At 32.1% G+C, this 72089-nt stretch overlaps 1 protein-coding gene across 4 annotated transcripts; it reads left to right on the forward strand.

Moving 5' to 3' along the window:
• Positions 1-9210: 9210 nt before the first annotated feature.
• On the forward strand, positions 9211-36381 carry LOC120077574 (photosystem I reaction center subunit N). Of its 4 annotated transcripts, none has more exons than XM_090313983.1 (4): positions 9211-9553; positions 10962-11008; positions 11417-11513; positions 12507-12750. In XM_090313983.1, the coding sequence occupies exons 1-4, from the start codon at positions 9328-9330 to the stop codon at positions 12659-12661; spliced, it is 525 nt and encodes a 174-aa protein (XP_090170109.1). In that variant the 5' UTR covers positions 9211-9327; the 3' UTR covers positions 12662-12750. The 4 variants fall into 4 exon arrangements, with proteins under 4 accessions (XP_090170109.1, XP_090170110.1, XP_090170111.1 ...); XM_090313984.1 differs by lacking the exon at positions 12507-12750 and adding an exon at positions 36280-36381 and having other exon boundaries at positions 9218-9553; XM_090313985.1 differs by lacking the exon at positions 12507-12750 and adding an exon at positions 12382-12422 and having other exon boundaries at positions 9220-9553.
• The last annotated feature ends 35708 nt before the right edge of the window (positions 36382-72089 follow it).

Consider the following 72089-nt stretch of genomic DNA (forward strand, 5'->3'; position numbering starts at 1 on the left):
TAAAGATATAGATGTAATAATGAGGTATATATTTTATTCAATTATTTCGTTTTTTTTTAAAAAAAAAAAAAAGACAATATATAATACATATTTGCAAATGGCATGACAGTGTTGAGAAACAAATTATACCGAGTATATATTTACAAATAACTAAATAGAGTAAGTGTAGATGATGAAATTCACTCTAGGTGAATACATATTTCAAGAGACATTATTAAATAATAATATATAAACATAGTATATATCTTGGATTATATTAATTTAAGAAAAATATCTTTTTTTGTTCCCTAAGTTTTAGGAAATAGGTGCGTCTAGTCCCTCATATCTTAAATTGATCAATTTAGTTCATGAATTTTCAAAAATATGTTTAAAAGGTCTTTTATTAAAATTATCATTAAATTTAAACAAAATACTGACTAGGTATTAAAGTGGCAAGATGAGTTGAAAAAAAAAACTGTATTTTAATATTTCTCTGATCTCTCTTTTTTCTCCCTCTGCCCTCATCGTCCTCCTTCTTTCTCTCTCATTTTATTCTCTCTTATTCTCTTATGTTAAATTTCTTAGATTGCAGTGTATCCAAACGTATACGTTTAATATCTTAAACATTTATATTTCATAACTTATTTAGGCCTATTTTAGGCTACATCTATCTCTGTGCATCCACTCAATTGTTCGATCATACTTTGTCATGTTCAAACTCTTCTTAATTATTTTTAAAGATATTTTTGAATTTTTTTAGGGTGTGATTATGGTGCATAGGGATTTTAACGAGACAAGCAGGACTAGGGATGACTTCTCTATCCTCATCCCTATTTCATTCCTTATCTCCACAGAGTTGGAGGTGGGAATTCCCACAGAGAATATGTGTGGTTGAGAATTTTTTTTATTGTTTTTTTTCTTAAAGAAAAAATACACTTAAATCACTATTTTGAAAAAGTTTTAATGAAATAGTTAAATTTTTTACTAATTTTTGTATACAATTAATTTCACATAGAAAATTCAAATTTAACAAGAAATTACTCAAAATTTTAGTTGAAGGAAACAATTACCTATCAAAATTTTCATATATATAAATCAAAAGACAAAATACTCCATGGACACCAAAAACTCATTAATCAGTACATATCAAAAGACGGAAAGACCCCACGAACACCAAAAATCCATTAATTTGAAAATGTCAAATTTATAATTCAAATCATAACCATGAAGATTCCATTAACTATTAAAAAATCAAATATTTTTAAATAATAAGGAAATAGTGCTTTAAAAATTTAAAACATGACAATCAAGAATCTATTAACTATTAAAAATCCTATTAAAAATCCAAATATCTTTCAATCTTGAACTTGAAATAAGTTCAACAAGAAAAACCTACTTAGCACAAAATAACGTTAGTATAAAAAAATACAAACAAATAAAAAAAAGTTGTATTTGAAGAAATCAAACAACAAATTTCATTCAAATATCTTGTATTTAGAATAACTATTAGTCCCATAATATTAGTCGAGCAAATATAACTATATAAAAAAAAACAAATATAATGTATTAGAAGAAATCAAATAGCCAAGAGAACTTGTCGAGGGTTCTAACCCACCAAATAAATTTATAAAATCGATCAAGAAATTCTATTACTAAGTAATATTAGTAGAAAGACCGAGTTGTTCCACATGGAGCTATGCGTATTCTTCTAATCAAAATAAATTTCCTTAAGGTAACCATTAGGGGGCTTTTATTTGTTTGTTTTGCAAGATAAAAGTAAATAACACAAAAAGTAAAGGTAAGAAAAGTAAAGGAATTATCAAGTGATAAGAGATCTAGGTTAGGTATTTGGATCCACCAATGTAATTAGTTGTTCATTGGACACTAAAAAGAATCATCAAAATCAAGCAAGTGCTTAGCCAACACATTTAATAATGCTAAATGGAAGTCTAGAACACCTAATCAGTAATCAACACATTTAGATGTAATGTATCTAAACATGTCAATAAATCGTAAAATTCTAGAGAAGAAGTTAAGATGTTTAGTTATTATGTAATGCTAAACATCAAGATCTTTAATGGATACAAGTATACGGGGCTTAAGAGACTTCATAAAGGTATGAAAATACAGAGAAAAGAGAGGAGAAATAGTGAGAAATTTAGATGGAGACCGAGATGTCGATATCTGTTATTCATAAGCTATCAAGAGCGTTGTAGCATGGTGCACATCATTGCAGTGTGATGCATTTTCAAATCTGAAATCTTCCCCCATATGTCATGGCACCATGGTGTCATCACGTGTGAAGCTTCTCGTAATAAAAATTACTGTATTCAGCACCATGGCGCTATGGAGTAAGGGCATCCACTATCATTTCACCTCCATTTGAACTAGTTTTTTCTCTAGAGCTTTAATTGATCCTTTTAAGCTTGGTTTTCACTCAAACGCTCCATGCTACCTCTCTGGTGCTCATAACTACAAATCATAGATTAAACATATTGAACTATACAAAGAAATTGAGTTAAGTTGTGTAAGATAGTACATTTTAAATTTTATCAATGATCAATTAGACAGATACCTTTATTTGCACCTAAGTAGAGTGTATGTGTGTATTGATCGCATAAGCACAAGTATATACACCATCCCGTGGATGATATATCACCACTTGATAATCAAAGCTATTGGCTCAATATAGGTTGTTCATCCTAAGCAAGATCTGAATGGATGATTTTCTATATGTCTTTATTGATCAATTGTACAAGTATAAATAGCTTGGTACAACACAAAAATTAGCTAACAAGAATCCCCTAACAAAGCTCAACTATCTAACAAAAGGAGACTTCACTTTGCAACCTGAAAATCCTAACAAAAGTAGTTTACAATTTAACATCTCCCCCCAAACTCAAGGTGGGAGGGTAGAAACCAAGTTAAGTTTGCACAATAACTAAAGAAAGCGTCCAGAGGGAAGGGCTTTGGTGAAGATGTCAACCGGTTGCTCAATTGTAGGTATGGATTGAAGGCACAGAGTAGAGTTTGGAAGATGATGGCGGACAAAATGGCAGTTAGTCTCTATGTGCTTTGTCCATTCATGAAAAACATCATTATGTTCTATCTGAATGGCACTATGATTGTCACAGTAAAGAATAGTAGCATAATTTTGAGAAGCCCCCATGTCAACCAAGAGCCAGTGCAACCACAAGACCTCTGAGGTTGCATCAGCAAGTGTACGATACTCCAATTCAGTGCTGGATCGAGAAACAACAGTTTGTTTCTTACTCCACCAAGAGATGAGAGAATCACCAAATAAAAACAATAACATGTTGTAGACCGTCTATCCATAGGATCACCCACCCAATCTACGTCAGAATATTCAGACAGAACCAAAAAGGATTTAGAGGAGAATTGAAGTCCATGTCCTAGCGTACCTTTAACAAAACGCAGAATACGAAGAGCATTTGGGAAGTGGATAGTGCGGTGATTGGACACGAACTGACTAACAATATGAACTGCATAAGCTATGTCTGGACGACTTACTGTTAAATATATAAGGCTACCCACCAGTTGTCTATACAGTGTTGGATCTAGGAGGGGAACACCATCAAAAGAGGTCAGACAGACATTGGAATCCAACGGTGTCAGTGTTGTGGCAGAATCAGTGATACCTAAACGAGCTAACAGATCTGATGCATACTTCACTTGAGATAGGTAGTATCCATTAGAGCATGATAAAACCTGAATACCAATGAAGTAACTGAGTGGTCCCAGATCTTTCATCTCAAAATGTTCTCCTAGATAGCGTTGGAGATCCAAAATAACCTGAGGATCATCACCAGTAATGATCATATCATCCACATATAATAGAAGAAGAACAAGTCCACGAGAAGGTTTTTGAGTAAATAGAGTAGAGTCATGCGCACTAGAGGAAAATCCAAGCTGAGTAACTGTAGAGCTAACGGTTGAAAACCAGGCACGAGGAGCTTGCTTGAGCCCATATAATGCATGGTGAAGAAGACAGACCTTGTTTGGTGGAGAAGGTACGCTAGGTGGTAGTTGTATATACATCCTCAGACAGTGTGCCATTGAGGAAGGCATTCTTAACATCCATTTGAAGAAGGGACCACTGTCTGGCAACTGCTATGGCTAATAGACTTTGGACAAATGTCATTCGTGCAAAATGAGCGAATGTTTCCTCATAGTCAATACCATATTCCTGTGAATACCCTTTGGCCACCAGACGAGTCTTATAGCGTTCGATAGATCCATCAGAGCGGGTCTTGATTTTATAGATCCACTTACATCAAAAGGTTTCTTGCCAGGTGATAGATCAACATACTCATTATAGAACTATGGTTCAACTAAGGACATAGTAGTGGAAAAACAAGTGTGAGTATTGTATAATGCCTAAAATTCCACATCCATAGTTTGTTGCCAAAGAGAGTTAGTACAAGACTCATTATAGAACTATGGTTCAACTAAGGACATAGTAGTGGAAAAACAAGGATAGTCCTGTAGATACTATGGAGTTTTTCTTACTCGAGTAAACCGATAAACAAGTGTAGAATCATGATCAGCATCAGGGGCAGATGATAGGTCTGGGAGTACAGTAGATGGAGAAGATTGATTGAGCTCTAAGACAGGTGGGATGGAAGCCTCATGCTCTGGAATGGGTGGATTGGGAGACTTAGATGAAGATTCACAGGCGAGAAATAGATTTGTGGTAGAAGTAGTGAAGAATGATTGGGTACCAAGAAAAGAGGCATGGAATGAAGAAATACTAGAAAACATACGATATTCCCAGAAGGTGACATGGCTAGAAATACGTAATCAATTGGATATGGGGTTCCAACACCGGAATCCCTTGTGTTCAATTCCATAACAAAGAAAGCAACACAAACGAGTCTGAGGTTCAAGTTTGGAATGTTCATGGGGATGAATTAAAACAAAGCAGACACAACCAAAAACTTTGAAAAGAGAATAAAAGGGTGGAGTGCCATATAGTCGCTCAAAATGAGACATATTATGGAGAATAGTAGAGGGAAGGTGGTTGATAATATAGACAGATGTGAGTGCACCTTCTCTCTAAAAATTTTCAGGACAAGATGCGGAGAGAAGTTGTGCACGGACAAAGTTGAGAATATGGCAATGCTTTCTTTCAGCCGGACTATTTTGTTGAGAGTATAAGGACATGAGTGTTGGATAAGAGTGCCCTTTTGAGTTAGGAAGGAAAGCATGTGAGAGTCCTTATACTCCATGGCATTGTTACTTCAAAGAATTTTGATGGTTTGAGAAAATGGAGTTTGAATCATTTTAGCAAATTCACTGTAAATTTGGGGTAAAGATGGATGATTCTTAAGAAAATATATCTAAGTAAAACGAGAGTAGTCATCAATGAATAAAACAAAATACCAATAACCATTTATTGTAAGGGTGGGAGCAGGGTCCCAAACATTGGAATGAACAAGGCCAAATGGTTTATCACATAGAGATGTTGTACTAGGAAATGAAAAAGCAGGTTGTTTTGCTAGTTTGCAATGTAAACAATCAAATGAACGAAATTTAGAGGCATTACTTAAGGTACCGATAGAAATTAGGCTACGAAGTTTGTCTAATGACGCATGGCCAAGACAATGGTGCCACTGGTACGTATTGGTATTTGTGACAGCTACAGACACAGATGGCCGAACTGGAGGTTGAAGGGATGTGAGCTCAAATAATCCATCCACGGATCTTGAACCTGATACCATGAGAGGAAAAGAGAATAGTTAGTCCTAAATTACACAGTTGTCCAATAGAGACGAGATTGAAAGTCAAGTGTGGGACATGATAAGTAGTGGACAGACTAATACTTGGTGTACTGACAATCCCAACATGTGAAATAGGCATGTGGTTACCATGAATATACTAGAGGCAGAGATTATATAGGGGTGGAAGAAGACAGTAAGGCCATATTCGAGGTCATGTGATTGCAACAGGCTGAATCGAGGAGCCAAGTTGTACCTGACGCAAGGGCAAGAGAGTTGGAGGATTGGGGGGTATCACATCCGAGGATGGCAGCCGCTGCAACAAACGAAGAACCATGCTTGGGAGGATTTTTGGATTTATTGATATCGTAGAGGCCAAAGTTGTTTGATAGGACAGTTGTCTAGGATATAACCCCTTTTATGGCAGTATCTGCATTCAATGGTGAGGCAATTGGAAAACCTGTGACCATACTATTTGCAATTCTTGCAAAAAATCGACTTAGTTGAAAATTGTGAATGGCAGGTTGCGAAAGCAACGTCCGGGGAAGGAGAGAAGACTAACCCAAGTTGCCTTTCCTAAAAAAGACTTTCCTAAATCGCTGAATCAAGAGATGGTAATGGACTGCGGTATAACAAGGAAGCACGAATAGACTCATACTCAGAACGAAGTCCCATAAGAACATTGATAAGTCATAGATGATCTGGACTGATCTAAGCCTGGTCTAATTAAGTCAAAATAGGTTGAAGAATAGCGAGATACTCATTCATGGATTACTCGATCTCCTGACTTGTGCCAACTAAAGTAGTATGAAGTTGATAGTAGTGGGCAAGATCCACGGTTTGGAATCGTTCGGACAGAAAATCCTAAAGTTCTTTAGTTGTGTCAAACACATCAAACTGAGTGTGAATAGCTGGGATGGAGGTATTACCCAACCAAATGATTATCTGATGGTTCTTGTTGTCTCAGTTTTCTATTTTGTCCACAAATTTACTGTCTTTTTCAATGGCTCTTTTGACAGACTTAACGACATCACCTGTTACCACTCACCACAATTTACGACCAATCAAGAAGCTCTTAATTGATAGGCCTATGTAATATAGTTGATGCCATTAAGGATTATGCTGATAGGACGAAAGATATCATTTTTCTCCATTTAAAACAAGGAGAGAAAAATATTGCAGTATCAGTCAAAGAGAAAAAACCAAAATCAACTAGCAACAAGATCGACTCAAAATAAAACAAAAGGACGGCTCAGATTTGGCTCAAAACAATAGGATCGACTTGAATTTGGCTCAGCTCCCTCCTTGGCTCGATGGCTTGACCTGATCACGGCTCGACGTGCAGTTCTTCGTGGGCTTGGGTGCAGGTCGCGAGTTGGGTGTAGGTCAAGACTCGAGTCGAATTCTTCACGTGATTAGGATGTGAGACATGAACCCAGATCAGTAATCGAGGGTCCAGTTTTGGATCAGAAATCGGGGATCTAAGGTCGAGTTCTTCACAGTAGCTTCAGATGTACGGCAGGAGAACTAGATTGGGGGGGGGGGGGGGGGGGGGGGGGGGGGAGTGTTTTCACTGATCTGGGTGATGAAAGAGGATAAGAGGAAGAAGAAACCAGCTAGAAAGGCTCTGATATCATGTAGAAAACAAGATCTAAATGGATGATTTTCTGTGTGTCTTTATTGATCAATTGTACAGGTATAAATAACTTAGTACAACACTAAAATTAGCTAACAAGAATCCCTTAACAAAGTTCAACTATCTAACAGAAGGAGACTTGACTTTTCAATCTAAAAATCCTAACAAAAGTAGTTTACAATTTAACACTAAGTAGTTTCCTAAGCGATTCAAATGGAGATAACATCGACAAAGAATAGAAACCTTTCAAATGAATTGGATCTTCTTTGAGAGGCATATCAGAATATAGTGGTGTGTCGTACTATTGCACAGCAAATGACAGATCTAGCACAAAGCATCAAAGGAGAGCAAGAGAGGTGAAAAGCGACAACAATGTGAAGATAAGAACATTTTCAAATGAGCATGTGAAGGTGAATTCATTGAGCGTCAGAATAGAGCAATAGTGAGATATGGAAACAACGATATTAGACACTGAAAAAAAGATAAAATGACCTCTAAAATAAAAAGATATATTAAATTTTAAAATTCAAATCTGATCAAGGAGAAAAATCTAGTAAGATATGAGATTTTAGACTCCGTTTGGGATTGCGATACATTTTAAAATAATTGCTAGCAGCTGCACTTTTATAAAAACCAGTTGTGAAAAGAAGCAAAATAGTGTTTGATAAATTTTAGCTTAACTTGAAAAGTAGGTTAGGGTATTTGGTAAATAAATACAAAAACATCTTATTTGAGATATAATAATTAAAGTAGACTTCTAATCAACTTTTTTTTTAAAAAAATTTTGTTGGCTATAGATTAGTTTTAAACTATCAAGAAAAATATCTTTATTTTAAAAAAATGAATATATATTTTATACTTTTTTTTCTTGGAAGAAATATGATATACTTTTTCTTAAAAAATGATACATTTAACTCATGAAAAATATATATAAAAAAAAATAGATTTGATTAGATGAGAAATAGATAAACATATAAAATAAATCTTCTTTTTAAAGTATAAAATTTAAAACCAAATATTAATTAAAAGTTCTACATGATTTGAGGAGAATCTAAAAGTTAGAAGTATATTGCTTTTAAATTCAATATAAAATTACTCTGTGTTTTAAAAGTAATTTTAATCGATTTAATTTAAATCTATTTTATCAAACTAAAAAAACAATTTTTTTTTTTTCTAAATGACTTTTTGACACAGCTAATGCAAGGATAAAAGTAACTTTAAATTAGTCAAGAAGATACACATTTACACTGGATTTTTGGAAATACTACTTATGATAATTTTGAAAATTGTTGAGGGCATTATCCGGCTCCTTGCTATAATATGATGAATTACTTTTTGTACCATCCTTCAAAACGCAACTTTAAAAGCTGCTATGGTCAAATTTTTCTAATGTTTTTGTACGAGAAATCAACAAAATGGAAGGCTTGTTCTCCAAATTCATTATAAGGTCGGGCTAAGTCAGAATCGCAAATGTAATTGGATTACTTTTGATCGCATTTATAGAGAATTATGAATTTTGTCACATTTACTGTTACTATTATCTTTGATGGTCAAACGATAACTGTAACAATAAAAGTATCAGAATGCATACTTTTTCTTTTGAAAAATTAACCGATACGACATAATTTTCATATGTAATTAGATTGAATACATTCCGCTCGTCAATCAATTTGTGTTCTTTTATTACAGATTTAGAAGTGAGCTCTATATGATACAGGACAAAAGTAAATAATATTCAAAGTAATTGAATGAGATCTACTTTTTACATTATCTTTTTGCTAGGAAACACCGATTTAAAAGGAAAAGAAAAACAAAAAAAACAAAAAAACAAAAAGAAAAACGTATTTGTTGATGAAAAAGACAATGGGTTTTTGAAGTTTAAATCAAATATTACTTTATGAGAGGCGGCATATGGACCAACAAAACCTCATCTCTTCTTCAATCTCATCCTCAAACTGAAAAACTCTCACTCCGATGAGTTCCATAGGCCAAAGCATTCTGATGGCCCTCGCCGTCACTCTCAACAAATTTGCTTCCTCAAACGTTCAATCCGTTCAGAGAAACCAAGCCAACAAGCCTCGCACCGCCACCGCCACCACCGGTTCTACAATCGGAAGAAGAGGCCTCCTATTGTCCGCTGTTGCCGCCGCTGCCGCCACACCTGAAGAAGCCGTGGACTCCAGAACCGAGCTGCTAAAAAGTGCTGCATTCTTCTCTTTCTTCTTCTTTGGGGCTTCCTTTTCTTTCTTCAATTTTGTGTTTTAATTTTTCTGTTTTTCGAAATTGTTTTTTTTTTTTTTTTTTTTTTTTTTTGTACTAAAGAAAATCTTGATTTTCTTCCCTAAATTTTGATATTTTTTTAAGTTTAATTTTGAGAGACGTATCACAATGAGTTCTATCTGATTTCATTATCCAATTCCAATTGGTCGCTCTTTTTAAGAATGTCGGAGTTGTGGATAAACCAAATATTTTTAATTTTCAAAAAAAGAAATTTAATTAGTGGATGCTATATGATTTTTTTCAGAAAATAAAATGTACTTTGTATGAATTTCGTCCATTTAAATAAGGTATGTATTACTATGAAAAATCATTCGATAGTAAAAATTATAATTGTGATTTTGTTTTTAAAAATTAAAAAAATTATTTTAAATGATAAAATTATTGAAAATATTTAATAATAGTAAGTAATTTTTCTATATTTATAAATATTTTAGTTTATTTTTTTATATTAAATAGAATTTTGTATGTATTTGTAATTTTTTTTTTAAAAAAAAGGTTTTCTATTTGTTTAAATGAATAATTGTATTACCGTTATTCATATAAAATATTTGTAAGTATTGCATATTATTAAATAAGAATTAAATTACTGATAATGGATTGACTTTTTGGAGTACATATTTTTAGGGTTTTAAATTATAAGTTTAGTCTATAATATAATATAATATAATATAATATAATATATATATATATATATATATATATATATATATTTACTTTTGTACGTCTATAGTGCCTAAATTTTAAGAAATGTTTATATGCCTTTGAACTTTAAAAAGTATATAATAAATTCGTAGATATTTAATTATGTGTCAGATCGATCATTGATAAATTTGAGGTTTTTTCTTCTTCTTTTTTAATTTACAGAGTTAATATATATTGAATGTTTAGGGTCTTAGGATCTATAACATACAACTACTAAAAACAAAATTAAGAGTAAATGGTTTATTAGATACTTTTTAAAACTTAGAGACCAAAATTCTATTAATAGTTGATTGATTTGATAATATTCGAAGTTAACTTTTATTTTATTGTATAAAATATCACCGTTAATTATGATTTACATATATTTTTATATGGTTTGTTTTCAAATGTAACAAAATGAACCAACATATTTACATATAAAGTAAGATTTTAGAATCTATTAATGATAGACATTTAGACACCGATAGAAGTATATCAATATCAGTAGTTTTGTCATTTGAAATAATTTTCCTTTTTATTTTTCTTAATATATATATGAATTTGACATTTGAATTCTTATGAATTATGCTACACTTTTCTCTAATGCTTTTTGACTTTCCTTTCAATCCAAATATCTTTTGAATTAGGGTACCTCAAGAAGTCTGAAGAAAACAAAGAAAAGAATGACAAGGAGGTAAATTTTTTGTAATTTCGCCTATATTCTATTTTATTAAAATGTTTAAATCCTTATTTTTTTTTCTAGTATATTCTAGAAAAATTATCCAAATGTAATCGCTTATGGTGTGACCATCACTCTTATAATTGTAAGCTATATGATTAGAATTTTTTTAACATATAGAAGAAATGCCAATTAAAAAAATAGTAATAGACATTCATAGACTTCTATCAGCGTCTATCACGTAGTATCAATGATAAACTTGTATCAGGTTCTATCCCTGATTGACTCAATCAACTTTTATCAAAGAATATTAAATTTTGTTATTTTGTGTAAATAATTTCTCTTATTTTTCTATGTTTGAAAATCCCCTTTTATCTATCATAAAACTAATTATTCGATACAAAAAAATTGTAATTTTAACAGAGATTGGAAAGTTACTACAAGCGAAATTACAAAGATTATTTTGAGTTTGTTGAAGGATCAGTGAAGAATAAGAACGAACTTTCAGAAGCTGAAAAAGGTATTATTGAGTGGCTTAAACGAAATAAATGAAAGACCCTTTTTTAGTTGCATTTGATAAATTCATTTATAAGTTCTATTCCTTTCAACAATTATAACAATAGTTTGAATTCACACCTCTAATTTATTTATAGTTTTATGATTTTAAAAATAAAGCACATTTAGTGATATAATTTTTTTTTTCCAAAAAGAAATGTATGTAAAAAGAAAAGATATGTATGTAAAAACTACTCACTATTTATAGGATTGTGATTGGTCAATAACTATAGCATAGAGAAATAAGATAATTGCTTAAATTATAAAATTTAAGGGTGTGAAAATATCAACTATTCTTCTAGAGTGGTTGTTTTATTATTTTATTTTTATTTGTTTAGTTAGCTTTCACCAAGTAGTTAAATTGAAATGTCAAAAGAAAGGTTTTGAAAATTAGCACTTTCAATTTTATGTTTTAAAATTTTGTCAATTTTGAAAACATTTTAAAGATAATTTATACTAGGGAAATATAATTTTTAAAAATAGAAACAGAAAAGGGAAACAGTTATCAAATAATTTCTTTTCAATGGAATCTAATGAGTTTTTATTTTCATATAATCGAGTCGAAACTTGTTGGAAATTAAAATGTCCCTTGTTTCTTGCTTTTCTTTTTATGTAATTTAAATTCAAGTTATACCTACTAATTTGAGAGATGTATCAATTTACACCTTCAATTATGTTTCATTTAGAGGAAACGTCATGTGAAATTTATAGTTGTATCAATCAAAACACTGAACTTTCATAAATAATCCATTTAGATTTTGAGTAAGAATTTCCTATAAAAATCGTCCATATATTTACTCTAATAATTTATTTTGTGAAATCGACATTTGAAGAAGTCTATACATATCTTAACAACTGATGCATGGATGATCTTCAAAGGCAATCTTAATGAAGGGGCTAAATTACGATTTCTCTTTATTGATACCTATAATTGGTACCAACGATGAATTTTGCTTAGGAGGAATCGAACAATCGTCCTACACAATAGAGAAAACTTTGCACTGGTGTGGTGCTAGGCCACTACACTCCAAAGATCAAGTCAATAACTATTCAACAAGAGCTAGAACAATAGAGAATTCAGAGTGTTTATTAAGTGTACCCCAATTGTCTTGAGCCCTCTTGATTTATATAGAAAAATAATTATGTAACAGTCCTAACTAATCTCTCGGATAATTAATTTGACCATTACTAATTTACCTCAACTATTATCAAATTATCAAGCTATGAACTCAAGCATATCTTCTTTATCATGGCCAGCCCTTGGACTGACCTTCACACAGCACATAGGGTCTGTCTTCATGTACTCTTATAGATTAATATCTTCATGGTATTTATTGATCTTTTTATTCATCCTGTAGAGTTGGTCTCTTTGGCCCCCTAGATTGATCTTATAGGTCGACCTCCATACTTACCAAATAACTCGTTCCTATTGGAATGTTACTCGTTAGTTTATCCTTGTAAAGCCAGACATTAGTCATATCTTTTATCCTTAACACCTTTTATTCTATTTTTTAGCATTATAATTGACGGTTTTGAATTCAACATTTCCTTTTCAGGAATTTTGCATATTGTCACGTACTATTACCAAATTAATGATAAAATTACAAATTATTAAATTTAAGACGAATTAAAAATTAATATATGGCCGAATTAAATTTAAATAATGCGATATTATGACCATGTAAGCCTACCTAAGTACCTAGTAAAATGCTATTTGGGTCAAAATATCAAATGAACCCAAGATCATCCATTCGGCTCAAAGTCCAAACTAAAGGGTTAGGCCTAAAGCCCAAATTTAAATTATTAGGCTAAATGCTCAAAGTCCAAGCCCAAATGGATTGGGCTCTGAAAAGCTCAAGTCCATGATATGCCATGGAAAGCTTTCGAGGTTTGGAAAATTAAGAGCACATAAACATTTAAAACCACTAAGACGTTTTCATGGCTCCCTTAAATCCTTGAAAGGTTATGTTAGTGATATATAATTAAATTTACTTTCACTCATTAGTTTAAATTTTTGGGTCAATTGATTTAAGATAGTATCAGAGCAGGTAGTTTAAGGAGGTCATATAAATTTACCTCCACCCTAGATTTAAGAGGCTAAAGACTCTTTGAAGATAAAAGACGCTTTGAACATCAAATGACTTCAAGAATGGATTGGAAGTCTTTGCAAACTAAATTTCTTTTGAAAATTAAGGGTCCGTTTGGATATACTTGAGAAAAAAAAATGTTTTTCAAAAAGTTAATTTTTATTTAAACATTTTTGACAAAAATTATTGAAAATATATTTCAAAAGCTATTTTGAGAGGTTGTCAAACATTCCAAATTTTTTTTTTTCGAAAATGACTTATTTTTTTAATTAAAGACTTGAAAATCCATTTCAAACCTATCATAAAATTCTTTGAAGACAAGTTAACGATTCAACCTTTGAGAGAGCCAACACTCTCTAACCCGCCTAAGGGATGCATACGCCCAAGAGAAAGAATCAAAGAAATCATACAGAAGATATAATACTTCACTACATACAAATTAATACAAAATCTATTTCATTACATTAACTAATTTTCTTTTGAAATTTCGTCCAAATACACCCTTGATTTTTAAATATATGATTTAAGATAGTATCGAAGTAGATGTTTTAGAGAGGTCCTTATAAATTTACCTTCACCCTAGATTTAAAAGGTTAAAGACTCTCTGAATATAAAAGACGCTTTGAACATCAAATGAATTCAAGACTTGATTGAAGTCTTTGCAAACTAAATTTCTTTTCAAGATTAGGGACCCATTTCAATTGACGTGAGAAAAAAAATATTTTTTAAAAAAATTCATTTTTATTTAAACATTTCTGACAAAAATTGTTGAAAATATACTTTGAAAACTATTTTGAAAGGTTGCCAAATGCACCAATTTTTTTCTTCTAAAATGACTTATTTTTTAATTAAAAGACTTGAAAATTCATTCCAAACGTATCGTAAAAGTCTTTGAAGACAAGTTAACGATTCGACCATTGATAGAACCGACGCTCTCTAACCCACCTTAGGGACGCATACACCCAAGAGAAAGAATAAAAAAAATCATACAGAAGATATTATACTTCACTACATACAAATTAATACAAAATCATTACATTAACTAATTTTCTTTTGAAATCTCGCTAAATACACCCTCGATTTTTAAATATAAACATTATTGGTGGCAATAAAAATAATTAAATTTTGGATACGAAAAGGTTTGATTAAATATATTTCACATATGCATGTATTGAACGTTGTGTTGTGTCTACTTAATTAGCCAACAAACTTTTAAAGGTTGCAATGACGTACTTAGACTTTAATTATGCTTTTATTAACTTAATGCATGTTTTGAATATCAGTTAGTGAAGAGTTTAGTACACATATATGTTAAGATTTAAAAAGGAATAAGACTTCGTTGAAAATAGTAAGATTCCCATGCCCAAATTTTCTTTATGTCAACCAACCTTCATTTTATTCAATAAATTAATCTTTTTTCATCATTGAACCGATTTAAGTTGTACTAACACGAGGATTAGTATTTCAGGAAGTATTTGTTGGATTTTGGTAAAATATTAGAAGTACATTTGTCTCATATTTGAAAGGTACAAGGAAATGATGGACTTTGAGGACTATAAAAGGACTCTATGTTTTTGGTTTCTTGTCATCCCAATTTGAAGCATTTTAAACTTGATTTACTAGCTCTGTTGTGTGAGTGGTATACCGTTTTATAGGGGAGGAGAGAACTGTTTTGGTGATTGTCACAAATTTTCATAGAGAGGATTTCTTTCTAGTATGTAGTTTTTTCTCCGGTTTGGAGCTTTTCCACATTAATTATTGTGTGTCCAGTTTTATCACTTTCTTTTGATTTCTCTATTTTTTTTTTTTTTTTTTTTTGCTTATTTCTGTAGTAGTGGTGAGAAATTTTTTCCCCAACAAGTGGTACTAAAGTTGTAGGTTTGTAGTTTCATAAGTATATTGTTATATTGTTTGAACTTCCACATCAGAATAAAATTCTTGAAACGTACTACGATATGAGATTTACACTCAAATGGACAACACTTGGGCCCATTTGATAACATTTTTTTCTCTTTTTTCGTTCTTTGCCTATCTATTTTTGTATGAACCGAAAACAAAAACATGTTTAGTAATTATGTTTCTTATTTCTTGAAAAACGAAATAGAAATAAAAATATATTTGATAGTCGTTTCTTGTTTATTGTTTTTTTTTTTAAAAAAAAAAGAATAACAAAATCTATTGCACATAATACAATATAATATATAACTTAGATGAAAACTAGATGAAAACAAATATACAATCACTTTAAAGAGTTTATAGTATTGAATACTGAAAAAGCAATAGGATGACTCTCCACTTGAAATATGGATGTTAAACGAAAAGCAGTGACAAGTACTGTAACAAAAAAAATACTAACAATAAGTAAACAAGTAAAGACACACAGAAGTTGGTAACTCAGTTTGGTGATAATCCACCTATGCCTGGGAGTAGTGGCCCATGAAAGATAATCCACTAATATTAAAGAATTAAGCAGTTTACAACGTAGTACTTATTTGTAATACACAATCACTACAGTGACTCATGTAAAGCTCAACTTACTAACCATCTAGGCTCTCCTTAGATGTGAGACTCCCATTCAAGTGTACTTAGGCTTCCCCTAAGTTTGATAATATTAATTTTAGACACTTCAGCTTTTGCCAGTGTGTGAAACTTCTCTCACTGAGATATTTTCCCTTTAGTAAGCAAACTCCCTTCATTGATGAATCTTAGGATTCCCTTAAGATGGAGAGCTCCTTCTCTGAAGCTGAGTCTTAGGCTCCCCCTAAGATTGAGAATCCCTTCTCTGGCAGTAATGACTTAGGCTCCCCTAAGACCATGATTTACTTCACAGTGTTGAACTTCAACAGATGAAGAACTTGCATGGTGGAATAGTGAACAACGAGCAAGAAAACAATGTAGAACAATTCGGCTGTCAAACAGAAATCGTCTTGTTCAATAAAAATAAATACGACTGATCTAAATGGACTACATAATTCTCTTTAAATAATCGAATCCAAAAAAGGAAACAAATCTTCATTTGGAATAGGAAGGCCACACTTCAATAAAAACTAATATCGAATGAAATATTATAGGTGGATATTTCTAGATAAGGAAAATATTTTGTAGGAAGATACTCTATTATCACAACATATGTTAAGACTTTACGAGAGATATTTGCAGAAATCACTTCCTTAGAAAAATATAAAACCAACTAAACAAATCTTCGACAAACTCCCCTTTTACCATATATATTTTTTTATATAGGTAGAACAAAAGTAGACAACCATTCATCAATAAAATAAATATGTCTGAAATAAAAGATGTCTAAAATACAAGATGTTTGAAATAAAGGCTTGACAAAAAAAAAATAATAATAACATCACCAGTGATAACACAAAATAAGCCTAAACATCAAGGACTTTCAGAATAAACCAAACCATAAACTAAGTAGCGAACATATTTAACAGAGTAGCAAATAGCAAATCTAGAGGTAGAATAAAACATAAAAAACTACCTCCAAGCACTCCCCCCTTTCTGACTGTAAAAAAAAAAAAAAAAAAAAAAAAAATCAACTCCTCAGTTGAGAAGAGGAAGCTCCTCCATCCCGAGACAAAACAGATCGTATAATCTGTACCTCATCAACCTCATGTTTTCTATCTTGAAGTCTGTGCACCAAGGACTCCCGGTCATGAGATTCATTTTATAGTAGGTGAAGGATACGACTACCAAATGAAGACTCAATTAAAGTTTTTTTTGGACCATGAAGATGATGAGTTGTGGTGGTAGTGTCCAGGTCAGGAAGATGATGTCTCTGCAAAAACTTTTGGTTGATAGAGAAGAGACTTGGAGAGGGTTGAACAGGTTATGTAGGGGAGAGAAGGTTAGGCTTCTGAGACAGAAAAATACCGCAGATAAGACGAGGAAAACAAATAGGCAATTTAAGAGATGTGAACCCAATATTCCTTTTAATCTAGTTCAGCACAAACTCGTCATAATTGAACTATGTTTGAGTCCCTATCTGAAGGTTCCAAGAGCAATAGATAAGTCCGATTTGTGAGAAGTGATGACCAATTATAAATGCAAATCCTATACAGAAGAGCATATTTAACACTTAAAAGAACTGTTGATAAAGCCTTCATGGCCATGTGGAACAAGCTCTTCCAGTCAGTTCAACACTAAATCTCTGAGGGAAGGACATTGTTCCCTCACAATCTTGAGCATATTGTGATGCAAAAATTGATTGATCAAAATAGAAGAGAAAACAAATGGATGGCGCCTAATATGTACCCTTTAATAATCTAGACTAGCTAAATCTGCAAAACCAGAGGGAAGATTCACAATAAACTCACAAACAAGTTATGAATAGTAGGGTCCCAAGCACGAAATAGTCCGTTCAAGTCCAATAGCATGAATTAACTCCATAAGTTCAACATACTCTTGAGTACGGTCAGGTAATTATTTCTCATCCACAATTTTGCTTTTAACAACATACTTCCACAGGCTAGTACACTCTGTAGAGTGGAAGGAAACACCATCTAAAGGCATAGAAGGAACGTTGAAAGTAGCTGGCTGTTTTTTTCTTGGCCTGAGTAGAGACCCTAGTGACACGAGCAGAACCAGTCTCATCATTGTTCGAGTTGCTCTTGAATCCCCAATCTAAAGCTTCCCCAAGAGCATTTTTCTTATATTCATTTTCAGATGTCTCATAGGAGGCATCAACATCAACATAACAACATCAAGGACACTAGCATCAACAGTAGTTCTCTTTGATCAAAGCTCTGCAATAGTAATATTGTCTTCATTGTCTTTGTCATCAGAATAAGTAGAACGAGTAGAATTCTCATTTCTTTGATCGCTAGACTCAAAGGTAACATCAGACAAAGTAGTATTTTTCATATTCTATAAAGTCTCTGTAGTCAACAAATTATCAATCACAAGTTATTAATCACCAGAGTATTGACATTCTCTTCACCAGTTTGAGCCTCTTCACTAAGCCCAGTACTAGTCACAACCAGAATTGCTGGAGCATTTAGCGAATCAATAGCATCAAACACAAGGAAGCAAAAACAATCTTTTCAACAATAAACTTTAAAACATTTTCTTTAGAGATATCCACACATTCATTTTCTTTTAACTCAATAGCAGTCTCAATAGTAGTCTCAATAGGTACAAACAATTTATCAATCTCAGAACTACTAGGAATAGTAACATTTTCTCCTAAAACAACACCAGAAGCATTAACAGTAGAATCAACAGTACCAGAACCAGATGCAAGATTTGAAGGGATTGAATCTCGAGTGGAAGCATATGAACGCTTTACATTTCAGTTTATTGGTTCAAATGAAACAAAATCAGCATAGAAAATAGAATAAAAAAAGGGGATGCTAATTGAATAGTAGAAAATGGGAAAAAGAATATCACCTACCTTCATCAATTCTTGAACTCTTCATGATTTCCTCGTTGTCTTCTCCGAAATGATTCTTCAATGAACAATGGACACCACCATAGTGAGACCTTGTTATTCTCTTAAGAATCGAAGGGTAGATGAATGGTCTCTATGAAGAAAATCTAGTGAAGAGAACCTTGAGCGGAAGCGGATCGACCAAATTCCATAAATTATTGAATACTGAATTTACAGTGAACATACAATAGATATGTATTTAAATTAAATTACAGCATGCTATTACAAGAAAAGAGATCAAGACATATCATCTTTGTGGAACCCTTTACTTCGCGAATCCTCCCTCGAACGAACACGAACTTTTTGAAGATCTTCTTCAAAATAACCTCAGAAGCCCGGACACGACCACAATGGAGTCATCGGTATTCTTAGGGTGAGAACCCAAGAGTGGTGGGCTCTGATTATTTTGGTTAGGAGGGGAAAGTTTAATGGTGGAGGAGGAAGAAGATTGAGAAGTATCACACAAGTACTCATAGAACTTTTCTATAACTTTCTCAATCGTTCAACAACATCAACGTAGAATAAGAAGAAAAACTATTTTTCTTTTTAATTCTTTGTGCCATAAAAAGCATAACCATCCATAAAAGTGGGTGGAGAGAAAAGATGGAGAAATGAGTTGTAACTTTCTTTCTTATTATTCAAATAGTAATAATATAATATAAATAAATATGATAACTAACTTATCATATTATATTTATAATAAATTATATGTTATATCACATATAACATATAACCTATAGTTTTAATATTGTATCACATACAATATAAACTATAGTTTTTTTTCTCTATTATATGACATTTAATATAAATCATATTTATATTAAATTTAACAACTATGAATCCAATTCATAGAGAATATATTTGAATCTCATTCAAATATTTATTTCCCCCCATTAAACTATAATGTATCAAATACATTATGACAATTATATCACATATAATTGAAACAATTTAATTATATCATATATAATTAAATCTCTATATTAATTTGAACAATTCAAATTAATCCAAAAACTGATTCTCAATTAAATCCATTTGAGTTACCAATGGGATCTCATGGACCTGTAATTTGAAGCTCCAACGGTACATGAATAATTAGTTAAACTCTTTAATTACATTATTAACCATCCATAACTGTCAGGCACTCCACTCGTAGTGTCACTAGGATAAGGTACCTAACCTTATCCATCTACTACAGATCATTTAGGTTATCACTTATACATGATCCACCCGTATGTCACCACATACATGTTGGGGTTGATGTCTTAAACTCTCGTTGGGTCCTGTAGTTTGTAAACATTATATTGAACAAACGTTTGTGATGTAATAATATATGATATTTTTTTTCACTATTGTCTATGGAACATTGGATGTTTTATTTGCTTTACCACAAACCAATAAACTAAGATCCCTGGTTGTCGTTATAACTTAAGCATGTATGTGGAGACATACAGGTGGATCATGCCTTGAGTGATAACCAAAATGGTCTATAGTATATGGATATAAGAGGGAAACCTTATCTTGGAAACGCTATGAATGCGGCCCGCTTTGTAGAATAGTTACAAGTGTTGTGACTTGCTACAAATGGTCTGATCCTGATAATTCATGTGGAAACATGCGAGCGGGGGTGTCCTATACAAAGGAGTTTGTATAAGATCGGATCACAAAGTGTAATAGTCTCGTTATATAACGTCATTCATGATACTTCACTTCACTAGCATGACCATAGGTAACATGAACTCAATCTTGAGTAAGTTGGAAACTTTTACTTTTGAGGACGGTCCTTTGATTTGCATATGTATGAGTGATCAGATCGCTGACTCAAACATACCACTTTGGGGATTCGTCTGATTTGAGAGTTGGGAACTCAACTACACAAGATGGAATTCACTCCTTCCTCGAAGCAGGAGTAAGTAGATAGATTGCTCTCTTAAGGGCTGATTTTGGGTTTTGAACGATGTGGCGCCACACACCTTCTAATGGCCCAAGAGGTGTCCACACATAGTAGGACTATGTTGTATTGTTCATTAGAGAATTAGTGGTACTTATGGAGTTAGATGTAACTATAGGAGTAAAACGGTAAATTGGTCCAACTGTACTTACGAGCATGTGTGAAGGGTTATCGTATTATTGATCTGTTATATCCGATGGACACAAAAATATATCTGTGGTAGGAAGAGTGCAGCTATTGGTATTTAGTAGAATGCCTGGCAGTTAACGAATGGTCGATCTCGTGACTAAAGAGTTTAGTCAGCTATTCATGTACCGTTGGGCTTCGAGCCATATGTCTATAAGGTCCCTAGTAGCTCAATGGATTCAAGTTGAGAATTAGTTTTTGGGTCAGTTTGAAGTGTACAAATTGATAAGAGGGAGTTCGATTATATATGATATGATTGAACTGGTTAATTATATATGATATGGTTGACATGATGTATAAGATACATTAATTGGAGGAAAATGATATAAAAATAATTTATATCTAACTAAGGAGAAAAGGACTACGGTTTAAGTGTTGCATATGATGTGATATTAAACTATAGATTATAAATATAATATGATTATATTTATTTTTAATTAAATAATTATAAGATAATTGTTGGCGATTTTTTCTCTGTAACTGAATGAGATAGTGGGGGGTTGCATTCAGTTTTCATAACTGAAGGAAAAAATGAAAATGATTTTCATTTTGCAAACAGACCGGTTAATCGCTTTATGCTTAGTACACTGCCCATTGCCTAGCAAACGAGAGCATACACGATAGCTCAAAGTTTACTAAACGATCGTGTACACGCACACTTTTCCTAAATGATCGCGGAGCTTTTTTAAACGACCGTGCGCGCGGAGCGATATTACTAAACGATCAGCCTCAGTTTATTACACGATCATGCACCTTTTACTAAATGATCAAACATTCATCTATATGATAGACTTCAGATATCTCCCACTTGCTTGGTCGTGGTAAACGATCATTCCTTCCTCCTTCCCTCTACCAAAGCCAACAGATCCCACACCTCCTGGATTTGCACTCCGAGAATATCGAGGTTTTCGAATGGTTGTGTCCTCCCTTGTTACCTTCTTTGTGAGGAGTCCGTTTGGTGGTAGACGACAATGAGATTTGGTGGACGATAGGCTTGACGATCTCAGCTACAGCGAGATTGGCTGGATTGTCGAAAGCGAAATTTAAAGCGAAAAAGAGTTCTTCAACTGGTATGTATCTCGTTCTTTTGTTGTTTAAAGTACAAGGCATGCCGTAATTTGTTGTTAAATGCATAACTAGTATGTTTGATTGTTAATGCGGTATTTCTATCACAATGAGTTTGGAATGACCTCATTTCCGCTCAGAGGTGCAATTTAATAAGTGTTCCTTTAATACATGTTTAAGTTACAACGATAATCTTGGATGTTAGTTTATTAGTTTGTGGTTAATGCAACCAAAATATCACATATTTTATATATAAAGTGAATAAAATATCATATATTTTATTAATTACATAAAGAGTTTGTTCATATAATGTTTACAAACTATAGGACCCTACAAGATTTAGGGCATGTTTGTTTATAAAATATCGAAGTGTTTTAATCGTTCTACCTAACAGGTTTACAAATTCAACCTTATACTCTTTGAATTTTCAAAGGCTTTAGACTTATGTTCCATTAGGTATAAGTAATCGTACCACGAATAATCATCTATGAAAGAAATAAAGTATTTGTACCCTCCTTTAGCCTTTACATTCATTGGACCACAAAGATCCAAATGTATGAGTTCTAAGAGCTCTTTGGCTCTATAACTTTTCCACTAAAAAGTCTTTTAGTCATTTTTCCTTCAAGACATGATTCACACGGAGGTAATGAATCATCTTCTAACTTTCTTAGAAGTCTATTCTTTATCAATCTCCCAATCCTATCGAGACTTATGTGACCTAATCTCAAATGCCAAAGATGCGTATCAATGTTACTTGGTGAAATTCTTCGCTTTTTTGTTTGAGTATTCATAGTTTTAAACATCTCATGATTTAAAAGTACTTTTGATTCAGTTGATTTTAACACATATAAGTTGTCTTTTAGTTTAGCTAAACAGATAGTTACACCATTTTTCATAATGAACGTTTCATTAGATGAAAAAGAAACAAAGTACGATTGTTCAATTAAACAGGAAATAGAAACAAGGTTCCTCCTCATTTTAGGAAAAACATATAAGTTTTCTAAAAACAAAAATCTATTTTCAAAAAATAACTTAGCAGCTTCCTCTGCACAAGCTGAAATAGCATCTCCCGTTCCAACCTTGAGCGTCATTTCACCCTCCTCAAGCTCCTGGAAGGAACTAATTCCTTGTAAAGAAGAACAAACATAATTAGTGGCTCCCGAATCAAGTATCCAGGCATTATGGTCATTTTCCACTAAACAAGTTTCCAGGACTAGTAAATCATATTTACCTTCCTTCTCTTTCTTCTTCTCAACGAGATACTTGGGAAAATTGTGTTTTCAGTGACCATCCATATTGCAGTGGAAGCACTTGCCTTTGTCAGCCACCTTGACCATGGCCTTGCCTTTCCCAACAGTGGGAGCCTTTCTCTTCATTCCTTTCTTTTTCTGGATCTTCTTAAAACCAGAAGATGAGTGAGCAAACTGAGTTCCTAATGATGAATTCTTATGGAACGTTTTGGAATGAGTAACATTTGCCTCTCCTTCTATTGATCCCTTACTTTTCATAAGGGACTGATAAGTCTATAACTCATTAAGAAGGGTAATCATGGTGTACTGTACTTTGTTTATAACCGCATTGTTGCAAAATTGAAGGAAAATCTTTGAAAAAGATTCCAAAATAAAGGACACCTAACTCTACTCATTGATGACCACACCATTCATTTTGGCGACATTAAACTGGAGCATCAGGTCATGAACATATTCTCTCACTAACAGGCCTTCCTTCATGCACGCATTATAAAATGTACTTGAGGGAGTTATGTCGGATCTGAATGGACGGTTGTCCAAACATCTCCTAGAGGGATTCCATGATTTGACGCGCAAACATCATGGTCTCTTGCTTCTTGGTAAGAATGTCAGATAGACTTGCCAAGATGTAGACTTGGGCCTTATCATTTGCCTTCATCCAACGGTCATAAGCATCCTTTAATGCTTAGGATGCATTGTGATCGGGGACTGGAGGACATTCTTTCACCAATACGAACCGAAGATCATCAATAACCAGAATAGTATTCAAGTTATATTTTCATATTGAATAGTTTTTACCAGTTAATTTTTCCTTTTTAATTAAGGAAATGATTATGGAAGACATACTGAAACGAATAACAAAAAATTGACCGCATTAGCTATATTTGTCTTAACCCATTACTTAATTATCCAATCAATTTAGCAAAAACATACGTAATCATAGAACCCTAATTAAACTATGGATTTAGTTTTTGCAACGATACTTTAGAGGTTTAGAGCAACAGCTATTGAAGGGTGATTAGCTACTCCTCTCCTGAATTGAGATAATCTCAACTAATCACTAATACTAAAATAAATCTTATTCCTATAGTCATAGCTATTATTTTTCAATCAAGGATTCATTAACTAGCTTAATTCATCCCATAAGTGTGACCCTCTCATTTTCGGATCCCAGAGGTATGCTTCAATAGGCTACTGTAAGGAAAGACAACTGTTGAAGATTAACCTAAAAAACTCTATCCATTGTTGGAGTTTGTGTTCTTTCAACTCTATGATCAGACCCTCCATAGAGATGGTCGCTTGAGAATGACATGCAGGCAGACCATAGGAATCTCACGATGCAACCTAATGGAGGAGATCATAAGATATGTGGACACGCATCCCTTTCCCACTTACTATGAACAATTTCCTTATTCACTTTGTTATTGACCCATGCAAACACTTTCCAAAGGGATGCCACACCCAGGACGACACAAAGCCGAGCATGGATCTTATGGTGTGAACTCTTAAGGACGTGAGAGCTAAAAATTTTATATATCTCATATACCAATTTTCTCCCACTAAAATATTCTAATATTTTTAGGTTTCATTATACTTAGTTAAAACCTGGCTAATGAATTTATTTAAGTTCTTTTAATTTTCTCAATATAACATTTATATTGAATGATTTAACAATACTTGATTTTTCATTTATCAAACTCTTTATAAAATCAATCCTTTATTACATGCTTATAAAATATTTGCCCAATTCACCTTCCAGGTCAGTTCCCAAGTAGAGGTGTTCCATTTTCGTCAGCTTAAATATCCCGCCTAGACAGAATGTTCTTTAAACAAAGGTCCCTTATGGACAATTATTATATAAATTTAATTTTTTAACGGAATTCATTTTAATCGTATTAAAACAAATTAAAAGACCAATCTATTTCTAAGCTCATTAGAAATACATCTAATATAAGTCTAGGTGAATTAATTTTAAACCACTTAAAATTAATTTGGACCTATGTTGCATGCGACTTTTGGTTAAAGATTTTAGTCTATCTCAATAAAAACATAACACTTATATTTTAATTCTTTATTAAATCCTACAAAGTTTCATTTAATGACATTGATTAAATACAACAATTATAATTATCTAAGTAATGTCATGCTCAATGAAAATTCCATTTTCATTCGATAAATATAACACTTATATTAATCATACATGAAAATCAAGCATTCACATATATCATTCCACCATTCATTATAACAATTATAACATAGCATGATGCATGAACATACTTAATGTGACATACATCCTCATAATATAATACTTATGTTATGATGCATGAGCATACTAATTTAATCATGCATCCATAAAATATAACCCTTATATTTAATTATGATGATGGACATGTTTATCGTAAGGTGGGAATTTTTTAATCTATATGACATACAATATGTAATATGAATTCAAACATTAATCTAAGCATACATCCAATGCATAATTAATGAATTTAAAAAACAAAAATTGGACCAATTTTGGCACCATAAAACAAAATTAATTAATTAAATTAATATAATTTTTATATCAATTTAATTAATTAATACTAAAATTAATACATAAGCTAATTAAGTAAAAAAAAAAAAAAAACTCCTTCAGCAGTTGTTATAACACACGCGCGCGTGTCACAAGTAGGTTCCGTCACGCTCTTCTAGCACCGCAACACTAAGGGGCAGCGTCGCGATGATACGACTCCCTCGTGTTGTGCCTCACCTTGCAACATTGCAAACTACGATTGTAGCGTCACGATGTTGTAAGGCATAATGCCTCTTTTTGTGTATTTTCTGCTCTGAACTTGCCCCACTCTGTTTTCCCGATCTCTTTAGCAACACTTTCTCTATCGATCGACCCAGACTTACAGACTTGAAACAAAAAATTAAATGCCCAAAAAATACAACGGACCCTTACATTTTAATCATATTAAAAATAATCTAAGTGTCAAAATTGAAAACATCCAATCTTGGAAACCTTCATTCAAAATGTAGATTTAAAACCCACCTCTAAACTGATTTTTGTTTAAACAATATGAAGAACGAGGATGCAAGAAATTGGCTCTGACATAAATTGAAGGGATTGAATCCCGAGCGAAAGCGTGTGAATGCCTTACATTTCAAATTTGTGGATTAAATGAAATAAAATCAGCATAGAAAATAGTACCAAACATGGGATAAACATGTAATAAATCAGCATGCTAAGTGAAGAGTAGAAAGGGGAAGAAGAATATCACATACCTTCGTCAATTCCCAAAATTGACTCTGACATAAATTGAAGGGATTGAATCTTGAGCGAAAGCGTATGAATACCTTACATTTCAAATTTGTGGATTAAATGAAATAAAATCAGCATAGAAAATAGTACCAAACATGGGATAAACATGTAATAAATCAGCATGCTAATTGAAGAGTAGAAAAGGGGAAGAAGAATATCACATACCTTCGTCAATTCCCGAACTCTTCGTGATTTCCTTATTGTCTTCTCCTGAACGGTTCTCTAACAAACAATGGACACCAATGTAAGTGAGACCTAGTTATTCTCTGTGGAATCCAAGAGTATAAGAGTGTCTCTACACCTTGGATGAGGAAGAAGAATAGAGAATATGGAGAAGAGAAATTAATTTTGAAAGGAGATTAATTTGGAGGCTAGGGTTTCATTTCATCAAATGAATTCCCTAACTCTAATTTGGGAAAAATAACAAAATTTATATGGAGACCTTCTCCATAGCTTTCCAAAATTACCCTTAGGACTAATTTACTTAATTAGCCCATTAATTAAATAACCATATTAAATCCATATATATATTTAATTAATTAATAAACATCATATATTTATTTGTCTCCACTTCTTAAAATTAATTAATTAGTTCTTTATGAATCAAATTCATAAGAATTTAATACTTGAATTCTAATCAAATATTTCTCCCTTAATTATAGATCAGGTCTATAATTAATCATATCATATTAATCTCATTAATATGTTATTCCATAAATTGATTTGAACAATTCAAATCATTCACTTTTTCTTTAGTAAGCTAACAAGGAGACCTTATGGACATACCAATTACAAGCTCCAATGATATGAGATTAATTAATTAAACTCTTCAATTAAATTAATCAATATTCATTAACTACTGAGCACTCGATTAAAACCCGATAGCTGCACTATTTACACATAGATATATTTATGTGTCCATAGATATAACCAATAACAGCAATTTAGTCCTTCACGAGTGTTCGTAACACCAACTGGGTTAAATTAACGTTTTATCTTTGGATTACCTCTGACTCCTTAAGTACCAGTGCTTCTCTAATAAACAACCTATTTATGGTCCAACCAATAAATATACACCCCTCTCAGGCCAATGCAAGGGTAGGACCCTTTGTTCATGTCCTGGAGATACTATTTAAGGGAACACTCATCTACTTACCTTGAAGATGGGAAGGAGTGAATTCTATCTTGCATTATTATGTTCCCAACTCCCCACTTGGTCTTGTCCCCAAAATGGTAGGCATGTTGAGTTGGTGAACTGGCCACTCTCACCCATACAAATAAAAAAAGTCCCTCGTGAACATGAGTTCATAATACACTCAGGATTAAGACTAAGTTTCCTAAGTGTCACACCCCGTCCCAGACCACCCTCTTAGCCTAGAGAAGGGCGTGACTGCAGCAGTTATCAACCCTTAGGTTGAAACTTACTGCCTAAAAACTCTTGCGGAATAACTTTGATACCAAATACAAATTATATGCAATGGGATGGCTGTAGGCCCACAATTTATTAACTTAGAAACTTAATATGTTTAGAGTATTTACAACATTAGATTTACAAGTCCCAAAACCCACAAGCCCTAGTTCCTATATGAACAATAGTAACATGTGTACAATATTAACCGTAACCATCTAGCAAACGGTTACAAGTCTTTTAGTCCTTTAGTGGCAGAGCAGATACTGAGCTATCTTCAGAGGATTTGACCGCTACCTGTGGGGGGGGGGGGGGGGGGGAAACAAAACATTTGAAAACGGGATACTGAAGTACGTTGGAGAAGGTGTCCTAGTAGCTCGATACTGAAGTACAAGGAGAAGGTATCTGAGCAATAGTACCTAATGTGTGAAGGTACTTAGTGTGGCCACAGGTGAATAAAGTCAGAGATTGAGCAAAAGGGTTCTCTTTGGACTAGTAGTTGGTGTTGGAATTATTTTAACAGTTATAAAGTACTTTGATTTGAGAAATTCTTTTATTGTTTTATGTTTAAAACAACTTTATGCTTGGAAAATGTTTATGCTACAAAATTTTATATTTCAGATAAAACTATTTTCTGAAATTATGCATGAGAATTTACTATGTTTTCTCGGTCACTCACTGGGCGTAAGCTCACTCTGTTTTCAAATGTTTTGTTTTTCCCCCCACAGGTAGCGGTCAAATCCTCTGAAGATAGCTTAGTATCTGCTCTGCCAATAAAGGACTAAAAGACTTGTAACCGTTTGCTAGGTGGTTACGGTTAATATTGTACACATGTTGCTATTGTTCATATAGGGACTAGAGTTTGTGGGTTTTGGGACTTGTAAATCTAATGTTGTAAATACTCTAAATATATTAAGTTTCTAAGTTAATAAATTGTGGGCCTAAAGACGTCCCGTTGCATATGAATTATAATTGGTATCAGAGTTATTCCGCAACAGTTATTAGGTAGTAAGTGTCAGCCCAAGGGTTGGTAACTGCTGCAGTCACGCCTCTCTCTAGGCTAAGAAGGTGGTTTGGGGCAGGGTGTGACACTAGGTCATCCTATTGAAATGAAAACCTAACTAGTCAACGATGTTACATCTAGTGGTTACTATTTCGTGGTCCAGTCTTATACAAACTCATTGTATAGGATATTCCCACTTGCATATGACCTAAACAAATGTGTTAGATCATTGCGTTTGTATCAAATAAATAGTTGGTCATATCCATAGTGTCACAAAGATAATATACCCAATTTTATCCCTATACTATAGACCCTTTAGGCTATATCTTGAATATTGATCCTTGTATGTCTTCACATGATTGAGAAATTGGTGATTAATTAATTTATTATTTGATATTAAATTAATATAATCAATTAAGTTGTTTAATTAATTATTAATAATTAGTTTTATATGAATTAATATCTTAATTTTAATTTTGAAAATTATTTTTCAAAATAAAAAGAATATTGAATTTCAAATTGAAAATTCAATTTTATTAGAAAAAACCCATTAGTGCTTTTCCCAATTTTTAGCACTTTGACTCACAATTCCACCAAATTATTGGGAAGAGGAACAAAACTTAGCTGATCGTGCTGAGGTTGGATGGCCAGGCAAAGTTTTTTTGACGAAGTTTTTGTTGAAGAAGGTGTTGTTCAACTTCAGCTTAAAACTAGTCCCCTGCTCTTCAATATTCCCTAAATTTAGCTCATTTTGAATCCCACAATGAATCTAAGGTCCAAGAAAATAGTAGGAAAGATCAAGTGGAGATCAAGTGGTGGTCTACTAGCTTTTAGAGTCAAGTTTGAAGCAGAATTTGTGGATTGAAGAAGGTCTTCAAAAGTATATCATCAAACCCTTTTTTTATTCTTTAAACATGCTTTCTTAAAGGCTAAAATTGATGAATTAGAGTGTTTAATGATTCTGTTTGCTTCCGCTAATTGCATGCTAACTCCAACATTTAGGAGACCATTCATTTGGAGGGTTATAGCATAGGGATTGAAACACCGCTAACTTCATAAATGAATAGGATTTCTTAGTTCCATCTTCAACATTGTCTTCCAATTTGGCAGCTTTTTGATACCATTCTCTAAAATCCGAAAATGGGGGTCTACACTTACAAGAGTTACAAAGTGTTAGTAAGTTTTTGACCGAAAATGGTAACTAAATGACTACAGGAATAAAGAGTTATTATGGTAATAGTATTTAGTTAAGAATGTCTTGTTTCAGTGAAGAAGTATTTGACTACCCCTCGGTAGCATCTATTCTGACTCACTATAGTATCATTGCAAATAAATAATGAAATTTGGGTACATTATTACTTGCTAAAATTTTATTGGGTTTAAAAAATACTTACTAAAATAATTTGTTTACAGATCAACATGTCGAGTTCTTTTCAAATAATCACCTCCGATAAATTTAATGATAAAAATTATTCAACATAAATGCAATACTAATAGATGATGATTTTAAGTTTGTTTTAACAAAGGAATGTCGTCTAACTCCCACCTCATCTGCAAACCAAATTATTTGGAATGCTTATGAGAGATGGATTAGGGCAAATGATAAAGCCCGAATCTATATCTTTCTAAGCATATCAGATATACTAACTATGAAATACGAGATCATAGATTTGTTGCAGACATTGTTTGGATAATCTGTCAGGCACAATACTCTTGATAATGTTTATAACCGCGACATAAAGGATGAAACCTCTGTTAGCAAACATGTTCTAGATGTGTTAAAGACAATAAAAAATATTATCATAGATGAGAAAGCACAACAAAGTAAATGTGTTTTACTTGTTGTTGAAACATGTTTAGTGGAAAATGATAAATTAACTTGGATACTAAATTCAGAGGCCGCTAATCGTATTTGTGCTTTCGCTCAGAAAACTAGTTCTTGGTGGTAGCTTACAGAAGATGAGACAACCTTTAAGGTAGGGACCAGGGAAGTTATCTCACCTAAAGTAGTAGAAGATATGATGTTGTTTGTTGGAGATAGATTCATTTTGCTTGAAAATGTATTTTACGTTCCTATTATGAGGAGGAATTTAATATCTATCTCATGTTTGCTAGAACAAAGGTATAAAGTCTCTTTTGAAATAATGAATTGTTCATTATTTCAAAAGGAATTAAAATATGTTCTGCAAAACTAGTTATATGTGTTAAAACCAACTAAGGCAAAAACTGGTTTGAATATAAAGATGTTTAAAACAACTAAAATTCAAAATAAGAGGTGAAAAATTTCTCCTAATACCTATCTCTAGCACTTAAGACGGCCATATAAATCTCAAAAGGATTGGGAGATTGGTTAAGAGTGGACTCCTAAATCAGTTAGAAGACAACTCTTTACCTTCGTGTAAATTTTGCCTTAAGGGTAAGATGACCAAAAGATATTTTACGGGAAAAGGTCTTAGAGCCAAAGAACTTTTAGAGCTCATAAATTTAGACCTCTGTGGTCCGATGAATGTCAAGGCACGAGGGTATGAATATTTCATCAATTTTCTTAATGACTATTCTAGATATAGCTATGTTTACCTAATGCATCATAAGTTCAAAACTCTTGAAAAGTTCAAGAAGTATAAGGTAGAGGTTGATAACCTATTAGGTAAAAAGATTAAAGAACTTCAATCAGATCGAGCTGGTGAGTATATGAACTTGAAATTCTAAGACTATTTGGTAGAACACGAAATTCAATCTTAGCTCACAGCACTCGATACACCCTCAACAGAATGGTGCAGTAGAGAGGAGAAATAGAACCTTGTTAGACATGATTCGTTCGATGATGTGATATCCTCAGTCGCCTAATTCCTTTTAAGGACATGCAACAAAGACTGCTGTTTATATTTTGAATATCGTTCCCTAAAAAAGTATTTCTGAAACACCTTATGAGTTATAGAGAGGATGTAAAGGTAGTCTATGTCACTTCAGGATTTTGGAATGCCCGACACATATGTCGGCACAGAACCCAAAGAGGTTGAAACATCGTTCAAAAGTATGCCTATTTGTAGGATACCCCAAAGAATATGATCCTCAAGATTACAAAGTATTAGTATCAACAAATGCCATGTTCTTAGAGAAGGACCAGTGGGAAATCATCAACCTCGTAGTAAGCTAGTAATGAATAAAATTTCCGAAGAAACTAAACAAGAGTTGTCGATCAAGCTGGTCAAGAGTTGTTGATGAAGCTGGTACGTCTGGTCAATCACATTCTTCTTATGAGTTGAGAGTTTCTCGATGTAGTGGGAGGGTTATTCAATAGCCTGACAATTACATTGGTTTGGTTGAAACTCAGATTGTCATACCTGATAATGGGTTGAAGGATCCATTGACCTTCAAATAGTCAATGGAAGATGTGGATCGAGACCAGTGGATAAGGTACGAACCTACAAGGTTTGACTTATGGAAAAAGGGTTTACCCAAAGATAGGGGGTAGACTATGAAGAAACCTTCTCTCCAGTTACTATGATTAAGTAAATTAGAATATTCTTGTTCATAGCTGCCTTTTATGATTATGAAATATGAAAAATGGAGTCTATGTGCTTCAATTCTATCTAGGAACTTGTAGATAAATTAGATGGGGTAAAACTTATTGGTTGCAAATGGATTTACAAGAGGAAACGAGACCAAGTTAGTAAGGTACAAACCTACAAGGTTTGACTTATTGTAAAAGGGTTTATCCTAGAGAGGGGGAAGACTACGAAGAAACCTTCTCTCCAGTTTCCATGATTAGGTCAATTAGAATATTCTTATTCATAGATGCCTTTCATGATTATGAAATATGACAAATGAATGTCACGACAACCTTTCTGAATGGCTATCTTAAAGAGAGTATCTATATGTCTCAGTTAGAGGGATTCATTGAACAGGGTCAAGAGCAAAAGGTTTGCAACCTTAAATGATCCATTTATGGATTGAAACAAGCATCTCGATCCTAGAATATAAGGTTTGATACTACGATCAAATCTTTTGGCTTTTAACAAAACGTTGACGAACTTTATCTTTATAAGAAGGTTGTCAACAAAACTATAGTTTTTCTGGTATTATATGTTGATGATATTCTACTCATTGGAAATGAGGTAGGATTTTTGGCTAATGTTAAGAGTAGGCTAGGATTACAATTTCAAATGAAAGATTTGAGAGATGCACAATATGTTCTTGGAATCCAAATTGTTCGGAATTGCAAGAACAAAATGTTAGCGTTATCTCAGGCATCTTATAGACAAGATGTTGTCTAAATATAAAATGCATGATTCTTAGAGGGGTTTGCTACCTTTCAAGCTCGTAATTCATTTATCTAAGGAACAGTGTCCTAAGACACCTCAAAAGGTTGAGGTTATGAAATGAATTTCTTATGCATCAACAGTAGGTAGTTTAATGTATGCCATGTTGTGTACACAGCTAGACATATATTGTGCAGTTGGAATAGTTAGCAAGTTTCAGTCCAATCCTGGATATGATCATTGGACTACCGTTAAGAACATCCTCAAGTATCTTTGGAGAACGAGGGACTGTATGCTCACGTATGGTGCTAAGGAACTAATCCTTACTGAATACATTGACTCTGATTTCCATACCGATATTGATTCGAGGAAATCAGCTTCGGGATCAATGTTCACTCTAAATGGAGAAGTTATAGCATGGAGGAGTATAAAGAAAAGTTGTATTGCTGACTCCACCATGGAAGTTGATTAGATTGCTGCATGCGAAGCGACCAAAAAAGCAGTGTGGCTTAGGAAGTTCTTAACTGATTAGGAAGTGGTTCGAAATATGCATATCTCTATCACACTCTATTGTGATGATAGTGGATCAGTTGCAATTCTAAAGAACCGAGAAGCTACAAGTGCAAGTACCATCTCATCAGGGAGATAGTACACCAAGGAGACGCGATAGTCACATAGATAGCCTCAGAAGATAACTTGGCCGATCCATTTACTAAGGCTCACACAACTAAAGTGTTTGAGGGTCACCTAGTGGGACTAGAACTATGGGTTATATAAATCTAGGGCAAGTGGGAGAATTTATGAGGTATTTGATGCCCTATTTATTGTATTTATGTTTTCTCTCAAACTCAATGTTGTATACCACTGGAGTTTTAGTCCAAGTGGAAGTATGTTAGGTTGTATGTCCTAAAACTCGCAGTTTGTAAACAATAAACATATTCTATTTGCAATAATTATGTTATTGAGATTTATTCAATAAAATTGTTATTGAATGCGTGAATTGCACTTGTTAAAAACCTAAATCCAATAAACTAACGAGCCCTTGGCTATAGCACGTATACTTGAACTTTATATAGAGACATAAAAGTGGATCAAATTTGAGTATATAGTGAAAATAGTATATAAGTATATAGATAGAGTTGGGTATCTTATCTTGGGGATATTATGGATGCGACTCACATTGTATATGATACAAACAATGTGATCCTCAAATCGTTCATATAGAGACATGCGAGTGGGAGCATCCTATACAAAAGATGTTTGTATAAGACTAGACCATGAGATAGTCACTTTTCTTTTTGACGTCGTTTACTGTTAAAACAGACTATTTCATTTCGATGACCTAAGGTAACTCGATCTTAATCCTGAGCTAACTATAAACTCCTGTTTATTCTGGTTTACCCTATAATCTACATAAATGAGAGTGGCTCAACATCACCGCTCAATAAGCCTCCCATTTTAGGGGTAAAATCTAGTAGATAGCTAAAGACATAGTCCTACAAGATGGAATTCACTCATATCCAATTTTAGGGTTAGTAGATAGGTTGTTGCCATAAGTACTGGCTTCTAATCTTGTACAAAGGATCCCACCCTCTCTATGACTGAGAGGAACTCGGTTTATTGGTAAGATCATAATCCAATTGTTCATTATTAGACCAGTGGAGACTTAAGAAGCAAGATGTATTATAGGGGTAAAATGATAATTTTGACCCAGCTGTAAATACGAACAACCTATGAAGGATCGACATGCTGATCATGGTTAAATCAAGTGGACAAAAATATATGTACAATGAGGAAAGTGTAGCTATTGGCTTTAGTGGAGTCTCCTAATAGTTCATGAATGTTGGTTAATTCAGTTAAAAGAGTTTAGCCAATTAATCTTGAATCGTTGGAGCTTATGATCTGTAGGACCATTAGGTCCCCCTACTAGCTCATACCAAACTTAACCTTAGAACAATGTGATGAGTGAGTTTGAAGTGTTCATATTTATAAGCGTTAAATATATGTGATATATTTAGCGGCATATCATTCAATTGTGAATTGAATGATAAAGAGAAAGTTTGAGATATTTAAATGAGATTTAAATATCAAAACTATGAATAAGGAGTTATCAAGATTATGTTGGATTTAATAATTGAATACTAAATTAAATTAACTAAATTATTTTATTAATTATTTAATATTAATTTATTTAAAATTAATTATTTGAATTAATTTTGAATTAAATGAAATTAATCAAAGTTGATTAAAGTCAAACGTTGACTTTACCAAGCATTGAAGGTCAAAGGTTAAAAGTTAACTTTTACTAAGTAGGAAATTCCAAAATTAGTTTTGAATTAAATTTGAATTAAAATTGTATTTAACTAAAATTTGACTAAAGTCAAATATTGACTTTAAAATAGCCAAAAGTCAAAATATTGACTACATCTTGTGGAAAGATCAAAGAATGATTTTTAGTGGATAGTGAATTAGTAAGTAATTCATTGGCAAAGTATTGGTCCCACAAAATGTCATTTATCCCACTAAATTGAGTGTATTTTGAAGTGTCAAAATTTGTTTAACTTGATTTTGCATGAATGACATGCAATTGCTCTATAAATAGGATGTTTTTTTTCATAAAGATTAAAGTTCTTGGCCATTTGGTGAATTTCAAATTAGTTGGAAAACAAATTATTCTTGGCAACTTAGAGATCCTAAAAGAGTTTTAGAAATTAAGTCCTCAATTCTCTCTCAATTTCTATACTAAATTCATCCCCATCTTTCCACTCACAGAATCTCACCATCCCGTTCTAAGGCTGGAGAATAGTCAGGAAGACTTTCGTGGTGGTTCACAATCGGTTCGTGGGAGATTGGAGTGGAATTGGTAGTCATTTTGGAGCTACAAAGGTTGAATTCTCTAACTTTTCTTTTACATTTATTTGCATGCTTATTCTGAAGGAATGAAATATCATGCAACGGAAGACTTCAGAATCAATAAGCACTTAAAATACATTTAATTTGAGTTTTAAGTATGTTGTTCATATGCTATTCAGAAGAGGGTTTGAAACACATATTACCTTTGAAGATATCCTTCACAAATTCAACCGAAATCCACCAAGATAGAGCTTGAAACTTCAAGAGGACTACCACCAAGATCTTCTCTATTATGCTAAGCTGGAACATATGGTGGATACATTAAATCAAGTTAAATTGATGAAAAACCAGTGAGGGGTGCGTAGGATTTTCAGATTATCACTTCAGCAAGTATATCACCGAATGCTCAAGCTTTCTTCATGCATGGGGCTTCTTTATATAGATAGAAATCATGCAAATGTACAGGGTTACATGGTGGCAGCTCCAGCTTGAAGATCATCACCAAAATGCATTTGGAATTTGATGATATTCCATCAAACATATTAGTGGGTTTTTCCCAAAAATGGAAAAAAAAAAACAATTATTTAAAATGATTTCAAAAATCATTTTATTTAACTTAATTTTATAAAATTAATTCAAAATAATTAATTTAAATAAAACTAATTTTAGTTTATTTTTAGTTGAATTTTTTAATTAAAATAATATTTAATTTAATATCTAATTATTAAATAAAATATCTATATCACCAATAAATCAATTTTATATTTAAATCATAATTTAAATATTAATTGATTTTCCAATTTAGTTTAATTTCAATTAAATTAAACGTTTATAATTGTATCATATACAATCAATTGAAAACCCCTCTGAATTTGAATATTTCAAATTCATAACCCTAATTTCATACATCAATACTTAATTTGTTATTCCATTTTAATGAGCTAGTAGAGGGACCTAATGGACTTACAGATCATGAACTCCAATGATCTGTAATTAATTCGTTAAAACTCTTTAATCGAATTAATTACTATTTGTTAACTATCAAGACACACCACTATAACTCGAAAGTTGCACTCTCCTCACTGTAGATATATTTATATCCATATAAACCATAATTAGTAAGTCGATCCTTCACAGATTGTTCGTAATTACAACAAGGTCAAAATTACCGTTTTACCCCTGTAAATACATCTTGTTCCTTAAGTACCCATTGACCTTCTAATGAATAATTTTTTATTCATAATACTACTTACGAATCATGACCTTCTCTATCATGAGAAGGCAGGGCCCTGATTATTTAAGCCTTGGAATTAGCACTTAAGAGAACAACATATCTGCTAACCCTAAAATAGGTAGGAGTGAATTCCATCTTATAGGGCTATGTCCCCAGCTATCCATCTAGTCTTATCCCCAAAATGGAAGGCTTATTGAGCAGTACTATTGTACTACTCTTATCCATGCAGATCAAAGGATAATCTCGAATAAACATGAGTTCATAGGTAGCTCAGGATTAAGATCGAGTAATCCTAGGTTACTTAAGTATGAAATAGTCAGTTTTAACAGTAAATGGTCGTTATAAAGAAAAAGTGACTATTTCGTGGTCCAGTCTATATGCAAACTCATTGCATAGGATGCTCCACTCACATGTCTCTACATGAATGACCTGTGGATCACGTCATCTGTATTACCTATACAAAATGGGTCACATCCAATAGTGTTACCAAGATGAGATACCCAATTTCATCCATATACTTATAGACCATTTAGGCTATATAATATTAACTTGATCTGGTTTATGTCACCACATAAAGTTAAAGTATTCATACTATAGCCATGGATATGTTTATTGGATTTTCATGATAGAATGCAAAATCAACAACTTTTATTGATAAATAGAATGTTTAACACAAAATTTACGAACTGTGAGTTCTAGGACGTTCCCAACATATTCCTTATAAATTAGCATAATTAGAGTACTAAATATCTATTTTACTTCCGCTGTGCATGTGCATGTTCCAACATTTTGTGCCTAATAATTTTAGTCCATAAGTATATCAGTCAATTAGCTCGTGATAGAATTAAAAGAGTTGGTGTTGGGCCTCCAAAGAGGTATAGTTTTGAAGATATAGTGAATTTTTCCATTATAGGTTGCTGAAGAGGTGATTCTTATGAGTCATCCACGTATAAAGAAGCTATTTTATGTTGTGAGTCTACTCAATGGCTTGCTACTATGGAGGATGAGATGAAATCCCTTGATGAAAATCTAACTTGGGAGTTCGTTAAATAGCCTAAGGAGAGAAAAATTGTCACTTGTAAATGGACCTTCAAGAAAAAAAGAAGGAATCTCAACTATAGAGAGTATTAAGTAAAAAGCTCGAATTGTTGTTAGAGGGTTCACATAACGAGGAGGAGTTTATTATAATGAGATCTCTCTAGTAGTCAGACATACTTCTACTAGGGTGTAACTAGCTATGGTATCACATTAGAATTTGGAACTTGAGCAACTAGATGTGAAGAAAACTTTTTTACATGGAGAGTTAGAAGAATAGATTTATATGACCCAGCCAGATGGGTTCCAATGTCCAGCAAAGAAGATTATATTTGGAAGTTAAAGAAGTCTTTCTATGGACTAAAGTAGTCTCCAAGGCAATGGTACAAGTGGTTTGGTAGCTAAATGGTTGGATTTAGTTATAATAAAAGTACATAAGGTTTTGTGCATATCACAACAAAGTCGATGATGGTTCGATGGTTTATTTGCTTCTATATGTAGATGATATGCTCAGAGCTGCTAAGTCCAAGCTTGATATTCAAAAGTTGAAGAATCTTCTCAGTGTTGAGTTTGATGTAAAGGATTTGGGTGGCCCTAAAAAAAATTTGGTGGATCTATAGGGACAGAGATCAAAACACGTTTTTCCTATCACATAAAGACTATATTTAGAAAATATTATCAAGGTATGATATGTCATCAACTGAGCTTATAGATACTCCCAGTATTGCAAATGCACATTTGTCTTATGTATTTTCTCCACAGTCTGAAGTTGAGAAAGAATATATGTCTTGAGTGTCGTATGCGAGTGCAATGGGAAGTTTGATGTATTCTATGGTTTGTACTAGGACTAATATCTATTGTTAGACGGTTCATAGGCTAACCTAGAAAGGAACATTGTCAAGTTGTTAAAAATATTTTTCATTATCTTAGAGATACGTCTGATGTTAGTCTCGTTTATGGAAATTATACAAAGTGTTTGGTGATCGAAGATTTTGATTCCAATTATGCTAGAGATGTGACAGTAAAAGGTTTATGACTGGTTATGTGTTCACTTTTGGTGGTTCTGTTGTTAGTTGAAAGACAACCTTACAACCCACAGTTACTTTGTCTACTACTGAAGCAAAGTGCATGGCTTTGATAGAAGCTGCTAAAGAGGGAATTTGGTTGAGAGGGCTTGTTGGTGATCTTGGATTATATCATGATCAGACTATGGAATATTGTGATAGTTTGAATGCAATATGCCTAGCCAAGAACCAAGTTCATCATGAGAGGATCGAGCGCATAGACTTAGGATATCACTTCTCGAGAACTAAGCAGAGGTTTAAGGTGACGAAAATTAATACTATTGATAATCCTACTAATATGTTCACAAAGCCGGTTCGACATGGCAAGTTCCAACATTGTTTGGACTTGCTGATTGTTCTAAATTGTTAGTGGTCCCTTCTAGGACATCTTGAGGCATGATGGAGAAATCGTGATATGTTAGCAATGTTGTTTATGTTGCATCTAATGCGTCTATTACATGTGAGAAAATTCAAGTAAAGGTTCAGATTTATTGGTCGAATGCCTTGAATCTGTTATTTGGTGCTTCGAACGACCTAGTACGAGTGTACTAAGTTGAATCCGTATTTAGCATATTTAATTATTTGTGGTTATTTAAAGTTATGACCATAGGGTTTAGAGAAGTGCACGAGGCGCCATTCATTTTGTATTTTATATCATTCTCTCTAATAAAATTGTTTTCTCTCTTTCTCGTGGATGTAGCTAATACACTGTTAGTAAACCACATATATCTCTGTGTCAATCTTCTATATTTTACGTTTTTTGCATTTTTTGTTTGTCAATCTTGTAACAATAGAAAAGTCATCTTTAAAGAATTTTAATTTACAATTGTACTTGTTCTACAGAAAATCTAGATAGGCACGTTTAGGTTTTAATAGGGCAAAAGTATTAATTGAACTTGAAAGATCAGATTAATAACTTCTTTGACATCTCTTACCTTGTGTTTTTCTATGTATGAATCTGGTCTATTGTTCTATGTATGAATTTGTGGATTGATTGGGTAAAGCACTTTCTTCTAGATTATTGTATGGGTCCAAATAACATATATATCCTCTTGTTTGTCCACTTAAATAGTTTTAGGATTAGATTTTTGTCCACTTAAATAGTTTTAGGATTAGATTTTGACCAACTCTTCTTTAATTTTAGGTTATCCAAATAAAATTAGGTGTTAGTAACTATGGTACTCTTAAACAAATAAACCAATCATGTGGACAATACTTTCACTAAGTTCAATATACTAAAACTTAAAATCATACCTTTCTAGTTTTGTATGATGTAAAAATCATGCAACAATTTTATCGTTTTTTGTTGTTATTAAAATCATATTTCTAGAGGTTTACCAATATTGCATAAAGCTGAGTCTACAACTTCTTTGATTTCATTAGAAAGTTTGAAAGCATCACACTCAAATTACTATGTTAATTGATCTGATCAATGGATGAGCACAAGAGCCTGAAGCATAGGCTTTCTTTTAGAAGTTTCCTCCCTCAACATTTTTATTGCAACACTTTTATTCTTTAATTCTCCAATTTTCACTATTTTTGTTTTATTAGAGTGTTGATATGATACTAAATATCTATAATCTCACTGTTCATACTTTTGGATTGATTGGTTATTAGAACTGGAGATGCTGAGAATTCGAACCCCTATAAAATATTATTTTCACATCAATTAATAATATTAAATTTCATTTATTTGGCCTTTTAACAAATTCTAATCTTCTCCGTTTTAGTATACTGAGATTTTCTATAGTTTTGATTAATGCCTTTGATGAACCATATATCGTAGCTCGTTTTAATATTGAATATCTTATCAACATCAATAAAACATATACAAACTCACTTTGACGCTTAAATTTATAGGTTCTTGGCAAAATATTAGAAAAATAGTTGTCCCACATTTAAAAAGTGCAAGAAAGTAAAATGGACTCAAAACAATATAAAAGAAGTCCATGCCTTTGGTTTCTAATCATCTCAACTCGAAGCACTTTAAGCTTGATATAGTTGATTAGTTGTGTGAGTGGTATAATGTTTTGGGAATGTGCTCTTATAATTGAGTTCAAAGGGAGCAATATTCTGTGTGATTGTAACTTAATTCTTGTGTTCCTAATTTTATTGCTATGCTTATTCTTGTAATAGTAATGGGAGGTTTTTTCCCAACGAAATAAACGTAGAAAAAAAAATCCCTCTAATAAAAATATATATTTGAGTAGTAACTCATCTATATCATAAAGACAGTGTGAGGTGACCACATCTTTTCAATGTGGAAGATCCTCAATATAGTTCTTTAAAATGATACTTCTTTATGTCTAAATATCCGTTTAGACTCCATCTCAAAACTAAAAGTGGCAATAAATGAAATAACTTACGTACATTATAAAAACCGGAAGCCACCTCATCTTTTCAATGTAGGAGATCCTAAGAACATATAATTAGATTGGAGACATTAAAAACCCTAGCTAGGTTTTTTTTTTGGTGGTAAGCAGCTGGAACGTGGCAGTACAAGACAGAGATGAAGCAGAGGAAAGTTATGGGAGAGGGCCTGCAAATGGCAGGGATGCAATTGGCAATAGGCAATTTGGTGGCAATATGTCCCCCATGGGGTTCAAGGGTTTTGTCACCATAAACACAAACAACACACAACCAAACAGCTGCTGAAATGTTGCATTAGCCTTTGCCTTTGGCATCCAAAAATACATAAAAAAATGAATCATGGTTGTGACTTTGGCGGTGGTTCTAAAGGCAATACATGTCTCTTCCATACTTCTTTTACTCTTTCTGTCCAATCTTATTCTTTCTTATATGCATTGCATTTCTATCTTTTCTCTGACCAACACGTTTACATTTAAATATTACTATGTTTGTCTTTTTTTTTTTTTTTCTCCTTTTTAAATTTTGGATCTACTCTTATTTGGTATAAAGCTTCAGATATTATGGTTCCGTTTGGTAATAATTTTATTTTTTATTTTTAAAAATTAAGATAATTATTTTAAATGGTAAAACAACTAAAATATTTTCAAGTATAACAAAATATCACTGTTTATATACCGCAATAGACTACAATAGATTTCTATCACTGAGGGATAGACCAAGTCTAGTGAAAGAAATCTATCACGGTCTATCGTGGTCTATCACTGATACATAGTGACATTTTGTTATATTTATAAGTAAGTTGGCTCATTTTCTTTTATTTGAAAACAACCATAAAAATAAAGTCTATTTCTTTTCAGTTTCTTAATTATAATAGTTAAAGTCATAGCCAAATTCTAAATCAAAACTATTTTTTAAGTTTTCAAAAATCGGTTTGGATTTTGAAAATATTGATAAAAAGTAGATAAAAAAAAAGCAAGAATTTAGAGGTGGATGGATGTTTATAGACTTAATTTTCAAAAACTAGAAATAAAAAAAATAAGGACCCGTTTGGTTATAATTTTGTTTTTGAAAATTAAGTCTATGGACACCAGCTCTGCACCTCCAAATTTCTTTGTTATCTACTTTTTACCAATGGTGGTTTAAAAAACTAAGCCAAATTTTGAGAACTAAAAAAACTAACTTTCAAAAAGTTGTTTTCATTTTTGAAATTTAGCTAAGAATTCAACTATCGTACTTAACAAAGATGCAAATCATTATAAAAAAATATTGATGAAGTAGGCTTAATTTTCCAAAACAAAAACAAAAAATCAAATAGATATCAAATGAAACCTAAATTATTATCAAACGAGATCTTTAACTTGAAAACTTTTATCTACTTTAAACTCTAAAATCAAACAAATAACGGTTAAATTTAACGAAAAATCAATCTTTGTTTGGTAAGTAATTATGAGCGTCCTCTCAAGTACTGAGATGATATATCAATTTTATAGGTATTGGTTCTTCTGGTCACGTTGAGATTTTCCATGGTAAAGCTAGATTTGATCTTTAATTTGGTTATCGAGTTTATGCATCTTTTTTACTTGCTCAGTTTTTTAGTTAGGTTGGATTGGTGTATTATTCTAGTGTGGCATAATTTTGGCTAACTTATTCATTTAGGGTCCGTTTAAATTGATTTGAGAAAAACATATGTTTTTTCAAAAACCTCATTTTTATTCAAACATTTTTGAGAAAAATGAATTAAAATACACTTGAAAAGCTTTTTTAAATAGTAGTTGTTAAACGCTTTAATTTCTTCCAAAAATGACTTATTAAACAATTGAAAATGTATACCAAACATACCCTTAATTTGTGTGTGTTTTTATTGATTTGTAGATAATGTTTTAATCTGGTTTTTATTTTACCATTTGTTTCAGTTGAGAGTTCAATGACCAAAATAAGAATACTGCATTAAGTACGTAATATAAATCTCGATGTTGAAAGTTAATCTTTGATCCATATATTGAAAAAAAAAAAAAGAAGAAGAAAAGAAACAATGGTGTCCAATAGAAAAGTTCTAAAAGTTTAGTTTTTTTTATTTGTTTATTTTTTTGAAAACGATAAAAGTTTAGATTTTTTTTTTTTTTAAGAAAAGTACTAAAAGTTTAGACTTTATTGGATAATGATTTCCTTTCAAGCTATGAAGCATAGATACTTCATGTGAGGCAAAAAATCAGTATCAGATATGTATTGGATGATACGTATCTGACACGCGATTTGACGTATCTATATTTTCAGATAGATACATGCGATTTGACGTATCTATTTCTATGCCTAATTTTTTTTAAAGAAAAATGACTAGTAACTTATCTAATTTTTTCTAATATAAAATTAGGCAATCTATTTAAGAAGTTCACTATTTGAGTCCAAAACTATATATATAAAAAATAATAATAATAAAAATAACGGACCAAACCCTAGACTAGAATCATCTAATCTCCATCTTCACATTTGAGTCATTTGTTTATCTTCATACTTCTCTATCTAATCTTCTTCTTTGCAATATGAGTCACTTTTCTATTGCATTTTATTAACTATTGTATTTCAACATCTTAGATGTTGCTTTTTTTTTTTTTTTGTATTGTATTTCAGTATTTATATTCTATTTTGTGCTAATGTTATTAACTTATATGTTAAATTTATCTATATTCTATATTTTTTTTAAAAAAAAATGTATATTCAATATATCAGTATCCTCATTTTTAAAATATATATATATTAAAAATATATATAAAAAATGGCGTATCCTTAGACGTATCCGTATCTTAGTTTTTTAGAAATTGACGAATCACCGTATCCGATCTTATCCATATCGTGTAGTCGTATCTGTGTCTATGCTTCATAGCTTTCAAGTCTTCTGTTTTGAAATTGTGTTTTGTTTTCTCACCATAATTTCTTTTGTGTGATCTTTACTATTAGTTCTATCAAAGAAATATTTGAATTGTTAATCAAAATCTAAACACAAAAACATTACTTTTTAAAAATCTATATATTTTTTAGTTTTTAAATTTGACTTAAATTTTAAAAATATTTTAGAAAGTAGATAAAAAAAGGATTTAAATCCTATTTTGGTTCCTAAACATTGAATCTTGTTCTATTTTGGTTCTTAAACTTTTAAAACGATCGTTTTAGTTTCTGGACATTTAAAAAGTGTTTATTTTGATCAATACGGTTAAGATTTTGTTAATACTGTTAAGATTTTGTTAACTCTTAGATGAAATGCAACTCTTAGATGAAATTGCATCTAGCATGTATTGAGCAAAATGAAGGTGGAGTAAAATGCTAAGAACAATGCAACAAAATACTAAACAACCAAAATCTTGAATGCAGAATGACTTTTGAGTTCTAGAGAAAATTGGTTTACCACCTAATTCAAAATTGAAACCTACATGTTTTAGTGTGATTAACATATTAGTTAGCCTGGTCATCTAAAAATACAAGTCATTTTATTGTCTTGTTTTAAGAGTTAATAGAATTTAAATAGTAAGGACCAAAGTAAGCATTTTTTTTTAAAACTTTAGGGACTAGAATATACGTTTTTAAAATTGTAAGGACAAAAATAGAACAAGTTTTAGAGTTGAAGGACCAAAATAGGATTTAAAAAAAAAAAAAAGAAAAAAAACTCATAAGAGAAACAGTACATTAACTATCAGTTTAATTTTAAACAAAAAAAGTGTTTTGAAATTTTGTTTTGATATTTGAATTATTTGACAAACACAAAACAAACCACTTCGAATAAGTAAAAAGAACAGAAGTATTCTCCCCATTGCCTTCCTCGCAAAGAAATGAATTTGAAAATTGTGGGATTATTTCACATGAAAGAAGAAAACAGACTTCAAATCAATCGAGACTTCGAGTACTCATTGAGGAGATTAACATCCTCCGATCAGTCAAATTCCAATATATAATTTTGAAATGATTAATTTTTGGTTTTCTGTTTTATAAAAAAATATATAATTAATTTATCAACCTACTTCTATTAATTGATTTTTTGTTTTATTATCTATTTTTTATTAATATTTTTAAAATCTAAGACGAATTTTTCAAAATTTGGAAGAATAATTTTTAAAAACTTGTTTTATTTTCAAATTTTGGTTAAATATTCCAATGATTTCGGAAGGAAGACGAAATCATTATAAAAAAATGGAAAGAAAAGAATCACACCAATATTCAAAACTAAAAAAATTCAATAAAATAAAATTTCATTTTATTGATAGTTTATTGAAATTTTGTCTGTATTACTCTTCAATCATTGCCCCACTTTCATTATTGTTTTTCTTTTCTTTGCAAAAAAAGATATTTGTTTTTTGTTTGATTCTTAATATCTTGGTCATGAATTTCAGTCATTAAAAGTCATAATTTATTCCTATATTTTCACAAAAATATTTTCACGAAGAGACATCTTCATTATTAACTTATATTTAATTGAGAAATTTTCACCGATAAAAAAAATCAAATTATTTATAAAAATAATAAAAAAATATTCGAATAGACTTCCATAAATTTCTATTAGTAAAACTAAAATTTTCTGTTTATATAAATATATATATTTTTTATTTTTCTATTTTTATAAATTTCTTATTTAAAACTTGAAACTGCATTTGTTCAAACCATTATTTTAATACCAAAGTCACATTAATATTGCCATTCTTTTTTTGAAAAGAACATTAACATTGCCAAATAACATATATAAAAAGGGGTTTAAATATTTGGCTACAAATTATACAATAATACAATGAAAATGGTACAATTTATTCATATTTTTTAATATATTTTTCCAAAATTAAATTATAGCTATATAGATATATAAAAAAATATAGCAATTGTTCCATCCCTTTCTGTGTACTTTGGATCAGATTGCCCATCACCATTACACCTTATCATCATCCTGTCTCATGCAGCTTTGATCTCTTTTGTCCTATTTCAAACCTAAGCCTTTTTCAACCCTAAAGGAAGCATTTATATATATTGATTTTCCAAAAATCCTACCTAACCAACCTTGATATTTATGCATCATTTCTTTGTTTTCTATTGAGTATATATATACATATATACAAACACAAGCATGTATCTAATTTTTGTGGGTCATGTCACATTTCATTAATTTGACATGCTTGATCGATAAAATAACGCCCGTGACTAAAAACTTATCGACATAAGTTTGACTTTGTGATTTTTTATTTGTTAGTTCTATATAAAATAAAAGTGCTTTACAAATTTTTTGGTCCAAATATAAGAATTATTATTATTATTATTTTTGTATATGTATGGTATATTTTGTTAGGTGTTATCGTTAAGAAATTGATGTTAAAAAGGATGGTAAAATCTAATTTGAAAATATTAGTCTCGTTGAGAAACCATTCGATTTTTAATGTTTGTTTTTGAAAATTAAATTTATTTCATTCACAATTCTGCATCTTTCTTAAGTACACAATGGTTGAATTTTTATCGAAATTTCAAATTTTTTTTTTTTTTTTGAAAGCTACTTTTTTTAGATGTTTAAATTTGGTTTAGTTTTTTAAACCATTGATAAAAAGTAGATAATAAAAAACGAAATTTGGAGATAAAAGTAATATGACTTAATTTTTAAAAACAGAAAAAAAACAAAATAGTTAGGGCTTTAAGAATCAGTGTTGATGATCATAAAATTTTGTTAGACATTCAATCACAAATGAGTACACTTTTTACCCAAATTAAGCTTCCTTCTTGACATCTCTTTCTTTATTAATTTTCAAATGCTTCCCTCTAGACTCTCCAATAAATCTAAAAAGTGTTTACCCAAAAAAACAAAAAAATTATGCCTTGTTTGCTAATTATTATTTTTTTTTTGAAAATTAAGCCTATAAATACTACCTCAAAAGTACATCCCTACTTAAACCATAAAAAATTACAAAACATCTTTAAAAAAAAAAAATACAATACAATATTTCCAGTCATCATTAGTAAATAGGCTAAATTTTAGAAAATGTCCTTGAACTTTGTACTTTGTATCAAGAATATTTCTGAACTTTCAAATATTTCAAAAATATCTATGAACTATAAAAAAAAAAGTTTAGAAATATCATAATCATTAGTTTTGAATAGAAACTATTACTATGTTTCAAAAATACTCAAATATCATTCAACTTAATGAAAAATTAAAAAAAAAAAAAAAACCCTATTGTTAGTGTATGAATTGAAAATGTTAATAATTCATTGCAAAAATACCTCTAAGCTTTCAAACGTTGCATTAGTATTCTCATCTTAAAAAAAAGTAAAACATGCCATTACAGTTTATCTATATCCCATCACATCCCTCTTTCATTCTCTCTCTCGGCCTACTTCAATCTATTACCTAACACTTCTATTTTTCCTCATTTTCTCCAATCTCTTCGTCAACACACCCTTACTCCCCTTCCTCGTTTTCCCCACTCCTTGATTCTCTTCTTGTTATTATTTTTGTTGCTTCATGTTAACTGTTTGACCTTTGTTTATCTAAAAAAAATGTTCCCTTCCATTAAAGTATATAAACTATAGCAAGAAGAGAGAGGATAATGGAACTACCATAGGACTTTAATTAAGACTTAAACATTTTAATAAGTTTTTGTACGTTAGGTAGTTGAATGTGTATTGATACACCATTTGAGTTTAATACACAAAAAGGGAGACACACTGAGAATTAGAGACACAATAAGATTTGGATTAAAGTTTCCAGGACAGTTTAGTAGGAAAGAAGAGAAGAAAATGTGTATTACTAAATTTGTAGTGATGAAGACTTTGTTGATCCATTGTTGTATCTAAATTTGTATTGATGAAGATCATATTTCTTTATCGGTCCTTTTTGTATTTGGTTATTTATCCTTTTGCTGAGTTTGATGGAAGATTTTGATTTTGAAATTTTGTGAGAATCTGTGTGGGATATTTTATGCTTCAACTTGAAGTTTTGGTTAATATTTAATTGAAGAAAATTAGTGTAGGAACTTTACAAATAGGTGAAAATGGGAGTATCTATATAAAATATGAGAGTATATTGATATAAGTTATTTTAAAATTAGTTCTTTTCCAACTGATCAAGATATATTTAAATAAATTGATCATTGTTCTAACACTATAAGCATTTTCAAACCTTTTTTTTAGAGCTAAGAGTATTAATGGAACTTTTAAAAGTTCAAGACTTTTTTAAACTAGACATTAATGGTTCTTGTCCCATAAACTAACCATGATATATTTTTGAACTTTTTTAAACTTTGGGTGCATTATTGAAACTTTTGAAACTATGTGTATTTTTGAAATAACATATTAGTGGTTTCCATCCAAAATTAATAGTAAAGATATTTTTTAATTTTTTTAAGTTTAAAGGTATTATTAAAATATTTAATAGTTAAGAGGTATTTTTGACACAAAGTACAAATTTCAAATGTATCTTTTATATATATAATTTGGTCTTTGAAACTGATGTTACAAATTAATGACAGGTAAAAAGTAAAAATCATTCTTAAATTTGCAAATCTAGCCATGGATTTTTTGAAATTTGTAATATTATAGCTAGCACAAAAACATATAAGATCAATTTTTCATTTTTTATTATTCAAATTTTATCCTCATAAGTGTATATCAACATGTATGTTAATATTATATTTACACTATATTAAAAAAGATACTATTAGAAATGGCAGGACCCTCAGAACGACAAACAGCAAACGATCAAGACACGATTGTCAAGCAAAGAGCAAAAACCTGCAAAACAAAAACTCATTATAGGCTGAATCGCGGAGCTCGCTCTCTTTAAGATGTTTCGCGGCTCAGCCCAAATGTGCAAGTAGGTCTGAAAAACACCACGTCGTCCCCAGGATAAAACAGCCAAAGAAACCCGATCAGAAATGTACCGTTATCGACCGGAACACACACCCTCATAAGTATATATCAACATGTATGTTAATATTATATATACACTATATTAAAAATATACTATTACAAACGGCAGGATCCTTAGAATGACAAACAACAAATGGTCAAGACACGGCTATCAAGCAAAGAGCAAAACCTGCAAAACAGAAACTCATTATAGGCTGAGTTGTGGAGCTCGCTCTCTTTAAGACGTTTCGCGGCTCTGCCCAAGTGTGCAAGCAGGTCTGAAAAACACCACGTCGTTCCCAGGATAAAACAACAAAAGAAACCCGATCGGAAATGCACCATTACCAAACGAAACACACACTCTTTCTAACCCACTATTCGGAAAACTAAAATGGAAGAGTTAGGAGAGGAAAACTGGAATGGAGTGAATGAAAAGAGTTGTATTTTCGAACTGCTGAAGGCCACACCTTTTATAGGCCATCAGCATGCAACAGTAGGGAGCGAAATAGGCGGTGAGCCTTAGAATGTGCATGGACGAATTGCTTGTGCAGACGAAGCGGATGGTTGCGAATGGGGAGGACCTTTTCTTTTGTTTCTTTTTTCGGTTAAAAAAATAAATAATAATATTTTTATTAAAATTAATAATCACACACACGCACCGAACCCACATTGGTTTGAAAAACGCGACGTTGTCCCTACGATAAAACAGACAAAAAAACCTGATCGGAAATGCACCACTCAGAAAACTAAAATGGAAGAGTAGGAGAGGAAAACTGGAATCGAGTGAATGAAAAGAGTTGTATTTTCGAACTGCTGAAGGCCACACCTTTTATAGGCCTTCAGTGTGGAACAGTAGGGAGCGAAATAGGCGGTGAGCCTCAGAACGTGCATGGACGAATAGCTTGTGCGGACGAAGCAGATGAGTGCGAACGGGGAGGACCTTTTCTTTTGGTTAAAAATAATAAATAATAATACTTTTATTAAAATTAATAATTACACATGCACCAAACCCATACTGGTCTATCTCCTCACTCCCTCCAAAACATAGGTACCCCTTAGGGCCCAAATTCAAAACTCAAGATTGAAGTACATAAGGGAGACTTTCAAGACAAAATTTTTCAATGTGAGATTCTCCAACCAAAGATTGGTTCACTCTTGTTTTTTAAATTTTTAAAGTTGAATTTTCACTCAAATACCATCTATGAAATTTCTTTTTGGACAACTATAACCTCACTTTAATTTCAACATTCACCAAAAATGCCATTAACATTAAACATAAACAATTGCTTTCTAAAACAATTACATTTGAATCAGGAAAAAAAGAAAAGAGACAAAATTGCACGTTAACAAACCTGTCAATAAATAATGGTAATTATTCTTCGTATTTCTAAATTTCTAAACTTACAAATGATGACATTTATATTTGTACTAAGTTGAATTGAAAATAATGTGAAAAGGTAGAATATAAAATGGCTTAAATTATATATTAATTTATTGAAATTAATGTTAAAAATTGAGGCTTAAATTACATATTTAATTACTGAAATCAATGTGAAAAAATTATGATTTACATTTTGTAAAAAATAATAATAAGATTTGAAAGGTTGAAGTCCAAAAGTTTTGTAACCTATTTAGGGGTCTATAAATATATATATATATATATATATAATATCTCTTTTTCTTCTATTTTCCAACCATATAAAATAAACAAAATAGAAAAAAGTAAGAAGTGGATGATCGGATTTGTGCACTTATAGAACAAACTTCAACTTTTATGATGAAAAGCAAAACTCTAAATTCATCCGGACTTGATATCTTTATGAACTTTTGTTAAATCTTTTTTTTTTTTTTTTTAATTTATGGATTTTCTTGGAATTATATTAGATTAATTTTGGTTGTTACAAGTAACAACGTCTTTCCTATGTCATATCCTTTATTAGGTAGCTACAATGTTAATCAATATAACATTAGTGTGATGAACTTTAAAAAGACTATTAGTACAACATATAAAAAGATGATAGTCCAAATTGATAGAGAATAGAGCTTAAGATTTTCTAATTGGGAAAAATAAATAAATAAATAATGTTTGATGTATTTAAATAATAATATGTATAATTAGAATATAGGCTATGTATGTGGACTAATATTTTATTACATTGGGTTATTTTATTAGATTGGATCCTATTATGTGATCTAATTAATTAAGACCCTATATTCCTAATTGAGTATGGACTTAATGGGTAGAAGTTTATTGCTAGTTAATTAGAGTTTAATGGAAACCCTAATTGAACTAGTATATAAAAAGATCTTAGGGCTATGGTTTCTAATATATCAAAATAATAAACACTCAGTCTTTCTTGAATCTCATCTATAGAGAGATCCTACTAAGGGCATTTGGAGTTTTGGTTGAGAAAGACTATAGTCATCTTAAAGTTATTCTCATCTTGAAACTATCATCAATCTCAATGGAATTCAGTATGTTATTTGTTCTAGGTAATTTAGTATGAATGATCCTAGGGTTAATCTATTTAATATAGATCCAAAGTATTTATGCTAGCAAGTGGTATCAAAGCATGAATTTCACATTAGATTGTCAGATTTTTTTTATCGTTTACTGTTGTTTATGATTCAATTATTCGGTAAAGAAAAGTTGAGGTTTGTATAAGAGATGTTTTTAGGTTTTGGCATCATAGATTTACGATTCAATGATGATTTGATCTTTATTTGGACCCTATTTTGGGCAAATCGTTTATAAATCGAGTCTTGTAGGTTCGTTTCGTTCGTGGCAATTTCTCCTGTGAAAAAGACTCAAATTAGAAGTGAAAACTGAGATTCAGAGTGCATAATCAAGAGATTTTTGTACAGGGTGCTACTTTCGTCATATTTTGTGCGTCATTTAATATTTATGGTTATCTATCTGTCATTGTTTGTACATCATGGATTCCGTTGGAATTGAATTTGTTTTGCCTAGGCGCAATTATTGCAAATGTTAGCCGGAAATTGGGACTTTTTGAAGCCCTAATTAGAGTTAAATAGGTTTCATTCAACGAATTTAGTAAAACTAAATTTAAATTTAAATTTGATTGATATTTTCGTGAATCTAAATTTAATTTGATTGATGATATTCACATGTTTATGTTGCTTTAATTGTATTATATGTATGCAATTATTAAGTGAATTTTGGTAAATATTAATTATTATTCTTCCTCCTTTATTTTTATCCAATAATATTATATATTATTGTGTCTTATATTTTAGATTGAATTGGTCAAAATAATATGTTACCAAGTAGCCTATGTTATCTAAATTAGTTTAATTCTAAAATATAAGATGTACATATTCATTAATTTATGTGAATGATTATCGGCCCAAAGGAAGAAAATTATTTGGCAAAATTGTGGGTATGCAGGTGGTAATGAGTATGCTACAATTATAAGGATTGCCCGTGTGAAAATTAGTCGATCCAAAGAAAGGCTATTTTTTGACAGAGTTTATTGTCAATACTTTGATTACTACATTGAGAGTACCATTTATAATTGGCGTCTTTGCCTAAAACCTAGACATCAATGTTGTGTGAGGTATCTTGTAAAAGAGGCCCACCACATATGTGAAATTGTGAAAAGTGAAATTGTGGGTATATTTTTTGTTGTTTATTGTTTCAGTTGGTCTTACTCAAATATCTAGAGATCTAAGTTCAATCCCTAAGTTGAATGGATCAAACTTCAAGATTTGGAAGGAAAGCTCAAGATATACTTCTCGGGTATATGGATTTGGACCTTATATTATGGACAGATAAATCTACTTCTGCTGAGGAAGCAAATATGACTAATATTGAGAAGTGATTATGGTGAAATCGAATGTGTCTGATGATCATTAGGCACACCATTCTTGAGTCTTTTCGGGGCTCTATCATGAAAAGTGAAAATGCCAATAAGTTTCTTGCTCAAATTGAGAAATATTTTGCTAAAAATGAAAAGGGGGAAGCAAGTGGTCTTTTGACTTCTTTAACTTCCATGAGATATAAGAGCAATGGGAACAAGGGAGTACATTATGGAAATGCCCAATCTCGCAGGTAAACTAAAAGCACATCGAGATAAATGAAAATTTACACGTACATGTGGTATTTATCTCTCTTCCTGCACAACAGAAGGATAAATGAAGTATTAATGAGCTTATCTCACAATACAATCAAGAAAAAGATAGGATTAAGAGAGAAATGACAGAAAGTGCTCATTTGGCAACCGACTCTTGTGATAAGAAGAAGATGAAATCTAAGGGTGTTCTCAGCTGAATAAGAGAAAGAAACAAGTTACTAAAAATCCTTGTTTTTCTGCAAAAATGAAGGTCACTTCAAGAAAGATTTGTTGGGATTGGTGTCCTAATTCTCCCGAAGTCTCGTTGTTTGTAATTATACACATTGTTTATGAATAAAATAATTGTTATTTCATTCTGGCATTTACTTAAACAAACCTCCATGGTTTTCTTATGTAAACTTAAGCATGTATATGAGATATAAAAGTGGATCATGCCTTAAGTGATAACCTAAATAGGTTTGTAGAATAAGGATTAAGGAGGGATTCCTGATCCTGGTGACACTCCGGATACAGCCCGCTTTGTAGGGTTTGCAAGTGTTGTAAACTACAGATGGTAGATCCTAACCATTAATATGGAGACATGCGAGCGGGGGTATCCTATACAAAGAGTTTGTATAAGACCAGACCACGAGATGACTAGACTCTGTATATAACGTCGTTGATACTGGAGACTTGTAGGAATGTATCAGCAACAGCGGAAGAAACAAGGATTATTTAAACACTATAATTCATTAATTGCGGCAAAATATAAAGCATGCTCTTGCAGAAAACAAGTGAGTTTCATGACATATCTTTGTAGAATCTCTTCAAAGCTCGATCTCGAGCTACAATCTTCTCCAAATCTTGTTGCAGTCCACCTTAAGATCTTCCCCACTATTCTCTTGGTGCTCTAGATTGAGTTGTGGGACTCAAAACAAGTTTGAATCAAGGGATGAAGGAGAATTGCTCACAGCAGCAATCTGGTTGAATAACTCTTTCTTCAACACGAATTTTCTCTAAATTATCTCTCGATTGCATGCCCGAAATTCACTCCAAACTCTTCAATATATTGCCATCATGCAAGGAAGAGAGTTGCATGAGTTCCAGCTCATGCTTGGAGTAACACAAGGCAATAGTGATGGCTTTTGTGTGAGCAAGTAGAAGATATATAATGGAATATCATGTTTTTCCATTTGTGTTTTGCATTTTCCAATTTTCCAAGTTTATCTCAAAATCAAAATTTGATATTTCCAAAATTAATTTTGATTTTAAAAACTTTAAAAAAAAATTAATTTCATAAATTAATTTTTAAATAAAACTTCATTAATTTAATATCAAATATTAAATTAATTTTACACATATTCATCTTTATATATTTAAATCATATTTAAATATAAATTTTCCTATTCCATTTAATTCTCAAATTAAACACGTAATTATATCTCATATAATTACTAATTCCCTTAATTCTAATTTGAACGTTTCAAATTAACTTATCACGCAATTCTAGAGCTAATAGGGGGACCTCGCAGACCTACAGATCATGGGCTCCAACGATCCGATATTAATTGGCTAAACTCATTAGACCAGATTAATCCTCATTTATTGACTAATGGGTCAGTCCACTAAAGCCCATAGTTGCACTCCACTCACTGTAGATATATTTTGTCCACATGATTTAACCATAATCAGCAAGTCGACCCTTCACAGGTTGTTCGTAATAACGGTTGGGTGAAATATTTGTTTTACTCTCGAGATTACGTCTTATTCCTCAATTTCCTACTGATCCTCTAATGAATAACTGATTTGTGATCTAATCACTAAACCAAACTCTCTCAACCTAGTGAGAGGGTAGGGACCATTGTTCAAGACTTGGATTCAATACTTGAGAGAACAACCTTTCTCCTATCCCTAAATTGGGTAGGCGTGAACTTTGTCTTGCATCCTATGTCCCTGACTATCTTTTAGGTCTTACCCCTAAAATGGGAGTCTTACTTAGCTGGTGCTGTTGAGCCAACCTTCACCTATGAAAATCTAAAGGCAATCTCGAGTAAGTAGGAGTTCATAGTTAGCTCAGAATTAAGATCGAGTTACCTAGGTCATCTAGGTGAAATAGTCAGTCTTATACAGTAAACAACATTATAAAGTAAGAGTGACTTATTTCTTGGTCCGATCTTATACAAACTCATTGCATAGGACGCCCCTACTCCTCATGTCATAACACGTACGAATTAGGGTCACATCGTATGTAGCACTTTACAACTCTATAACAACTACAGAGTAGGCCGCATCCAGTGCTGTTACTAGAATAAGGTACCCAACCTTATTCATGTATCATAGATCATTTTGACTATTTACTTGAACCTGATCCACTCTTATGTCTCCACATAAAGTTCAAGTACTCATGTAATAGTCATGGGTCTTAGTTTATTGGATTTAGACTTTCATACAATTTATGAAATCAATAATAAATTTATTGGTTATAGAAAATGTTTATCATTTACAAACTGCGAGTTTTCGGACATAAAATCCAACAAGACTTAATCTCACCTAAACGACCAAAGGTGACACGACCTAAATCCTAAGTAGTTTAGGAACTCCTGCCTTTGAGGGCGATCCTTTTATTAGTATGGGTGAGAGTGGCCATATTGCAATTGGGGACTTATCTGATTTAGGAGCTGGGAACTAAATACACAAGATGAAATTCACTTCTTTCTCAAAGTAGGGGTAAGTAGATCGATTACTCCTTTAAGGGCTGATTCGGGGGCTTGAACATAGTGGCCACAACTTTTCTTTAGAAGAGAGGACTCAGTCATAGTAAGACTATGACTTATGATCATTAGAGGGATCAGTGGTACTTAAGGACTTAGATGTAACTACAGGGTCGTAACGGTTATTGGTCCAACTGTATTTACGAGTGATCTGTGAAGGATTGTCACACTGTTGATTGGTTAAGATAGATACATAATATATCTGTAGTAAGGAGAGTTCAGCTGTCGATCTTTAGTGGAGTGTCTGACAGTTAACGGATGATAGATCCCGTGACTAAAGAGTTTAGTCAGTTATTCACGTACCGTTGGAGCTTCGAGCTACAGGTTCATAAGGTCCCCTTGGTAGCTCAATGGATACAAGCTAAGGATCAGTTCTTGGTGTTGATTTGAAATGTTCAAATTGACATAAGGTAATTCGATTATATATGAAATTACTAGTGTGGTGTATGAGATACATCTAATGGAGGATTATGTAAATGAGATTTACAATAAGAGCCATGGAATAGAAAAAGAGTTATGGTTTGTATGTTTCATGAGATGAAATATTTAAACTATAGGTTATAAATATATTATGATAAGTTGGTTATCATTTATATTTATAATAATATTAATTATTGGATAATTATCTCTTTTTCTCTAATAACCAATTGAATAGGAGGTTATTGGTGGTTTCATGGTAACCGTGGGATAAAAGTTAAAATGTTTTCCTACTTTTAGTAAGATTTGCAAGATTGTTAATTTGAGATTTCCAATCTTGGAAATTACTCGCGGAGAGTTGTCAAGTAAATCAGATTTACTAAGTGACAGCTTAGAGTTAGCTAAACAATCGTGGAGTATTCTTACACGATAGACACTCAGCTAGACAATGAGCTAAATGATCGCATAGCTTTTGCTAGACGATCGTATAACTTTTACTAAACGATTGGGCATCAACCTATATGATAGGTTGTTTCATCTCCCACTTGCTCAATCGTTTACACGATTGTTCTTCCTCTGGTTGTCTGCCTCTAACTAAGTCCAAACAAGCCCACCTTTTGGATTCTCACACCGAGAATACCGAAGTAACCTTCTTAGTGGTGTCCTAAACAACTCGACACAGTCAAGGTTCTGTGGAAGCCGTTCACGGTGTCTGGGGTGTTTGTGACCTTGGCGATCGCTTAGTTCAAGTTCGCTGTGATCGTGTAGTGTAGCGGTCATGTTGGACGAACATTCGCGTGTTGTTGTGTTGTTGTGATCAAGCGTTCGTGATCAAGGAACTTGAAGATGAGTCTTCAAAGGTTTGTTAATTCCTTCCGTTGATTATGTAGTAAAACATGCTGTGGTTTCTGTTTTATGCAGAACCGTATGTTTCCGTTTGTGATTGTAATGGTAATGTTCATATATGATTGAAATTTGGAAAGATCCTTCTGCTATTCATGGAAATTCTCGTGTCCGATTTCCTTCAAGATTTTCCCAAGTACGCCAAGTGGTGTATAAAGAAGGGTAAACTTCTTACTTTGGTTTGTTCTGAGTTAATTTAGCTTTTGTACCTACAGATACTTGGAGGATAGTTTCTAGTGCTCCTAATCACATAAGTATATCAATGCAAGGTTGCCTATGGAGCAAGCCGCCAGATGTTGAAAGATTCATTTATGTAAGCGATGACAAAGCATATTTAGTTGAAGTTATTCAGAATTTTAGATTACATTTAAAAACTGGTTATTATTTGGATTTAAAGGAGACTTTTATTGTACCGTCATTTAGACGAAATTTAGTTTTTATTTCCATTTTGGATAAATTTGGTTTTTTTTGTTTTTTTTTGGAAATAATAAAGTTACTCTTTTTCAAGATTCCAAACTTATTGGTACTTGTTCTTTAATTGACAATCCATATATGCTTGATTTTTTTACTTCATTTAACAAGATCTTGTTATCTAATTCATGTAGTACAAATCATAAATTAAATGAGAATTTTGCTATGTTATGGCACAAGCATTTAGGTCAAATAGAGAATTCAATGACTTGTTTTAGATGGAATTCTTGATTCCCTTGATTTAAGGAACTTTGACGTTTGTGTGGAATGTATTAAGGAAAAACTGGCAAACATATGAAAATTAGGTGTCAACAGATGCTCAGACGTCTTAGAACTAATACATACAGACATTTGTTGTCTATTCCCTAAGACTTCTTGGAATGAACAACAATATTTTATTATGTTCATAGATGACTATTCAAGATATGGGTACCTATATTTAATTCATGAGAAGTATCTTTGGACATTTTCAAGTCTTTCAAAGCTGAAGTTGAACTTCAATTTGAAAAGAAAATTAAGGCTGTTAAATATGATCGTGGTGATGAATACTACAGTAGATATGATGGATAAGATGAACAACGTCTAGGGTCCTTTATCAAATACCTAGAGAAATGTGGAATCATCCCGCAATACACTATGTTGGACAAATCCAGCATGAATGGTGTAGCGAAAAGGCGAAATAGAACACTTAAAGATATGGTAAGAAGTATGATTAGTCATTCTTCTCTACCAGAATCCCTCTTGGGTAAGACACTAAAGACTGCAGATATATCCTTAATAGGGTACCTAGTAAAGCAATAGCTAAAACCTCTTATGAGTTGTGGACTGGAAAGAAGCCTAGTATTAGGCATCTTCATATCTAGGGTCGTCTAGCTGAGGCTAGGCTTACAGGCCTAACGAAAGAAAATTGGATTCAAGAACTATTAGCTACTATTTTGTTAGGTATTTTGAGTGCTCTCAGGGTTTCAAGTTTTATGATCCCACTTTTAGATCATTATTTAAGACAGAAAATCTAGATTCCTTAAGAATGTTGTGTTTGGAGGGGAAGATAACATAAGAAAAATTGTCTTTGAAGAGAAATTAGTTTCTTTTCCTAATGTGGTTATAAATGATGTTCAGGCTCCAATTCCTAACTTCACTATTGAACCAATTATAGAACAAGACAACATTGAAAGCCCTGTTGTTGAACCTAAAGTTCAAACTCAACAACTTCAAGAAGTGTCAGTAAGGAGATCTACTAGAGAGAGAAGAAGTGCAATTCCAGATGATTATATTATCTTTCTTCAAGAACATCAGGATAATATGAGTGTGATGGAAGATGATCCAATTAACTTCCAACAAGCTCTACAAAGTTCTAACTCTCAAAATTAGATAAATTATATGGAAGAGGAAATAAAATCCATGAAAGATAATGACGTTTGTGAACTTGTCAAATTTCCATCAGGAGTGAAACCCATAGGTTGTAAATAGATATTTAAAAACAAAAGGGGTTCGCACGACAATATTAAAAGATATAAGATTCATCTTGTTGCAAAGGGTTTTACTCAAAAGGAAGACATTGATTACAAAGAGACTTTCTCTCGGTTTCATCGAAAGACTCTTTTAGGGTAATCATGACATTGGTAGCTCACTTTGATTTAGAGCTACACCAGATGGATGTAAGAACTACATTTCTCAATGAAAACATTGATGAGACAATTTATATGGTGCAACTAGAAAACTCTGTGTCTAGTAATTCAAATTCTATAATGTGCATATTGAAGAAATCTATCTATGGTCTCAAGCAAGCCTCTCATGAATGGTATCACAAATTCCATGAAGTAATTACCTCTTCTGGTTTTAAGGTAAATATAGTGGAAGATTGTGTATATCACAAGTTCAGTTGGAGTAAATCTATCTTTTTTATGTTGTATGTCAATGACATACTCTAGCAAGTAATGATGTAGTTTATTGCATGACACTAAGAGGTTTCTCAAAAAAATTTGAGATGAAAGAACTTGGTGATTCTTCTTTTGTATTAGGAATTGTAATACTGCGAGATTGTTCTCAAGGTATTTTGAGATTGTCACAAAAGAACTACATTGAAAAGATTTTTAGTAGATTTGGCATGAAAGATTGTGCATTAGAAGATACCTCAGTCACTAAAGGTGATAAATTTCATTTAGATCAATGCCCAAAGACTGTACTCGAGACTAAGGAGATGTAGAAGGTTCCCTATGCATCGGCTATTGGAAGTCCAATGTATGCTCAAGTATGTACGTGTCCAGATGTTGTGTTCATAGTTGGAGTATTAGGCAAATATTTAAGCAACTAAGGGATGGTTCACTGAAAGCAGCCAAACGGCTTATGAGGTATTTACAGAGAACAAAAGATTATATACTCACTTATCGAAGATTAGAAGTTTTGGAGATCATTAGGTATTCTGATTCCGGTTATGTTGGATTCCAAGAAACTTTGTGATCCATTTCAGGCTATATCTTCATGTTGGCTAAAGTAGTTGTATCCTAGAAAAGTGTTAAACAAAAACTTATGGCTTCTTCTACTATGGCTGCAGAGTTTATAGTATGTTATAAGGCGTCCAATCATGGAATATGGTTGCGAAATTTTGTCTCTGGGCTGCGGATAATGGTTGGCATAGAAAGACCACTAAAATTATTTTGTGACAATAAGTCGATAGTGATGTATTCCAACAACAACAAAAGCAATAGGAAGTCAAAGCATGTAGATTTGAAGTTTCTGGTTGTAAAAGAAATAGTTCAGAATGGTCAAATTTTATAGAACACATAGGAACAAACTCTATGGTGGTAGATCCATTGACTAAAGGTTTACCACCTAAAGTTTTCCATGAGTATATTGCTCATATGGGTGTTAGTTACTTTTCTGATTCCATGGTTTAGAGGAAGCTTGCAATTAAGGATGTTCTTTGACCTTAATTTATTTTTTGTATAGAAAAAATTTGATAATTTATGTTTTTATTATTTGAACTTGTTTATCATGCATGAGGTTTGGCATAAAGATTTTGAGAATGATCTCACTAAGAAATTTGGACCAGTTGAAACAGACATGATCTAGATCACTTTGCATGTAGTTTCCATGCTATCCATCCTTACTTGATTTATGTCATTGAATGTATTGGAATGGTGATCAAGAAAGGTTTAATTACAAGGGAAGTAACGAAAGTAGCCTTGATTCTATGCTACTACAAGAGATGGATCAGATTGAACTAAACGAAAATTCTATTATTGAAATAACCTATTTATGCAGACGTAAGGTTTATGTGATTTAATTATATCAGGTACACAAATATAGCCTAAGTGAGAAATTGTTAGACGAATTTAAATAATAATACGTATAATTAAAGTATGGGCTATATATGTGGATTAACATTTTACCACATTAGGTTATTTTATTAGATTGGGCCCTATTATATGATCTAATTAATTAAGGCCATAGATTCCTAATTAAGTATGAACTTAATGGGTAGAACCTCATTCCTTGTTAATTAGGGTTTAATAAGAATTCTAATTGAACTAGTATATAAAGAGATCTTAGGCCTATGGTCCCCAATATACGAAAACAATAAACACTCAATCTTTCTTGAATCCCATCTAGAGAGAGATCCCACTAAGGGCATTCAGAGTTTTGGTTAAGGAAATAATAGTCATCTTAAAGTTCATCTTGATGCTATCATCAATCTTAATGGAATCCGATATGTTATTTATTCTTTCTAATTTACCATGAACGATCCTAGGATTAATCTATTTAATATAGATCTCAGGTATTTATGCTAACAAATAAATGACAATAGTATTAAGATTTGAAAGAGAATGAATACTTCATGGAGATCGTATTTACACGACTACCCTAGTTGGAGTTCTATTTTCTTTAATCATCAGTTCTTTTTTACTCTTATTATTAATAATTTCTTTATAAACTACCTTAATTTTTTTTTTTTTAAATACAATTATCGCACTGAATCGTAAAAACTACTTTTCCTGTTTCTAAAAATTTGCAAATGATGGAACTTTCTATTTGTGATAACTCAAAATAAAAAGATAAGAACATGAAGAGCTTAATACCTATTTATTTCTTGCAATTAGTTATAGATTTTTTTTATTTTACATTTAATTGAAATTAATATAGGATTTAAAGATTTTTGAAAATAATATGGAAGTACCTAGTGCACGTCAAACGTTGTTACGAATAATGTTACGCCATTTCATAGAACATTCAACAACATTAAACAACAAATAAAGATAATACCTGAAATTGGTGACCCAATTTGGTACAAAAATCTACATCTAGAGGATAGTGTGTCTAAGAACGATAACTTCACTAATATAAATGATAAGTAATTATAACATAGTACTTATCTGTAATAATAAACCATTGCAGTGACATCTGTAGGGTTTAACAACTTAATTGTCCATCCTAAGGGCAGTGTTCCCAGGAGAGACACTCTTTCTCGAATATTTAGGCTCCTAAGCAATGATATTAGTGAAAAACATCTTAGGCTCCTTCTAAGATTGAGACTCCTCTTTACTAGACCTAAGCTCCCCTTATACTGTGAAACTCCCTCTCACTTGAATTGTATCTTTCTCACTTGATCAAAGATCACTTCATTTATCTAGCTTAGGCTCCCCCTAAGCTTGAGAATCCTTTCTCAACAAGTATACTGATGATGTTCTAATCTTGCGACAATACTACCTTCAACGTCTTCAAAGAATAATAGAAAAATACTTGTGACAGAAGTACTTCACCAGACAATGACTCTTCAAAATTTTCGTGAGAACGACCAACCATAAACAAGCAACTAAGGGGCTCTAAATAAGCATAGTGGATACACAAACTGGTGACCCTAATTTTCAAAAATAGTTGTGCATGGAAAAGAAAAAAGATCTGTAAAAATACTGCAGACAAGATATTCCATATAAGGAAAGTATTTTGCCGAAACAACATTTCCAGAAGACATCCCTTAACTACATGAGCCAAATGCAGAAACAACCCAAACAACATCTACTTGTCTTAAATAAATATTGCCATTACAAAATGTGTAACAGTTTGAAATCTACAATTTTGTAACATATGCATCTCCTACAAACCTCTTTTAATATTTTTTGGTTTTTTATTTGATTTCTTGTAAAAATAAATAAATAAATAAAACTCAATTCTAATATTATCAATTGTATAACACTAAACGAAGTCTAATTAAATTGATCGATGGAGTTTGTTTAGTTACGTTGATCCATTTAAATTCAACAAAACCATTTAAAATATTTTTCCTTTGTATTGTATTAAATGATCAATACAGGTTTTCAGATCAAAAAATCTTCTTAACAATTTTTTTTTTCATTCAAGCTTTTATTTAGAATAAATATTGCATGTGATAACACAAATGCTATTGTTTCCATAAATATCAAATTATTAGCTGAAAATAATTGATATATCCATTTATATGGATTAAAATCAAAATATCCAATAATTAAGATATCTAAGGCCTACTTATGAGTTGATAATTAACGTTTCACACTATTCAAGATCTTATATTAAAATTTTAAATTTACAAAAATAAATTTAATTAATTACATCAAAATTATATTCACGTCAAATACAAAATGTTACCAACTTAATATTACTATTAAATGAAAATTATATAAATAGTATATATTATCACAATTATTGAAAAATTCACATATTTCAAAAAAGAAAAAACAAATACACGTGCATTGCATGTGATAAAAACAATAGTATGATTTAAGTTATACAATTAATATACCAAATTCATATATTAAATTATGTCAATAAGTGATCCAGCATTTTATTTGAGATTTAATTAGTTAATTTGAATTCTTATTCATTTGTTTTAGAGAATTACTCTTCAATACATTACTATCAACATATAATAGCTACATTCATTTAATTGGCAACCATTCTAAATTGAAAGTTAATAAACTATTCATACACAAATGTTTTGCTTGAAATTGGATTTTAGATGGTGTTAATATGCCATGGATAAACTTGAATGAATTTATTTTTAAGAAATACTATACTAAATCACCAATATTTGAAATGAATTTTGAATTAATGCTGATATATTATCAATGCACTAATATTATATTTGAAATTTTATTTAAATTTAAGGTTTTGTAGATATTTGGTACACTAAGGAATATACTTGCTTAGTTTTCAATGAATATTGATACTTTAGATAAAATTTGAATAAGTTGCTGATAAATTCCTAATGCACTAATGTATGCTTGAAATTGTATTGTGAACGAGTATTTGAAGTGAAACTTTAATGATTGCTTGTATAATATATATTGATACGTTAATATTATATTTTAAATATATTTTGAATAAACATTGGTTAACTATGGATACACCAATGTAGGGTCAAGTTCACGGACAATGTATTTTAAAAAACAAATGACAAATTTACGGTAAGTTTTTTTAGAAAAGATTAGTTTTAATAATGCCCAAGAAAACAAATATTGGATTTTGGTAGGGATGTAAAGTAATAACAAATTTAGGGTTGTTTAGTGTCTATCTGGTAGAGAATCCAAATTCTACTTATGTTTTCAAATTTAGTAAATATGTGTTTGGTAGAGAACTCAGATTATATTTTTAAGAACTGTTTTCGATGTTTCTGATTCAAACAATGCAAATTCTGAAAATAATATTTTTATGTTGTCATTGTATCCAAATTTTGAATTTTAAAGTGCATAATCATATTAAATAAATATAAACACACTTAGAACTGGTATGTAATGTTATAAACTCAATTCATTTTTTAAAAAGTAAAATATGTATTATGTAATGTATTATAAATTATATAATATTAAAAAATAATTATTATAAAAAAATTATCATAAAACATGCTCATAAATAAATTAATAATAGTTTATTGTCAACTAATATTTAGTGGATAACTACGACAAGTTTAATGATTGACAAATATAATATCATCACATTGATAGAGTTTTGAGATTGGATATATATTTATTTAAGGCAAGGTGTTATGGTTTTGGCTATTTGCATGTTGTCACATAATTTGTCTTAGCTATTGATGTAACAAGCGTCATTCCTGTTGTCTAGTCTTTCCTTATTTGGAAAATACAACATATTTTATCTTATGGGTTCTTTCCTTCTTTATGGTATGCTGAATTATTTTTGGGAATATTTTCTTTTTTCAAAGGAATTATTTATTGAAGGTTTTGTGCCCTTGCTAGAATTGACTGTGATTATGGAATATTATGAAGAATCGGTTCTTCTGGTGTGTGACGATATTTGATTATCGTGAGAAATTATCTTTATTCTTGGTGGCTGATCTGTGCAATATCGTGTTATGATCTTTACTTACTGCATTTTGTTGTGCCAATTCATCAATTGTTAAGTACGAAATATTAAAGATAATTTATATCTAAGAGGGAGCCTAAGGCATCACTATACAAAAGAGATTCCCAATCTTAGGGGGAACCTAAGACTTCATTATAGAGAATGTTCGATCATAAGAGGAGCTTGAGACTTTAATTCAGAGAAGGGATTCTCGATTTTAAGGGCAGCCTAAAACGATCGTTTAAGGAGGAGTTTTTCTATCTTAGAGGGAACCTGAAGTAACGAGGGATTGGAAAGATAACTTCAAGAAGAAGGGGAGTCTATTACATTATGGAGTGTCGAAGGGTTACACCCAGTACAAGATCTCTCATTTGCCCTTGTCCAGTTGTGGTCTGTCCCATAGACCATACTCTGTAGGTGACTCTCAAACACTGTAGCTGTGAGGGCCTTCGTTAATGGATCAGCAACATTGTGCTCCGAAGCTATCTTCGTGACAATCACGTCCCCTCGATGCACAATCTCTCAGATGAGATGGTATTTTCGCTCAATCTTCTTGTCGCGCTTATGAATTTGAGGCTTACGGGAATTTGGCACAGCACTACTATTCTCACAATAAAGCGTGATGGGCTTAGATATGTCTGGAACAACTTCCAGATCAGTCAGGAATTTCGTGAGCCAAACGGCCTCCTTAGCAGCTTCACAAGCCGCTACATACTTGACCTCCATGGTGGAGTCTGTGATGCACCCCTACTTAGCGCTTCGCCATATTATAGCTACTCCGTTAAGAGTGAACACTGATCCTAAAGTGGATTTTTGAGAATCCCTATCAGTCTTAAAATCAGAGTCATATATCCTGTAAGGATCAAATCCTTAGAACCATACACGAGCATGTAGTCCCTCGTTCTTCGAAGATACTTGAGAATGTTCTTAACGACTGTTCAGTGATCATACCCTGGATTAGAATGATATCTAATGACTATCCTCATTACAGAGTAGATGTCAGATCTAGTACATAACATCAGATATATCAAACTGCCTACGGCAGATGCATAGGGGACCCATCTCATTTCCTCAACCTCTTGAGGTGTCTTAGGACACTGTTCCTTAGACAAGGTAACTCCATGCCTGAAAGGCAATAGACCCCTTTTGGAGTTCTGCATTGAGTACTTGATCAACATCTTGTCAATGTACGATGCCTGAGATAGTGCTAGCATTTTGTTCCTTCGATCCCGAAAGATCTGAATCCCAAGAACAAACTGAGCCTCTCCCAACTCTTTCATTTGGAATTGGGTTGCTAGCCAGTTCTTAACTGAAGTTAATAAGCTTACGTCATTCTCAATGAGTAGGATATCATCTACATACAACATTAAGAAAACTATTGAATTGTTGATGATTTTCTTGTAGACACAAGGCTCATCCACGTTCTGATCAAAGCCATAATATTTGATCCCAGTATCAAACCTTATGTTCCAAGATCGAGATGCCCCATTTCAGTCAATAAATGGACCAATTCAGCTTGCAAACTTTTTGCTTTTGACCTTGGACTATGAATCCCTTGGGTTGCACAATATAAAAGGTCTCCTCAAGACTGCCATTCAGAAAAGCCATAATATGAGGCAATTGATAGGAGGATGCGGATAGACTTTAGCATGGCAACAGGCGAGAAAGATTCCTCATAGTCGACTCCCTCTTCCTGGGTATAACCCTTTGCCACCAATCTAGCCTTGAAGGTTTGTACCTTCACATCAGCACCTTGAAGGTTGATCTACAAGATCCCTAACTAAATTGAAGTACATAGACTCCATTTCGAGATCCATGTCTTTGATCCATTCATCTCTGTCAACATCCTCCATATACTACATACCATTTAGATTATCACTTAAACACGATCCACTTGAATGTCTCAACATACATATTTAAGTTAATGGATCTTAGTTTATTGGTTTGTGGTTAATGCAACTAAAATATCATATATTTTATAGACAGAAGTGAATAAAATATCATATATTATAAATCACTGAAACATTTGTTCATATAAGTGTTTATAAACTACAAGACGCTACGAGATTTAGGGCATTAACCCCAACCCAAACTATTCATGCTGGAAAACACAAATGGCTAGTTTTCTAAAATCAGTGGACAGTAAAACGTGGAAGGTTGTAGTCACTGATTGGTCATATCTAACCATCAAATCTGGTGATGAAAAGGAATTCTTTAAGCCTGATTACAATGGATAGAAGCTGAAAATGAAACATCATTAGGGAATTCTCGAGTGATGAATGCCATATTTAATGGTGTTGATCGCAGTATATTCAAGTTGATTAATACATGTGTTTCTTCTAAGAATGGATGAGATATTTTATCTATTACTAATTAGAGAACTTTAAAAGTTAAAATGTCAAGGCTACAGTTGTTAACTTCAAAGTTCAAGAATCTCAAAATGCATAAAGATGAATCTATTCTTGAATTCAATGTTCGGTTGCTGGATATTGATAACGAGTCATTTGCTCTATGAGAGAAAATTTTAGAAGAAAGACTTGTCCGAAAGACGCTTAGATCTGTATGTAAGAAATTTGATATGAAAGTTATTGCAATCGAAAAGCTCAAGACATAACATCCTTGAAATTAGATGAACTATTTGGTTTCTTGCTCATTTTTTACATGACCCTTGATGGAAAGCTCAAAAAGAAGAATAAGGGAATTTTTTTTATAGTCCTCAGTTAATGATGAACATGATGATCCTAATAGGGAGTATGAGGATTTCCTTGCTGAATCTATTTCATTGCTTTCAAAACTGTTCAATCTCATTCTTGAATGATTTGGAAAGAAGCCTAGCAATTTAAATTTTAAAAATAGTAAGTCTGGTGGTTCTCTTCCTCTCAAGCAAGTCAAAATTCAAAGTAGTAGTAAGGAAGCTGACAAGTCAGGGACTTTAAATTTTCAATGAAAAGTCCTTTAAATATAGAGAGTGTGAAGGCTATGGACACATTCAAGCAAAATGTCCTAATTTCTTGAAGAAGCAGGGTAAAAGTTATGTTTTAACTCTAACTGATGATGAGTCTAAAGTCAGTAGTGACTCAGAGGAGGATGCCAAAGCCCTTGTTAGTAACATCTCATCTGGTACCTCGTCTTGTGAAATTTCTGAGTATGATGTGTATACAGAAAATGTTCATGACACTGCCAACATGGGTCTACCGATTCCTTATATCAAGCTCTTTTTATCAAATGGCAAGATGATATGAAAGTCTTTGATATGAAAAAGAACGAAATGAGATTTTTTTGGTTGACAATCACATACTTATGCCTGCTATTGTAGATTTAAAGCAAGAATTTAATCAGGTTAGAGCTTGGAAAGACTCTGTATGTAAAAATATTAGAATGATGAACAATGATACCGAGTCTTTGAAGAAAATATTGACAAAGGGAAAGACAATTTGTGGTAACTCTGGGCTAGGCTTTTCTAGAGGTGAAAATAAGCGTAATAAACAATCTTAGTTCAAAGGGAATCAAAAGATTGAGTTTGTTAGAGCTCAGATTTAGAGTCTTATGGCTTTACAGGTACATCCTCTAGATATTAAATAAGGTAAGCCAACTGAATCTACAGACCAGGATGGATTAGTCACTATTGTGGAAGAGAAGGCCATAAATGACCATTTTGCTATCAATTGTTGAGTACTCTTCATGGATCCACAAACTTTAGAAAAGGCTTCTCACTTCCCTTGAAACATCTTTCAAAGAGAATAGAAACTAAAACACGTTTGGAGAGTTAAAAATGTTCAAAATAGGTGAAATTTTGTACTAACATCCCTCAGATCTTCTATCAAGGGAGATTGGTACTTTGATAGTGGAAGCTCTAGACATATGACTTATGAAATAACTATTTGTCAGATCTCAAGCCCGGTAGCTCGGGCAAGGTCACATTTGAAGATGGTGTCTTTGGAAAGATCATTGGGAAATGCAAACTAAATTACCCAGATCTTCCATCCTTAAACGATATAATGATGGTTAAAGTGCTCACGACCAATCTTATTAGCATCAATCAGCTATGTGATCAATGTATGAATGTGAGTTTTAAAAAACCAGTGTGAAGGCTCTAAAAAAGAGCTATTATTTCTAGCTAATTCGGGCTTGTTAATGGATTTTATGTGTTTATTTTTCTATTTTGTAGGTACTGAGCAACCATTAGGTAGAATTGGCGATTTGAAGCTAAAGGGGGTTAATTTGGAGCAATTTGGAGTTGATTTGAGCATCCGAGCTTTAAATAAGTAAAAAGACATAAATACCCCTATTAGAGCATCACAACACTCATGATTTGCCTTGGCCTAACGCTCACTGAATGCTGAGGGACAGAATAGGTAGCATTGCAATGCTCACCTTGAGCGTGGCGAAGCTACGATGTTGAAGACGGAGAATCTCTCTCGCGCGCGCAAGTGATCATCAGCCTAGCGTTAGACTTCTGTGTCTGATGCTCGAGACCGACTGCATCAGTGTTGCAATGCTCGTTCTAGCGTTGTGACACTATCCCTTTTTCTATATGTTTTTCAGTATCGTCAGGCTAGTTTATGTTTTCAGTATCGTTAGGCTAGTTTTTAGTTTAATTTTGGATTGTGAGCACGGATTGGATTGTATCTCATGGGTTTTTCTATGAGTCGATGAGGTAATTTTCTATCTCGTTCTTGGATTATGGATTCGATGTAATCTCTTGCGTTTTTTGTCCAATTTGATGTTTATAATTCAGAATTATGTTTTCTATGAATCTCAATTGAATTAGATTTTCATTTGTGTTGGATTGACGCCTCTATCATGATTGCAATTCTCTACTAGTTATTTCAAGTTCGCACATTTCCTCGTAGTTCGTCTATGCTTGAATTTACCCCGGTAGCAACAATTGAATTTTTATGTTTAGGTTTAGAGGCTGACCTTGAATCCTTGCATTGCATGTTTAATTTAGATTCGAAGAATATTTGGTTAATTGAACATGTCTTTTCTTCACAGTTAATCAACATAGTTGAATCCTAAATCTTAATGCATGTGCTTTTAGTTCTTTATGGCTGCTAAGATCCCGATTGAATCTAGGAGCATGTAGATTAGTTAGGGCACAATCTTTCCAGTCTTATTTATTAATTAAGATGTTTGATTGATTTTGATTTAATCGATTGTTGACCTTTTTAGAGATTAGTTAAATCGCATCAATTGGGTAGTTATGCACGCATAATTTGGTGACATAGTCAATTGGCAAAAAACAGTGATTGAAATTACATTGAATGTTTACTTGATCTGAGAACTAATTACAACTTAAATTTTTCCCTTGCAATTTATTTTCCTGCATGCTTTCAAATTAATGAAAAAAAAACCAAAATCCTATTTTTATTGTTGTTCCCAGCTTAAAAGAAATTAATTCAACACTTTTCTAGGTTCGACCCCACACTTACCACTATTGCTACGTTTTAGTTGTAATAGAAGTAGTACAGTTTTTACAAATTTTATTTTGATCAAGTTTTAGGCTTATTAACAATGTAAGTTTCGGGCCTGTCAAAAAAATGGCGTCATTGTCGGGGAAGCACGCCAGTTAATATCTTTTAGTTAGAATTGACTTTTAAACTTAAAAACCCAAAAATATTTTTTTTCTTTTCTTGTGTCTACTTATTTTTCTATGGCAGATAACATGAACATGTATTATACACTTCAAGCCACACAATGGAAAACACATGAGGTAAGTGAGATTAAGTGAGCTTAAAAGTCAAGTATCTGAATTAACCTCTATTGTTCAAGTTATGGCTACTGCACAGATACATGTTTTGCGTAGTTCTAAGCTCAAATACTATCGTCCTTGGGAGATACCTAGCCAGACTTTGTTATCGATGCCATCTCCATCTACAAATACAGGTATTTCTTCAGAGGATATAGTTAGGAAACTTTCTAATTGCTCTGGTGAGTTTGTGAAGGAACGCCCCTATAGTTATCAAGAACCCTTTAGTTTCCAGCAAGATAACTTCAATTGTGGAAATGAAGTTAGAGCTGATCTTTAGAATCTGTGAGACCATATTGTTTAGATTACTAAATCAGTTAGGAGACTTGAGGAGTCTTAGGAACAATCATCTTCTGAGAGTGCTGAGTTGAGTAGTGGAGAATTTGTATCAATGATTTCGTTGAGTAGCTGGTTCCTTGAACTTCTAATCAAGGTAAG

Source organism: Benincasa hispida, chromosome 5, assembly GCF_027475165.1.
Source record: "Benincasa hispida cultivar pf3 chromosome 5, pf3_genome.v1.1, whole genome shotgun sequence".
Taxonomy (NCBI): Eukaryota; Viridiplantae; Streptophyta; class Magnoliopsida; order Cucurbitales; family Cucurbitaceae; genus Benincasa; species Benincasa hispida.

What these genes read in the sequence shown, in the direction of transcription:
- LOC120077574 (XM_090313983.1), top strand. Translation starts at nt 9,328, where the DNA reads ATGAGTTCCATAGGCCAAAGCATTCTGATGGCCCTCGCCGTCACTCTC. An exon ending in CAGAACCGAGCTGCTAAAAA is followed by an intron (nt 9,554 to 10,961) that starts GTGCTGCATTCT and finishes CTTTTGAATTAG; the next exon opens with GGTACCTCAAGAAGTCTGAA. An exon ending in AAGAAAAGAATGACAAGGAG is followed by an intron (nt 11,009 to 11,416) that starts GTAAATTTTTTG and finishes TAATTTTAACAG; the next exon opens with AGATTGGAAAGTTACTACAA.